This window comes from Glycine soja, chromosome 9 (genome assembly GCF_004193775.1).
Source record: "Glycine soja cultivar W05 chromosome 9, ASM419377v2, whole genome shotgun sequence".
Taxonomy (NCBI): domain Eukaryota; kingdom Viridiplantae; phylum Streptophyta; class Magnoliopsida; order Fabales; family Fabaceae; genus Glycine; species Glycine soja.
The window spans coordinates 14,349,147-14,421,235 of NC_041010.1; the positions used below are offsets into that span (position 1 = coordinate 14,349,147).

Consider the following 72,089-nt stretch of genomic DNA (forward strand, 5'->3'; position numbering starts at 1 on the left):
TAGTTTCTTCTACATATTTGCTACAACATTTACATGAATTTACTTTCTCATTAGTCATAGTAGAAACATGAACTTTATCACTAGATTTAGAGATTGAAACTTCAGTTTTAAGAAGATCTATTTCTTTGTTTAATTTTGAAATTTCTTTCTCTAAATCTAAAATTTTTTTATTAGATGAAGAAACAAGTTTTACTAGTTTAATTGATTCACTATGTAATTCAGCAAATGCATCTTGTAACTCATCAAAAGAAATAGATTTGTTAGAAGATGTTACCTCTTCGTAGATTTCATAGTTTTTGCCCATTAGACATAGATTAATCATTTCTTTTTCAAAATCATCAGACGATTCTAAGTCGTTATCATCCCATGTGATGTAGGCCTTCTTTGCCTTCTTTTCTCCAATAGTCTTCTTTTCAGACTTCTCTATTCTTTTCTTAAAGATTGGATAATCAGCCCTCAGATGTCCGGGTTGATTGCACTCAAAGCATTTTGGAGTTTGAAATGACTCTTCGGTCCTTCTTTTAGATTTGAAGTTTTGTCTTCTTTGATTTCCTCTCATTCTAATAAATTTATTGATTCTTTTGACAAAAAGGCTAAGATCTTCATCTTCATCTAAGTCAATTGAATCTTCTATGTCACTTTCCTCTTGGATTGAAGATGAGGCTTTAAGAGCAATTCCCTTCTTCTTTTTATCATTTTCTTCATGTTGATTTAGTCTTTGCAACTCCATTTCATGTTCCTGTAATTTTCCAAATAACGTAGCAAGAGACATAATAGACAAATCTCTAGATTCTGTGATGGTTGTTACCTTTGGTTGCCACTCTCTACTTAAACATCTTAACACTTTATTTATGAGATCCTCATTTGGAAATATTCTTCCTAATGATTCAAGATGATTAACTATATGTGTGAATCTTTTCTACATATCATGTATACTTTCATTTGTCTTCATCCTAAATAATTCATACTTATGAGTTAGAGTATTTATCCTAGATCGTTTGACATCAGTTGTTCCCTCATGTGTAACTTGTAAAGTGTCCCACATATCCTTAGCACTCTTACAATTTGAAACCCTAAAATATTCATCAATTCCTAGGGAAGAAGTAATGATGTTTTAGCCTTTAAATTGTATTGCACTAATCTTCTTTCATCTTCAGTCCACTCTTCTCTAGGTTTTTCTATTGTTGCAATTCCAGCCACCATGGTGGGTATATAAGGTCCTACTTCTATGGCTTCCCAAATGTTTAAGTCTATTGCCTCAATGAAGATTTTCATTCGGGTTTTTCAGTAATGGTAACCCTTTCCATTAAAAATAGGAGGCCTATTTATTGAAATTCCTTCTGGGAATAAGAAGTTTGTTGAGGCCATTATTCTTGAAGCTTCTAAACTTTATACAAGAATGAAGCTCTGATACCACTTGTTAGACAAGTGGCCTTAGATATCTTAAGAAGGGGGGTTGAATTAAGATATTACAAACTATTTCCCCAATTAAAATTCTACTTTTATTTTAATGCAAGTCCCAAGTTCCCTTAAAGATAGATTTCTAAAAGATGATTCAAGATAACCAATCTGAATGTAAATGTAAAGCAACAATAAATAAAAGAGTATAAGGGAAGAGAAAGTGCAAACTCAGTTTTATACTGGTTCGACCACACCCTTGTGCCTACGTCCAGTCCCCAAGCAACCCGCTTGAGAGTTCCACTATCTTGTAAAAACTCTTTACAAGTTCTGAACCACACAAGGACAGTTCTTCCTTTGTGTTCAGATTGCTTTACAACAAGAGACCCTCGGTCTCTTAATCCCTTTTCAGAAGTAAGAAGAAGAGAAGAAGAAATCTCTCTTGAAAGAGATAGATTGAACAATGGAGCACTCTAATAATTCCTTATTGAATTGCAAGTATTTTTGCCAAGGAATGTTTTAGAGGATAAGACAATTTTGCTTTTGAGAGGATAAGACTTTTTGTTCAGAAAAACTCTAAGCAAATTTCTGTTCCAAGTCACATATAAATACACCTTTGATGGTCATTCAAATACCAATTGAACAGATGTGACTCTTGGAAAATATTATTTGAAAAGCTCCTCTGGGAATAGATTACAAGACTTATGTAATCGATTACAGGCTTTAAAATTTGAATTAAAGAAAAACGTTCAATAACTGTTGGTAATCGATTACTGTTAGTCGGTGAAAACGACTAACTTTTGTGTATAAAACTTGTGTACATTGTATCAAACTCTTCCAATTTATGGTTATTTTATAGTGTTATAAGTATTTTCTGTTAAGTATAAGTAATAAATACTTAGTACTTCCATTTTGTGAATTTAATAATCATTTTCTCTCAATTTCAGGTTAATTAGGCAGGCTTTGAAAAGTGTTATTTTTCACCTTCTCACTAAGCCAATCTGCTGGCTTAGCGAGCGTCTGCTAAGCGCAACACTCATGGGCCAAGCGCGAGGAAGACTCTAGAAAATGATGAGCTGTACAGGTTCGCTAAGCGCACCGCTTCATCTCACTAAGCGCACCACTTCAGTTCATCCGCTAAGCGAGAAAGGCACGCACTAAGCCAGAATTCACTAATGTGCGCTAAGCGGTCCATAAGTGCGCTAAGCGCACGAGCACGAACAAGGCCACCTATTTAAGCCTGAAATCAGATTTTAGAAGGAGAGTTTGGACTGGGATTCATAGCTTTGCATGTCTAGGGTTTCTAGAGAGAGAAAGGTCCAAGTTCCAGAGAGTTTTGAGAGATTTTGTTGTGTGAAGATCTGCAGAGACCAGAGCTTAAAGCAGGAGCCGGTTTGAAAGCTTGAGATGAGTTTGTGAGTGATTGTGAGATCCTAGAGGTGAAGGAGACATCCTCACCACTTTTATTTTTGCAATCTTTCATCTTGTTCTTCTCTTTGTTGTAAAGAAGATTTCCTGGTATGGAGAGCTAAATCCTCTGTTGGATCTTCCCTGTAGGTACCTGAGGTAAATATATTTTTATCTATTTAATGATGTTTTGTGTGTTCTCTGTGCTATCTGCTTTTCATTCCAGTATGCCTTTACCTTGATCACGTAGATGCATGCTTTGTTAGGGTCATTCAATAGTGGAAACTGGTCTGACTCTAAAGTCCTTGATAGTACACGGCTAAGTTGTCGTACTATCACGAGGAATCAGGGTGCGATAATTTAGTTGTGTATGTGTGTCTTAATGCGGTCCTGGTTGAGTTTAGTCTTACAAGAGGAATCTGCGGACGATGCTTGATCAGGATTAGGCTAAACTATCATGAGGAATCGGGGTTTAGTATCTCAGGAGACACCATAAGAACACATGAGCATTGTTAGATAGAGAATATCTTTTTAGCATCAGGCACCTATTAGGAAGGCCAACGTGTTCTATACTTGTTTTTACACATCATTTCTCTCGCATGATTTTCTTTCTTTTCGCACAGATAGTTTATACACATGTTCATATTCACACTTACATTTACACATCAGACACCTATTTGCTGAAATAGCTTACCAAATAACACAAGTTCCCCGAGTGTTCGATACTCAGTTCTTACCATTTTATACTACTTGTGCGATCCGGTGCACTTGCCGGAAGCCAAACAATTACCATCTATGTGTAATCGATTACAGGGTGTAAAATTTGAATTCAAATTTCTAATAGTTGTTATAAATATTTTCAACTATTGGTAATCGATTACAATCCTTATGTAATCGATTACATGTTTTCAAAAACATCTAAAAACATTTTAAAAGTATTTCAGGAAGTATTTTGGCCATTGGTAATCGATTACATCCTCTGGTAATCGATTACCAGAGAGTAAATCTCTTGTAAAAACATTTTAGCTTAAATTCATTGGCCAAACCTCTTGTTGTTTCAACTTGGAATTCCCTTCCTAAATCTCTAGAGATTATCTTGATCATATATCTTGAATTTCTTGGATTCTTGTCTTGAATTAAACTTGAGAAGCGCAAGATCATTTGGCATCATCAAAACATCAAAATGTCTTTGCTTCTACAAGTCTCACAAGTTTATCATTCACCAAAGTTATGACAAGTGTTCACCCCCATTCCAAAATACATGAAAATACAAAAAAGTTCATACTACAAAGACTACTCAAAATACCCTGAAATACAAGGCTAAAACCCTATACTACTAGGGTACCCTTAACTTGTAGGGTACCCTACTGTCAGACCCTAATTTCGTCCGGGGACTATCATTCATGGATGTTTTGATTCTCGCTAGCCGAAATGAGCTGTTTGACACCAGTTATTGCGCAAGATGAAAGATCATTTGATGTTTTGGTCAAGGATGCGGAAAATACCCAAGGGGAGGGGCAAAAGGGTCATTCCAGGAAATTTTCTGGATCCTAGCTCGCCCAGGCTAGCCTCTAGCTCGCCTCTCTTTGTTGCTTTGTGCATCTTCATCTCATTCTTCTATCATCAGTAATCTTTTTTCTTCTTGTAAAGTAAATTTCAACAGATCATTTGTGCCATAAATCACCTTTTTAAAGAGATTGGAAGTTAATGAACAAATCCAAGATAAAATCAACATATAACTGAGTTTCTCTCCATTAAAGTCACTTGAGATCGTTCAAGGTCCAACTTCTTAACGACCTTTTTTTCTTGTTAGTTAAAAATGAATCTTTCAAAAGCCTAAAACCAACTCAACACATAACTTTCTCGCTTTAAAAAACTACGTAGGTCTAAATTCCTCATCACACCTGAGGATACGTAGGAGCAAGGGCAACACCCTTGTCAGCCCAAAAAAGTAAAAAAAATATTAAAAGGGAAAATAAATAATTTTGAAGTCTCGTTGCACACACTCGATTAAGGACTACCGTCCTTTGTAATGGGCACATGGGGTGCTAATACCTTCCCTGCGAGTAAGCAACTCCCGAACCCTTTTTTTTTTTTAAATTCGTAGACCTTCATCTTTTTTTTGTTTTTCTAACGTTTTCCTCAAATAAACGTTGGTGGCGATCATTACATGCATAATTAGAAATATTTGTTTGTTCTATGCACACATGACACCTACACCTTTGCACACACAGTGAGTTATTAGGCCCTATACCCGGGTCTGTGTGAGACATAGGAAGTGGAGGTCGATCTATGGTCATGCTGGGTCTCTGACTCGCTTGATAACAGTGATGCCTCATCTAGAGTTTTCCTCTTTTGATGATACGTTGTCACTGGCAGTCCCTACCGCCACAATGTTTGATATCAAAGAGGATGATATCTCTAGAAACCTTTGAAAGTTATGTACGACCACCCTTGGGAGTTGTCACTAGATAGTAAACTTTTAATCTCTTCCATTAGGTTCCTAAATTAGGGACATGGAACAAACACACTAGTAAGACCCATTTTGTTATGTACTCTATTTGTAGAAACCCATTTTGTACTCTATTAAGACCAACTCATGCATGAGAAAGATTCTAGTGTGCTTCATTTGTTGCAAGTAGAAACAAGTTTTTGATTGTTAAAGCAATGGTAGTCAATTAGTAGGTTTAGGTGATTAAAAAAGATTTTACGCTCGGTAAAAAACAATGTAATGATTAAACCACATATGATTATGCGTTCTTATTTACTTAAAATAGAGGAACGTCTATGCAACATTACCTTTTATTTATATATGTTGTCTATTTTAGATGTTAGTTTTAGAATTTACATTATATAAACTTTTATTTATTAATTAGTTTGATGCATATTTTTTACATTACTTTTTTTTACATGATTTGATCAATTCAACTATAAATGTATTTTTTTTTAATTTGACTATTTTAAGAAAAAATGAATATCTGAAATTAAAGATCACAATTAGGATCCAAATTCTGGAGAAACTTCATGAGCCACAACAACTTTCAATATACTTCTTTGTTTGAGAGATTTTTAAAGTCAATTATTTTAGTATAATTTGTACTTTAGAATAACATAAGAAAAATTATGTTGGGCTAGCACAAGTTTATTATTTTTTTATAATAAGACAGACATATGAATATTTTTTTATTTCTTTCTTTTCATTTTAATTTCTTATTTATATTTATATAAATAAATTAATTCTCATAAAATTTATTTTTATATTAAAATGAGACAAATATCTTAATTTTTTGTTGGTTGATGCAACCCTACCCCCCAAGGGTATTGGATAGAAGAATCCAAGAGGATTGGGCTATAGCTACTATAGAAGGTCCTAGGGTTCTCATGAACCTTAGGATAGATTTCTTAGCCCATGGGCCAAGGTTGGGTTCATTCTTCTTTGTAAATATTAGAATAGGTTTTTTTCTTCTTTTGGGCCTTGTATTTTGGCCATTCTAGTAGTATAAGGTTTTGGCCTTGTATTTCAGGACATTTTGAGTAGTCTTTGTAGTATGGACTTTTTTTGTATTTTCATATATTTTTTCATGGGGTGAGCTTAGCTATTATAGGGGGGGTGTATTTTGAGGAGAGGGGAGGATTTTTGAAGGACCTCATTGGAGCTTCTATGGAGGCTGAATCTTTAAGCTTCAATGAGGTCCTTCAATGATGATTTTCCACCATGAAGATGCAGCGGAAGGCAAAGGAGAAGAGGAGAGGGGAGGCACCATCCACTAGGGAATAAGTCATGGAAGAAGGAGCTTCACCACCAAGAATGTGCCTTGGATAAGAAGCTTGAAGAGGATGCTTTAATGGAGGAAAAGAAAAAGAGAAGGGGGAGCACGAAATTGAAGGAATAAAAGAGAGAGAGAAGTGGAACTTTGAAGTGTGTCTCATAAGACTTTCATTCATTAAAGTTACAAAAAGTGTTACACATGCTTCTATTTATAGCCTAGGTAGCTTCCGTGAGAAACTTCCTTGAGAAGCTTTCTTGAGAAGCTTCTTTGAGAAGCTTCTTTGAGAAGCTTCCTTGAGAAGCTAGAGCTTAACTACACACATCTCTCTAATAACTAAGCTCACCTCCTTGAGAAGCTTCCTTAAGAAACTTCCTTGAGAAGCTTCCTTGAGAAGATTCCTAAAGAAGCTAGAACATCGCTACACACACCTCTCTAATAGCTAAGCTCACCTCCTTGAGATGAGAAGCTAGAGCTTAACTACACACCCGCTATAATAGCTAAGCTCACCCCCATGAGAAAATACAAGAAAATACAAAAAAAGTCCCTACTACAAAGACTACTCAAAATGCCTTGAAATACAAGGCTAAAACCCTATATTACTATAATGACCAAAATACAAGGCCCAAAAGAAGAAAAAAATCTATTCTAATATTTACAAAGAAGAGTGGACCCAACCTTGGCCCATGGGCTCAGAAATCTATCTTGAGGTTTATGAGAACCCTAGGGCCTTCTTTAGTAGCTATAATCCAATCCTCTTGGATTCTTCTATCCAATACCCTTGGGGGTAAGGTTGCATCATTGGTTGTGTATCTACTTATTAGATAAGTACACTTGCTTTGTTTCTTTAAATATGTTGGATATATTGGTACAATATAACATGGCATTATTTTTTTATTATTTCTTTAATCTATGAAATGTATATTATAAAAAATTCTTAAATAACAATTCACATATGGGTGATCACATTGAGTGAATAACACAAGTTAAATAAACAAGTTAATTTTATTAAGTATAGTTAGACACAAGTTAAATACTACATTTTCAGTAATAATTTTATTCAGATTTTTCATATTTCAAAAATATTTTCTTTCTAAATATTGTTTAATTGTTCAATTCCACTAAATAAAAGTAAATACATTTAGGGTACAATTGTGACATTAGTTTAAAAAAAAAAAACTAAAAATGAGTTGTCATATTTTTTTAGAAACGTTTATGCTCAAATTTACAATTAAATAAAAAAAATAAAATCTAAATAAAACACTCAAACTCTCTATTTATCCCGTGTTATAAGAGATAAAAATGAGACTAAATTGAAACTATTTTATTAATATATTTTCTAATTTTATATAATATTAACCATGAAAAAAGTATACTTAAAATTTTTAAAATGCAAAAATATGTAGAGGACAATTAAAATTTTTAGAAGTTTAAGTTTTTTTGTTGTCATTACATTATTTATTTTTCTTAAATCTTAAAAAAAAGTGTTTGTGAAAAATAGTAATATCTTTTTTATAAAAATACTATTAACTTTTTCACCCCACTTTTTTTCCTGGATCTGCCATTGAATTCAGATTTAGGTCAGGAAAGTAAATAATAATAATAATAATAATCTATATTAACAATATAAAAATACTCTTAGTGTACATATTTTATAAGACAAATTTACCTTTAAACACTTCTTAAACTTTCATATTCTTCTTCTTTTTTTAATTTTTGATGAATCCCATATTCTAATTGTCCACTACCTTTATATCCTTTTTTCTCTTTTCTATCACTCTTTATTTATTCATTTAACTTCTGATATTTTCTTTTTTATTTTATTATTTTTTAAAAGATTTAGAGAACCAGGGTGTAGTTCCCGTACCAGTACAACAGCAAAATGCAAAGAGAAATTTTACACAAAAATAAATGCAAAGAAAAAAAAAGAATATAATTGGAGCTGGATGAATATAAGGCTGACAGGTAGAAGTTAAAACCGTGACCGGATATATTTTATAATACATAATAATCTATAACTATATATAAAGAAAGTAAAATATCTTGGGATATATATTTTTATTTTCATTTTATTCTGATAAATAAATTCATAAATTATTATTTTATTTTTATAATTATATATAAAAATCACTCATTAATTTTTTTTTATTTTATAAAAACATAGAAAAGCAATCCTAGAAAAAAAAAATAATAATAATAATAAGGATAAATAGTCATTTTTGTCCCTAATGTGTAATTCACTTACAAATTCGTTCCTGAAAAATGAAAAATAGAAAATTTAGTCTCAAAAGTGTAAAAACTGAGATAAATTTATTCAGCCATTAACTTTTGTTCGTCACCGTTAATAAAATAGTCTACATGACACAAAGTGACGAATTTGTCACTAAAATGATTGTCAACGTGGTCATCTCTAATTGTCAACATAGGGACAAATTTGTCGTATAATATTTTTTTGACTTTTCATCTTCACATACTCTGGGAATAAGAATATCTTGTGACATCCCTAATTTTAAATATAAAAAAAAAATCATCCTTCATGTTGCATCATCTTCTTCTTGCCCATTTTCATTGCATCCTTCCCCAAGGTGCTTCCTTTATTACCAAGGTGCATCCTTCATGTTGCATCATCTGTTATCTTAGGTGGCTTTTGGATAAATGACATTTGAACTATGGACATTGACAAATCATATGATGTCTTTGTATGGCAATTTTTGTAATCGCAGCTACTGGTCCCCCAATTATTCTGCACGATTGAATATATATGTCATAATCTGCTATCTTATGTGGCTTTTGGGTGAATGACATTTTAATCTGCATGATTTTGATAAAGATGATGTCAAATTTGTTGAACTATAGAATTATAGAATTTGTACTTGGTATCAATTTGCATAGTTTTCAAAATCTGTTAATATGTAATGTTTATTTATATGCTATGTGTAGGGGTTGCTTCCTACAATGCAGGAAGTTATGTCAAGTGTTAAACACAGGTGTTGTGTTATGCACTTATGGAGGAATTTCTCCAAGCAGTGGAAAGACAAAGAGTTAAGAGGCCTAGTCTGGAAGTGTGCACGGTCTGCTACTGAATCAGAATTTAATGTTAGTATGGAAGCTGTCAAAAGGAAGAATGAAAAAGGCATGGGCTTATTTAGACAAGTGACCACATGAATCATGGACCAAAGCCTACTTCAATGAAAATTGCAAAGTTGACAACATAACCAACAACAATTGTGAGTCTTTTAATGCAAAGATTCTAAAGTTCAGAAGTAAGCCACTTTTGAGTTTGTGTAAGGATATAATGATGAGAATCCTAAAACTGCCCAAATACAAGGACCCATGACCAAGAGTAGGACCAAATAGTCGAAAGATACCCTCTAACAAATGGTATCAACCATACTTAACAAGGCCCAAGTGAAGAATGATGAAGGCCTAGAGGCACTACCAAGAATCTTGATTGTTGTCGAAGGCCCAAACTAATTTGAAGGCCCTATGTCATTTTTTTCTATTTTTGTTTTAATTTTAAATTAAATAAAATTGGTACCTTTCCAACTACACCTCAAATACACTATAAGTATTGAACTCGTTTTCAATAGAAGGGAATTTTGGCATTTTGCAAATATTTTGTGAGAGCTTCTCTTTGGGTTTCTTATTGAATCAATCTCAAACTTATCAAGGTAATCCTTGTGGCATCTAGCCTGGCTTATCTTCCCTCTCTAGAAGTGGCATCATCCAAACTCTGTGACCTGTATCAAGTGATCCACTCCTAGCAAGGATCACATAATATAAGGACCTATATTATGCGCAAGATGACAAGTGCTAAATTGAAAATGGCTACAAGATTAAGACCATTGGTACCTATGCAACAGTCAAGGCTTGAAAAGGAGAAAGTTGAATCCAACAAGTGGACTGCAAACTAGGTTGGTGATCCTAATGGAACTGGATTTGTGGTCTACCATTATGAAACAAGACTTTATGTGGATCTACAAAACCAATCATGCACATGTAGGATGTGGCAACTTACAGGTATACCACTAAGTTAGTTAAATTTGTCAATTTTGGATACCATGTATTGCATCACTATGAAAATTTTATTTATCTACATAGGTCTGCCTTGTAGACATGTGATTGCTGCCATCAGATACAATAACCAAAGATCAGAGGATTACAATGATGGTATGTTGAGCATTGGATCTTACAATGCAACCTATGAAAATTACATACGCCCTACCATGAGTCAACAATATTGGAAAAATACACCTTTTGATAGGCCGACATCACCCTATGATAAAAAGAGACCTTGTAGACCCAAAAAATGCAAAAGAAAGGATCAAAATGGGGATCAAGTTAGCAATTGTAGATTGAAAAGATCCTACAAAGAGATTACTTGTACTGGATGCGGTCTGAATGGTTATAACAATAAAGGATGCATTGATGGTGGTGTTCCACCACGACCAAAAAAGTGGAAACCGACTCTTGAAGAAGAGACCAACTCAAATGCAACCACAATAACACCACTAAGATATTTCTAAAAATCTGATTAACTTTTTTATTGTTGCTTACAAGTTATTTATGTTATATGTTACATATTTGTAGGATGAGTTAAAAATATGATAAAATGACATTCTTTTTTTAAGAGTTATACCAATGTTCTTTTGTCATCGCTTAAACATGATTTCAATTCCTTCTCTCCATTTCACTTATAAGGTCTATTATTAGACCAGAAAAAAAAAGAATCTCAATTAAGCAATCACATACTGAATAATTTGTGAATGATTAAGGACTCTGAGATTTTCAACTCAATGCCTCTATTTGAAAAATGGAGTAATGTTATAAAGACAAGCCATCCTTTTCGGCCAGTAGTTTCTTCTGAATATTTTGTACAAATTTGTTTGCAATGCAAATTGCAAAACTCTAAATCCAAGTCCAATTGTACAACTTTAGTTTGGATTTTCTTCTATTTGGGTCTGATCTAATTGGTTTCACAAACTAGGCAAATATTTTTATTGTTGCTTACAAGTTATTTATGTTATATGTTACATATTTGTAGGATGAGATTAACTGCTCTTAATCTGCTCCACAAGTTGAACAACCTTCAACTAATTTGGAAATTATTCCAACTCTTAATGCTGAAAGTATTCCAGCTCAAACTTCAACTACCACTCAAAGTGTTCCAACTCCAAGTGTTATGAGTGACTTTTACATATAATTGATTAGTTAATGTTAAATTATGTTATAAATAACTAATCAATATTTATTATTGTTGTAGGAACCAATCTTCATACCTCCATCAATGTCAACAGCATTTAGACCACCTCTAATTAGGCATCCAACACAAATTCAAATTATATTCCCAGATGGAGTATCTCATAACAAGAACCAACCGAATTACATGAGTTTCATACCTACACTAGGACTGCCCAACCGCCAAGATTCGAAGAAGTGAAATATGCGATATATTTATCTTTATTTATAATATATTGTGACTAATTATTATAATTTGGATAGATTTGTAATGATTAGTACACTGTTATAATGTTTATTTTGGTAAACTGGTACAAGGTTTATTTTAGTCCATTAGAAACATACTGATATTTAGGTCCAATAAAAATTATTGACATTTTCGTCTAATAATAATAATTTATTAACATATTGATCAAATGGAACGTCTTCTCATTTAGGTCCAAGAAAGAAATACTAACATTTTCCTTCAATAAAAAAACATTATCATTTTTGTCCAACAAAAATTGCTAACATTTAGGTCCAAAAATGGTTTCTTAATGATATTTCCATTCAATTTAGTCAACATGATCACGTTCTCAATTAATTTTTTGATAAATTCATCCTTGTGTGTCACGTAGACAACTTTATTAACGATAACGGACAATAATTAATGGTCGAATAAATTTTTCACACTTTTTATACTTTTAAAAATTAACTTTATTTTTTTTATTAAATTTATTAATAAATTACATATTTAGGAACAAAATAACTATTTATTCTAATAATAATAACAACTTATTTTGTGTTGTTTTTTCGTGGGTATTGTCGGGAGGTTACGGTCTGCTCAGGACACAAATTTGATGTCAAGAGGCACACGTGTTTGACTCGCAATCCTCAGATTCAATGTCTTAGTCTTACGTATTACCAGCTTCCCTCTTCTTGCGTCGTTCTCCTGCAATTATAAGCTTCACACGTTCCCTAAATCCGTTATCACAATATCTCGCTGCCTTTTCACGCCACTTGTGACTCTTCCATTCCCACCAGAATCACCTTCCCTATCTTTTAGCCACTGCTAAAACTTGTCCTTTTCCTTTCCCCCCGCAAAAAATAAAATAAAATAAAATCCAACACATTTAACAGATTTCACGCCACCAACGGTGTCTTCGTAACGGATATAGCATAACCTTTTGATCATTCGGTATGAAAATCCAATCTCCAACCTCGGATCCATCTTTTACATTCTTCAGATCATAGGATCTAATATTGTATGCAGTTTTGAAAGAAGAAAAAAAAAGGAGAAAATTTTGATCTTTGTGTGATTGTGCTATTAGATTAGATTTTAGTAGATTCATTGTGTCGACTAGAACCCTAATGAATTAGAATGCAATCCAAGAGTTTGAGCCTGGCTCCAGCTCTCACATTCTTTCCAGGCCTGAAACCCCCTCACAAAACCCTACTATTCCACCAAATCTGTGTTCTTGTTATCACCTTCCTTGCATATGCTTCTTTCCATGCCTCTAGGAAGCCCCCCAGCATTGTCAAGAGTGTTCTGGGGCCCACAGTGCCATCCAATGGAACTCAAGTAGTTTCTGACATGAGTTCCATTGATGCAGGGTGGCCCCCTTTCAATGGAACACGGGGCACACGCCGGCTCGGTGAGCTCGATCTTGCATTCCTTACTTCCTACTCCATTGGCATGTATTTGGCTGGCCATGTTGGAGATAGGATTGATTTGAGGTTGTTCCTTGTATTTGGGATGATGGGTAGTGGCCTTTTTACTGTACTTTTTGGGTTAGGGTATTGGTTGGATGTTCATGTGTTGGGGTTTTATGTTGGTGTTCAGATTTTTTGTGGAGTGTTTCAGTCAATTGGGTGGCCTTGTGTGGTTGCAATTGTGGGGAATTGGCTAGGGGAATCAAAGAGGGGATTGATAATGGGGGTATGGAACTCGCATACCTCAGTTGGGAATATCATTGGTTCGGTTGTGGCTTCGGGGGTTTTGGAGTTTGGCTGGGGTTGGTCATTTGTGGTGCCTGGAATCCTGATCATTTTGGTAGGGATTTTGGTGTTTTTGTTTCTTGTTGTGAACCCTGAGGATATGGGATTTGTGCATCCTGGGATGGACATCGAAATGAGTGTTGAAACGGATAGTGCAGAGAATCGGCAGAAAGTTGAATCGGAGGAAGCAAAGCTGATTGCGTCTGAAATTTCAGATTCTTCATCTGCAATTGGATTTTTGGAAGCATGGAAGTTGCCAGGAGTGGCTCCGTTTGCTTTCTGTCTCTTTTTCTCGAAGCTCGTGGCTTACACTTTTCTGTATTGGTTGCCCTTCTACATAAGGCACACAGGTAATGGTAATTATACGCAAAATTATGATATAGATAGAATTGCATTGCCTTTTACCTAGCATCAGCATTGTATTCATATCCAAAGAATTTATTACTAGTGTCTCCATCTTTCGGATAAATTGTCTCAATGTTTTGCTACTAGAAAATTGGAGTGCTTGTTTGATAAGACTGTTGTGTGATGTGTCTTTAGGCAGATATGAATTTGTGTGACGGGTATTGCATGGAGTTTTACCAGCATGTATGGTACAATTTAAAATTGGAGAATTAATTGTTTATTTTTCAATAGTTCTCTCAGCAAGCTGACAAAAAATAAGTGATTATTTCTCCATAATAAACTGAACCAGTCACGTAACCTTTATGTCATGGCAGTTTCTAATTCTATAGTGTGTAATTTTTGTTGTGTTTAAGAGAGAGGCTGTGTTAAGGCTTAGGCCTGTGTATTATGCTTGCTGTTCTACAATTCTGGTTTAATCCAGAATTTCTTTCAATAAAAATATTCAGCTTTTTTGTGCAAACTCATGTCCAACATTGACTATATATCTCTTTACATGATCTTTACTTAGCTGCAAATTTGGTTTTCATTGCAGCTGTTGCAGGTGTGCATATGTCTCACAAAACTGCTGGGTTACTTTCAACCATATTTGACATTGGGGGAGTCCTAGGTGGAATCACAGCTGGTTTCATTTCTGACCTAATAGAAGCACGGGCTATTACTTCAATTCTGTTCTTGTTTCTATCAATTCCAGCTCTTGCTTTGTATCGCATTTTTGGGAGCCTCTCCATGTTGATCAACATCATTTTAATGTTTCTGTCGGGATTTTTGGTGAATGGTCCATACTCACTTATCACAACTGCTGTGGCTGCTGATCTTGGTACACAAAGCATGAATGATCGGAATTCTCGGGCGCTGGCTACTGTTACTGCAATCATAGACGGCACTGGTTCTGTTGGAGCTGCCCTTGGTCCCCTTTTGGCAGGATATATTTCAACTAGGGGATGGAACAGTGTCTTTTTTATGCTCATTCTGTCTATTTTCTTTGCTGGTTTATTCCTGATTCGTATAGCAAGAACTGAGATAAGAGAGAAGCTTTCAGGAAAGTGATTTTAAATATTTTAGAAACACTTTTGATTATTTAGTTAGGCCCTTTATCGATGGCACCTTTTACTACACAGGAATTAGCTATTGTTGGAGAAATTGTTGAAAGGTTTCATTTAATATTTGTATCATATGCTCATTCTTTATTCACTGTTTGTAAAAAAAAGTAAACAAATGTATACGAATGTTGAGGGTGGGATAATTCAACTTCTTTTTGGTATTTTACTGTTTATATAGTCTTTAGTTGCACTTTTTTTTTTTTTTTTTTTATATATATGTTGGCGTTATTTACAAGGGTACACTTTCTGTGTCTACATTCGCTTCATCAGATGTTAGGAACTGGTTGATGTAATGAAAAATAGTTTCTTAAAGTCTTCTAGTCTATCATGTTTTCTCACAATGGAACACTTGATAAATGGTTTATTTGATGTAGTTTTAAGCCAAAATAAGCAAGCGAAAGAACTTGGAAAGTTTGCTTGAATAGAAGAATAATCCAGTTGCATATTGGTCTTTAAGCTCTTAACTCGGCCTCCGAAAGAGAAGTTAAGCCACAACGAGTTTGATAACATACAGCTCCTCATCATTGTTTGATAGCTTATCGTCACCCATTAAACATACATCATTTGGGGTACGAGGGATTAACATTGCTGTCTCTCAACAAAATATCAATTACCACTACCTTATGTCTCAGTAACAAACACGATTCTTGTTAAATGTTTGATCAATAATAATCAAGAACACCAATATATAGCAAAACATTTAAGGCATGTGAGGCTTTTTTTAGTCTTGTTACACCCGTGTGAAGGGACATCTGAAATGTGAAGCTTGACCCCTGTAATCAATTATTTGCATTTAAACCCTGGAAAATAAAAGTAGAATGTTACAATATGTACAAATCATGTCGTCCCAAATTACATCATTTTTCTTCTCCAATCATTTGTATTCTCACTTTCGTAATTACATTGGGAAAAAAATAATTATAATGATATAATAATTTTTAGAATTTGCTTGTTCTTTCTCCATCCTCTGAAGTCAAGGACTAGGTCAATATACACTTGATTATTTTTTTATGTGTGATGGATATGGATATCTGTAAATAATTACAGCTCCAAAAAATCAGCTATCCTGTTTATTTGCATACAAAATGCTTTATTCTTTTAACAGCCAGTTAAGATTCTGAAGTCCCTCAGCAGAAATGCTTCTTCTTACTCGTGTTCTTTCCACAACCACAGGTGGTGGAGGATCAAAGTTAAAACACACCATCACAACTGTTAAGTTATCTGTTGATCCTCTCTTGGTTGCTTCCTGTACTATTTCCTTGCAGCATTGTTTCTCATCATTGTGCTCTTGAAGCTTCCTTCTAGCAAAATCCACAGCATTTTGGCTACTAAAAACATCCCATATTCCATCACTAGCAATTATCAAGAATTCATCTTCTTTGGTCAATGTCATCAATTTAAGTTCAGGTTCAGCACTCAGTGGTCCTTCTCTATCACTCATTTCCTTCATTCCTTCAAGGTGCCAGTCTCCAAGAGCACGAGTAACACCTAACTGGCCGTTCAAGTAACCATCATCAACGAAGCCGCCTAGGGACTCAACTCGCGTCCTTTCATTGATGCAGCTTGGCCTATGATCTTTGGACATTTCTATGGCCCTTCCATGGCGGGACAGGACAGCTCGGCAATCTCCAGCATTGGCTACAAGTAAGGACCTGTACAAAAGAATGAAAAGGGCAATGTACATGAACAAAAAATAATGAGACAAAAACAGGTGCAGATGTAGTTGTGATTTTGTATGCCTGATGTGTTGCCTATGAAGGATCACCCTTATTTTGAGGAGATGCTAGGGACCAAGAGAGGAGAAATAGAAAATTGATAGAAACAAATCAAAAGAAATGAACACTTGTACTTAATGATTGAGAATAGGAGAGGTTTCTCCTCTAAAGCTTTCCCCTTTACAGAGTATTTCTCCTTTCTCGCACAAGCCATCTAATTCACAGAATGAATCCCTCTTATCTTATTGATCTAACTAATCCTTTCTAACTAACTAACTAACTAACTAATGGATATGTGGATAACTACTATTCTTCTTCTATCCTAACAGGGAAGGGGATACAAAGTAGGCGTAGAAATAAGAATAAAACAGAAAAAATAATGTTGATGTCAGGCACCTCATTTGACTTGAATGCTAATGTGCCATTTTCACAGCTACACTTATTGTATGAAAAGATAATATATCCCACAGTTCTGAAGGACAGAGAACAGTAGAGACAAGTGCTCACCTTCCAAATATAATTGCAGTTATTGCAGTTGTACCAGAAGAAACGGAAGGCTCATGAGAGTATGTTTTTAGAAATGCTGCATCTGTCTCCAAAAATGACCTTTTGACCACCTTCTCAAGGTCCAAAGGAAAGTTAACATCCTCAACAATAACTCTTGGCAGATTATCACGGACAAATTGTGCAGCACTCTTCCCTCCATGTCCATCAAATACCTGCACATTGAACCGTTTTCATTTCACATGTCAAACCTTGATTAAAGGTTGCATATCATCCTATGCAATTTTGTTTTTTTGGATCAACAAATGTTAGTTGTTAATTGTTAGTTTTTGTTAACGAGGAGAATCGTATCCACGACCTTTCTCTCCCTCCTTTCTTTTTTTACCACCAAACTGTAGAGTTTCAAGCCAAAAGATAAGATGTATGCATATAGGGAATTGAATTTTTATCACTAAGGTTTTGGTGGCTTAAATGCTAAGTGAAAGATTGCATTTTACTAGATGAACCTTAGTTGAATGGATGCATTGGAAGCTGTTTTTGTTTCAACTTTCAAGAGAGCTTATTTATTATAGTTGGTGGCAATCTTCACTATAAATAGATAAGAGAATTAGTGGAGAAACATAACACATGAAGAGAAAGAGTGTGAAAAGAGAGATTGTGAACCAAAGTCACTTTGTTGAGAGAAAAATGTCTTTGTGTGAGAGTGTTATCATTGCTTATAATCATTGAGTGGGGTACTCGGGTTTGTAGAGCGATACACTATTTGGGGTGAATTATAATCTTGTAATCATTTGTGTGATAGTGAAATATTTTTTGAGACGATTCCGTGGACATAGGCAAGAAGTGTCTAACCACATTAAATTCTTGTGCTTGTTATTATTTTTGTACGGTGTAATCTTTGTACTGTTCTCATGATCCTTGTGGGTGTGGATAATTTTATTTGAGGGAGTGTTGATTACCCAACACAAGCCAACCTTATAACTCCTCATCTTATGCAAAATGACTAAAAGATGTTTGTCCTCTTAGATCATTGATCATTGTTTACCCACATTTTGTGAAGTCAAACTTTAAAGTGGCTATACAACTATAACTAGGAAAGAGGACAATGAAAAAGATGAGAGGTCGATCTCAACATTAATAAGTGAATATAAGCTTCAAGGATTAATGGAAAGATGAAATCTAATAGCATCATATGACATTTTCTGGTCAATTGGTCATCTATAAGAAATTCCCTCTTTTAACTTAATCATCAATTAATGCAATAAACCCTTCAAGACTTGCTTGCTAGTCCAGATATAGTGATGGATCAACAATGTTCATTAATTATCCATGTATTATCACAAAAAAGCAAAATAATTGTAGAAGAATTGAAACATTAAACTGAAATTCATGGCAACAGCCAATTAGCATAATGGGGTAGGTGGCTTACACCATAAAAAGAAACAGCCTCCTCAAAAGGTACATCATAATTAAACTTCTTTGCCAAATCTCCAATGCATATGTGAGTATCCTCCATGTAAGGGCGTTCTCCAATATCAGACCACTCTCCAGACCGAAGAGCCAGAACAAAATTCATCAGATTCTGTTTCTTGTCTGCAACCACTGCGTCCTCGCATATGCTTTCTAGCTAAATGCAGCACAGAAGAAAAAGGCAATTAAGATGCTATAGCAGAAACAGTGAAGAAGTTAGGAAATTGAATCTGCTAAGCAAACTCAAGAAAGCAATAATAGGTAAAAGAAATTACTATGAGATCATACACAAAACACAATAGTATAACAGAGCCAAAATTGGGGTTGTTTTTAAAGCTTATTCCTTAAGTTTTTATTTCCATTCATCTCAAAAAAAGGTAAACTCACGGAGAACACCAACAAATTCTGTGGACAACAATCAAGTACAAAATGAATGCAACAACAAAGGAAGACAATTTAATTGCCAGCTATGCAAGCTGATTCAGTCGGCAACACAATCAATTATTTCACAAAGTAAGCTACAGTGTATCAATGCCGACTAAACTAACTAATTTCTGTCACAACTACTTCTAACCAACACCATCTAGCCTTCAAAAAATCATGTGAAGAGAAAATCCATAATTACAAAACCTCGAGATCCGATCATTGCTCATCTAGCGGGTCTAGTTCAGTTGGTTGAAAAAGGGTGTGTGAATGGTTGAAAACTCCATGACTCTATCTTCAATTCTCAGGAATAAAAAAAATCATTGCTCCAAGATTCCATCACAAGAGAAAATTGGTTGTTAGGAAAAAAGTTTATGCATTTACTGGCCAATATTTTTCTACCATCCAAACAAATATTACTAGATTAGACACACACCATATATCATAGTCATGTTTCATTTGCTAGGAAATTCTCTTCCACCAAGGAAACATTAAAATCATCGATGAAAAGCAATAGATACAAACCAATGTCAAATTCAGAAAATCCATGTCTTTACAAAAAGGACGAAAAAAGAGAGAGATGAAAAACACTTTTCAAGACATCTAAAACACAATTGAGCTTGACTAAAAGAGTTTCCACAAAACTACCACACACACCACAAAAAGAAGAACATAAGGGAGAAAATTGAGATAGAAGATCTCAGAGAGAAGCAATACTTACAGGAAAGGAATTTTGAACACTGATGTTGTTGGTTGTGTCATCATCACATGAAGTTCTGAGAGAAGATCCTTCTTTGTCCATGTGGGTCTTGAGCAAAAGGTGGCAATGTTGCAAAGGCCATGAACTGGTTGTGGTGTTATCAATCATATCTTTCTCTTGGTCCTTCACACACATGGTCTTTCTCTTGGTCCTTCACACACATGGTGGCAAAAACAATCGAGGGGTAGGAGCAGTTCTTTGTTGATGTGGAAAGTAATAGTAATAGATAGTAATAATAATAAGTGATCTTGATCTTGATGCAACTTTGTGCGTTTGTGGCTTGTGCTATAGAGAGAGAAAGAGAGAAGGAAGATATTCTTAGGATAAGTTGTGAAAAGTTGAGAACAAAGTGAAATACGCTTATAGAGTTGTTGTTTTTATTGTTTAGTGTCAGTAAGAGGGAGACGACGAAAGAGAACGTTGAGGCTAATAAACTCCAGAATTTTCTGTGGAAAGCGTGGCTTAAAATAGGGTTACATGTTTGCTGCTTTTATTATGCATCTTCGTATCAAAATAAATATTACTCACATGGTTGGAATGGAATTTTATAGAAAATAGGAAATGGTCCTTCTCTTTGCCTACCTAGCTAGGCACTAGTAGCATCACTCCCTTTTGATACAAGAAACAAAAATAAAACATTAAAAAGCATTTTATATTCTCCCACTAATATATAAAAGGTTGTTGTAATTATTATTAGAAAATAAATTATACATTTAGCGTGTAAATTAATTTTACATTATCATTTAATAATAAATTATCATATATAATAAGTTTGTTAATTTTTTTAATAAAAAAAATAATTAGGTTAATTTTATATAATCATTCAATCACAATTTAAAATATATATTAATTATGTTGACTTTTATTATAACTACTTATAATAAGTCAGACTAACAATGATTTATGATTAAGTGATCATATAAAATTAGTTTACACAGTCAATGTATGATTATTAAAATATTTTCAATAAAAAAAAATAGGTTTTACATTTAATAATATTAATTTTTATATTAATTACTTTAAATTCGTATGTTACACTAATGATGATTTATGATTGGAAAAATTGTAAATTTCAATATATAATTATGTTAAAAATCATGTCTAGTTTAAATTATAATTAGTTGATGGGGTTGGCCATAGGAGTGAGCAATCCTTTGTTGATAATAGAAGTGATGTCTCTACTGAGGACTTCAACAATATAGAAGAGTAAGGGGATCCCCTTGCCTCACTCCTCTCTTGCACTCAAAGTAACCAACAGGATGAGAAGCGTATGAATCCAAGAGTAGAAGATTGGGTGAAACCCTAAAGCCTCAAGGACTTTGAAGAGGAACCCCCAGTCAAGAGTACCAAATGCCTTTCGGGTATCAATTTTGATAGCAATGTTCCCTCCAACAGATTTTTTATTAAGCAGATTTACAGCCTCTGAAGCCGTATGTCTATGGCTATGGGTCTGAAGTTCTCCACTCTGTCGGCCCCTGGAAATTTGGGAATCAATATGACCACATTCGAGTTTAAAGAAGGAACACATCAAAAGGAATGGAGTCCCAATAAGTCTGATAAAAATGCCTCCAAAGTCGTTAGGACCAAAAAGTGTGCTTGACTTCTATCATGGAAGGGAGAGTAGTGAGAGACTCGTTATCTTCCGGGGAAACTAAAGTTGAGATGGCGTCCTGAATAAGATTGACATCAATACAATTGTTATTAGAAGCAAAAAGGTCAGAATAGTAATTCAAAAAGCATTGATCAATGAGCACCCCCCTGTCTAAATGAAGAAAGGAGATGTACTGCGTTTTTTATCTGATGGTTGCCACTCTATGGAATGAACTGGTGTTCTTGTCCCCGTCAGTTTGTCATTGGATTATGGACTTTTCTTTCCAAAAGAAATCTTGAGTGATCAAGGGTTGTTGCAACTCTGATTGAGAAAGATCATTAGATGGCCCACGTCTGTCCAATTGATCTTGAATATGCTTCAGGTTATCCAAAGCCTTGTCCACATTGACATGAATGTTACCAAATTCATTTTTGTTCCATATTTTGAGATTTGTCTCCAGACTCTTCAGCTTTTGCAAAAAAAAACAAACAAAAATCTACATCGAGCAACCAGTATGGGTGGTTTGGGTGCTAGCTCAAGCCAAATCTTGAGGAACTTAAAGAAACTAAGAAAGAAGCAAAAGAGGATTGATAGTGTTGCAGCTAGAGGAACAGAGGGTAATGGTCTAATCTAGAACGAGGCAAGGTGCAACAACTAATCGAGTCCCAAAAAGAAAGAAAGTCTTTATTACATATGGCCCTATCCAGTCGTAGGACAATAGAAAATTGCCCTTTTCTTCCGTTTAACCAAGTGGAAAAAGCTCCACTTGTAGGAATATGCGTCAAGGAGCAGGAATCTATCCACACTCTAAATTCATTGCAAGAACTTTAAGAAGGGAGGAGGCCACTCATTTTTTGAGACCCCAAAACAACGTTGAAGTCTCCTATGTAACACCCTCCAAAACGAGACATATGCCAAGAAGCTAACTCTTCCCACAACTCTCTGCGAATAGATTGGGAGGTGGAGGCATAAACTGTAGCCAAGTGCAACAATTGTTGATTATCTGTATCAGAGCTAGCAACAAATTTCTTGGAGCAATGGATGATATCAATGGATAGATAACCTTTCATGATGAGGGTTCATGTTTTTCCTACCCCAGTTCAGGTTCTTGTGCTAGGAGGCACTTGAGGAGATGCTTCTTTCTTCTACTTCCTGAGCTTTTTCTTCTTTGGTTTGGATATAACTTCTTGAAAGTTATCAGCCAACTCAATCTTCACTTCTTGCATTTCATCCAGGTGGAGATTATGATCCTCTTCAGCCATGTCAGCCCACGAAGAGGATATACTTGTCATATCATGTTGGATTATGTCCAGTTTACTAGCCTCTGATGAGTTATTCGTTTATACAACATAGTCATTAGTGTCACCTTCATTACCCGAAGAGTTGTCCCTATTATTAGTGGCAACCTCTATAAGGTCGATGTCTTGATTTTGAGGCTGCACATTCATGATTCACACGCTTCTCATGTCCTTCACCGAAGCAAAATTAAATTTGAAGTACCCCTTTCTTAATGGCGTCGACCGCCACTGGCTGATATTCTTCTTCTAGAATCTTGATAGAAATCGAATCCCCTTTTACACTTTGGCGTGGCCCTCCTCGACGGGTCCAAGGAAGGACCAGAGGCATATGGCCACAACTTCCATGAGAGAGGGCTAATGAGGATGGGTGCAGGACGTGACACCTACCCTATTCGGGTGGAACCCTAGCAGTGGAGGAACCTAGTAGAGACAAAGACTTTTTCCACTTTTTTGGTCAACTGAGATTCGAATCTATCACTTCATACATACTACTTCAATACTCTCCCACTAGGCTAATTCTAGTAGTTCAAAACATAGAGTACTGTTTCTTTGAATACTTTTTTAATCACATGCGGGACTTCTTTTATTTTGTCTTCTTGATTATTCGTATTAGAACAAATGTTATTTTCAAAATTTAAAATCTTCATCGGCGGTTGAGATTTTTCATGAAATTAAGGGAAATAATAGTACTTTGATGTGTTTTGTGTAAGTATTTTGGATTTTGGATATATATATATATATATATATATATATATATATATATAATAGTATTTACTATTCTAATGATAAGAATATAGAAATTCTTGTTTTTTTTAAAAAAAAATTCATTTTTATTTTCTCTTAGTCTTTTCCATTTTTCTTTTTTTAATTAGTATGCGTGATAGACTTTCCTGAGAATATGTGTCCCCTTTTGTTTTGTGACATGTTCTTTATACAGAGTTGCTGTAGGAGAAAATTTATAATTATGCATATATGTTTTAGGGAGAGATTTTTTTCCTACATTTATTTATCTTATTTATTATTATATTTTAATCAATTTAATTATTTTTTATAATACCTCAAATGAATATGTTAGATTTAAAATTCAATTAAACCAAAATAAAAAGAAATAGAATATAAGTAAAATTGAGGATTTGACTCAAATTAATTATGGATTTTCTTAAATAGGAAGTCAAATATTTTTATTTTAAAATGAAAAGACCAACCATGCTGACTAAGTAAAACAGAGGACAAAAATTGTATTTAAGTTTTAGCTTTATTTTATATTTCTTAAAATAACTTCTACTGATTTTTAATTATAATTATTCAATTCTCTACAATAATTATATTAGGCTATCTTTTATTTAAATTCAATTTAATAATTACATGGATAACTAAGAAAGTATTAACATAATCTAATGAATGCGTCAGCAACACATATTATGGTTATCTGTTAAATTTTTTTAATTTTTTTTACTGGATGTTTATATGATCTTGTTCCTCCATTTGTCTTCACTGAATTTAAATTATTAATGCTTTTATGGAATATAATCTGCCTAAAGTTTTTTTTTCCAGAGAATTATCAATTATTTAGTTCTACTTACAATTAGTCCTACTTTATATAGCCTCTGCCAATGATTCCCATTCGAAATTATTACAATACAATTATCAACTTTTCAAAATATAACAAACAAGTTAAAGGTAAGTCCACGATTAAAAATAAATAAATATGAAAACAGTCTAATCCTTTATTTATACAATAGAATGTTTCCAACGTGATAAATAAGAATATAATTGACAAGTTAAAATTTAATTATGGTAGCAATCACCGATTATATGGGAATTGTATAATGTATTGACACTTATAATTTGTGATATCGGAAATCTCTATAAGATTAGCCCATTGACCAAGTTATTCGTACGTAAACAAATAATTTGTTTTAAGTTGTAGTAGGTGTACCTGGCACGCATTGTAGAGGTCCAACTCGAAGGAAGCCAGCAAAGAACTTCAATAATTTCAGGCATTCACACTTTTCATAATAATATTATTATATGAAAACATATTATAAACCGATAATATAAAATTTTTTATATCATCATTTAATTATAAATTTATTATAAACTTATCATATATGATAAATTTATTAATTTTTAAGATATTTATTTAAAGTCTTATCAATAATAAATTATAATTGGATGAGTATATGAAATTATTTTATATTAAATATATAATCATTAAACTTTTATTATATACTTTAATCAAACACTTGTTGTATACTAAACACAACTACAAATTAGGTGGGTGGGAGAAACTTCAATAAACTTTCCATAAAAAATTCAAACTTGTGATCAGCATTATCCACAACTGGAGCAACCGTCGGTGGTGGGGGTATATGATAGTTGCAATTCCTAAGGAGTAATAAGGTGATTTTTTGTCTTAATAATAGACCTTGATTAATCCAAAATTTAGTTCGAAAATAATTAAAGTATGGATAAAAATTATTTCCACCAATCACAACAAGATAATTTAAGAAGTCATTACTAGTTTGCGTTTTGAGTTATTTTAACACAAGTTCATTTTGTAATAAAAATGATTTTAAAAATATAATTCTAAAATTATTTAAATGTTTTTCACATGTTTAAGATAAAAACTTAAAAAAAAAACTTAAAGAGTTGCATAATAACAGATTTTTTTTTAAAAAATTAAACAAATGGAGGTACAAATATTAAAATGAGAGACCTTACCAGAGGTGCACCAAGAGGCCATTCTAGGGCCACTAAAATCTTTTAAGTGTAAAAGTTCTTAAGGAATTTTCTAGACTATCAATTATAGGAAAAACAAGATCTTGAAATCTATGATTCTCACAAAACAATCTATAAACAATAGATAATGGTGCGTACCTTTCTCCGTAGGAACTTCTCTCGTGCATTTGAAAAATGAGAGAAATAAGATTTCACATTTTTCTGGTCAGGAAGAGGACCTTATTTCACGTAAGTGGTTATTAACCCCCTTTTATAACCACTATTACTTTGATCCACTAGCAGTTAACTTAACTTCTCTTAAGCCCAATTATAATTTAACTCTTAATCGTTAATTATTTATTTATTAGTCCCTACATAAGTCAGATGCCTCTCACATGAAACATTAATTCTAACATTAAGTGTTAAATTCAAACTTTATGCATGAAAATAAAAAACATGATTAGAAGGAATTAAAAATTATCCATCAAGTTTTCCAGCAAAAGTTAATTGTTAACGAAGCTACCTAATTAATACTTAATACTGATAATATGATAAAAAAAATCATGTTATGCCTTATTTCAAACTTTTGATACTTAACTTTTGTTGAAGGCTTGTCAATGCAACAATAATTGAATAATGGGCTTGTAATCTTTTGAGTCCTAGCTAAAAAAAATCTGTGTCCTTAAATTTTTTAAAATTTTTATTCGTAGACTCTGAACCTTTTTTAGTGAATGTCTTTTACTTTTTTTTTTCTTTCCTTAATTTTAGTCTCTTAAGGACTAAAAATAAAGAAGAATAAAGTTAAGAGATTAAAATCAATAAATATAAAAAGTTTAATAACTAAAAACAAAAATTCTATAAAGTTTAGGAACTAACATATATAGTCAACCCTTAAACAATGCAATGGAAGATAGTTATATTTAATAGATTGTTTTAAGGATATAATTAATAGATTTTAAATAATAAATTTCATATACGTTTGATAAAAAAATCTTAAATATTTTTTAAATAAAATCTTATCTTTGTTTTTTTGAGTGAGAAAGTATAAAGGAAAAACAATAAAACCAAGACTAAGACCTCACATAAGAGTGTCCCGTAAAATCAGCAAAAATAATCAGAGACAAGAGAAAGACCTCACATAAGAGTGTCCCGTAAAATCAGCAAAATAACCAGAGAAAAGAGAAATTAGACATTGGTGCATGATAGTCAAAATGTTGCTGGGAGGAGGATCCCTCTTTAGCCAGCCAATCTGCCATCTTGTTTCCTTCCTTATAAAGATTATTAAAACTTAGATCCCACTGCAAGTTTCTGAAATTCTGAATATTCAAGATCAAGGGATGATAAAGATGAAACGAATTTACATCCCAAAGAATGAGTTCAATAGCTAACTGTGAATCAGATTTGCAAATGATGATCTTTTTAAAGCCTTGCTGCCATGCAATTTGCAAACCATTGTAAATGCCAAACAATTCCACATGAAGCGACGTAGTGTAACCACAAGAACCATAGTAACCCGTAATCCAAGCTCCACGATCGTCACGCAAATAAAATCTTATTAACTTCTATATTAGAAATTAAAGTATTTTCAATATTTATTTTTTTGCTTTTTGAATGAGCATTTCATACAATACTTTCACAACTTGTCAAAACAACTTGGCCCGTAATATTGACACTGCTTTTTTTCATTTTCCCACCTAACTTTTATTTGTAATTTTTTGACAAAAATATCATTAATGAAAATTAATTTTTGTTGTGTATATTGACAAATTATTGTCAAAATACTCTATAAAAATTTATTTTGTGTATCTTAATATGATTTTGTCAAGATATGTTGTTCTAGAAGAAATAGTGGAGGTGTGAAAACTCACATGAAAAACAGGAGAAGGCAATGGAAGATAAGGAAGAATAATGCTCGTAGAAGAAAAAGTGAGAACATGAGAAGGTGAGATTGAGGGGTGCTTGGAGAGTGGGGAGAGGAGAGGAGGTGTGAAGAAAGGGGTAAAAGAAGAATTTCATATAAAAAAACAAAAAAAAATTGAGTGTGGGAAGATGAGAAAGGGGTGTACGCAGTATAATGGGCCAAATTTTTTCTCTCAATCATCTCATTACCTTTCTTTTATCTTTACTGATGTCTTATTTTAAGAATTTGTGGTATAGAAGCCTCTTACTAGAAAATAGACATTTTAATTATGTTGACACCTCTCCTCTTAGCAATCTTAGATTTAATACCATTGTATTATTAAAAATAAAATAAAATAAATTAAAAATATTTGAGAAAGATTTACACTAATGGGTCATGAGACATCACACAAGTGAACTTGACACCACATTTTATTCAAAAATTTTACGACTTAGGTTTATGGATTATGTTTAAACAATTTTGACTAGTCTAACAAATGAAATTGTGCATTCAGTCTAAAGGGAAATTTGACTTAATCTGTAGCTGGTAATCCAACATTAGAGATAAATGACTTAAAATTGAATTTAGTGCAGATTTTAACATCGGTTATTTTAAAACCAATGTTGTAAGTTCTTAACGACATCGGTTTTAAAAATAACCGATGTTAAAATTTGAATTTAGTGTGATTTTAACATCGGTTTTTTTTAAAGCCGATGTCGTTAAGCACTTACAACATCGATTTTAAAATAACCGATGTTAATATAAACTCTTTTTCTTTAATTATTTATATATTTTTATAAAAAATCATATATTGAGTTATTAATTATATTTTAATTTAAAAAATATAATAATTAATAAAAAACAACAAATTCAAAAGGTAAGCATTTAAAAATTAAACTAATTTATATATATTTTTTTAAAAATCATATATTGAGTTATTAATTATATTTTAATTTAAAAAAATATAATAATTAATAAAAAAAATAAAAAATTCAAAAGGTAAGAATTTAAAAATTAAACTAAATTTTTAAAATAAATTCTGTAATTTTAATTTTATTATTTCATGATTATCATTTAAATATAGCACATTTATATTAATTATTGCATATTAGTTCATTTGAAAATTTAAAAAAAATGTTTTTAGTAGTAGAGGTAAACTTTTATAGAATTTTTATAGAATGTTGGTAAAAACAATTATATCGTCAAAAAATTAAAATTTATTATTAATATATTTTATTTAATTATTATAAAAATAAATTTTTTATCATATATTTATATTTTTTATTGATGTAAATATGTTTTGATTTTAATTTTAATATGCATAAATAATTATTAAGATTATTTATTAAATATTTTTATTTTATAGAAAAATATAAAATTTGTAACTTAGTTATAATATTTTATTTATTTAAATAATTTATTTCAAAGAAAAAAAATAAATTTTCCATAAAAACATTTTCACTCAATTATAAGTATAACAAGACAAACTTAAGAACAATTGTTCCAAACTAAAAAATATTTATTTATTATAAATTTTAGTTTATATAAAAATAAATATCTATCTTATGTACTACATATATTTAGATTATTTATTAATTTATTAATATAATATACTAATCTTAATATTACATATTGTAGCATTAAAATTAACATATATATTAAAATACATGATAATAAATACTCACGCTTACAACATCTTAACAAGTAATTAAATGCATCATGCATTAATTGTTGCACTGAAATTATACATATTTGTGAATTTTATATATTATGTTACTTGTAATAGTTTTTTAATGAAGTAAAGCAATTTTTTTAGATCCACAAATGCTAATTTTTTATTAACGAAAAATTTGAACACACCACATGTCAATCTTATGTCACTTTGAAGTAATTATCCCTTTCAAGTAAATGAATTAGTAGTATTAAATATTCATTTTCACTATTATATAAAAAAAACATTTATTAAATTCAGTACACGTCAGAAAATTAAACATTTATAATGATTTGTAAAAAATGAACAGAAAGCAGAACATGTTCCTCGCACCATATTCATCTAACATTTATAACGATTTTTTTTGTTTAAGATATTTCAGTAAAAATAATTTAAAAAAAAATAAAGACTTAGCAAGTTTTGTTCGTTCCCCTGTAATACCATTTCCGTCCATAATCAATTCAATTCAGGGTTTTAGGTTAAACCTCCTTCTCCTCTTATTCCCCTCTTAAAAATAAAATTCCTCTTATTCCCCTCTTCCCCTCCTCTCCACGCACAACATCCCTTACAAAGCAGCCTTTCTCTTGCTTTCTCGCTCTAACTTTCTTCGAGCTATGTTTGCGAGAGAAATCTTCGAGTTGAGAGTGAAAGGTGCCAAGCTGCTCCTTCATCAAATTAGTTTTGATCTTTGCGACATTTTGACCCAGCAAACGGAATTGATCTCTTGCAGCAGTGTGCGTCTCCAACCCTCCAATTCCTGGTCTTCTTCTCATCTCCCTTTACGCTTCACCGAATCTTTGTTCCAATTTTTGTGGTTTTTCTGCTAATTGGGTTCAGCGTAGTGCCTTTGTTGATCAAATTTAAAAGAAAGGGGCTTTTTTTTTGGAGAACTGAAATTATGGTAAATATGATATTTGAGTTAATTATTTTAAAAGTTTGAGCAAATAGTAAAATTCTGTTCCGAGTGATAACTTAGTTGCTAAATGTAAAAAAAATAAAATCTTACAATTTCACATTTTTTCTCTCAAGAACTTTCCAAGTCAAGGGACTGTCAAGTAGTTCTCACAAAATGTTTCAATTAATATTATTTTTTTCTTGTGGCCTCACCAAAACGGATCATTGAATCTGGTGATTCTAGAGTTTAGTGTTAGCACGAACCAACTTCAAACCCTTGGAGCTAGGCATATCAAACTTTTTCTAATTTTTTTTTCATTTATTATGACTTAAATCCACAACTTATACTACTAAGTGTATAAAATAGTTGAAAAATTTTTCAACTTAAACCAAAAAATTTGATTTCCGAATTTTAGAATGTACATAACTGCATAAAGAGAGTTTTGTCACTGGTGATCTTATCCCATTTGAATTGAACATAATTATCTCCAATAAATGATACATGTTGTTTTGATAAAAAAAATTCAAAACTTCTAGTTCTAGTCAAGCTTACTCACCTCAAAGTCACTTGTGTTAGTTACGACAAGTGTGCTAGCTTAAAGTAGATATTATATATTATTATCATATACATGTTGATTACTACATTATTTTGGCAATGATAAATACTAGCATCCAAAAACTACTGGTTAAAGCTTTGATACTGTTTCGAGTTGTTGGGATGCAAAACTGGGATCAAAATGTTGATAAGAGCCAAGCATATTAGATACATGCCTTAATATCTTTATGGTTCCAAAGTCTATATGTCAGACAAAATATATGTCTTTCCCTTTTTTATACTTAACTAGCTAAAATTCTCCTAGAAAATGCATTATATATATATATATATATATATATATATATATATATATATATATATAATGATTTGAGCTGCATAAGTGAAGAATAATTTCATAAATAATTTGGACATTTTTCTTTTGAATTAATCCGAGAGTAATAAAAAATAAAATAAAAATGGTGTGAATGACCAAGCTTGTAAAGTCAGAGGAAAAACTTTTCATTTGAATCACTTATGAATGCAGATGTCTTACTTTTCAATTTCATTTAATTGCACTTAATTAACTTCTGTTTATACCTTTACCATTTTGCAAAGGTTTAATCCATTGACATAATTATAAATTGTACCAAACTACTAATATAAGATAGTATGAAACTATGAAGGTCATCATATCTCTAATTTATTTATTTATTTAAATAAAACAAGTAAGAAGAATAATGGAAGGCTATCATCGGATGGGAATGGTAGATTACTTCACTTATCCCATTTTCCCCCTTTCTCTCTATATAGCATGATGCAATCCTCCCTAGGAAGGGACCAATCACTAGAACCATGAGCAAGAGGCTCCAAGAAGATTGGGCTAGAGCTGCTGAAGAAGGCCCTAGGGTTCTCATGAACCATAGGGTAGATTTCTGAGCCCATGGGCCAAGGTTGGGTCCAATTATCTTTGTACATATTAGACTAGGATGTCATTATATTTGGTCCTTATATTTAGGGCTCCATATTGTAGGTAGGGTACCCTAGAAATATAGGATTTTTCAGCCCTTGTATTTTTGGGCACCTAGACTAGTTTTTGTATTAGGGGTAGTTTTGTAATTTCACATGCACTAAGTGGATATTTGATGTGTGTGGTTGGAAATAAATTTAATTGAATTGGTAGAAGTCCAATCCAATTAAATTTTAGAGGGCGAGGTGAGTATTTGCTTACTACACCCCATTGCCACATCATATAGTCACACTTTGTGCATGTCCTTCATGCTTTTCATGCCTCATGACACCTAAGCACACTTAGTGGAGAATCTTGGAATTGATCTTGGATTAGTGGGCTGAACCATAACTAAAATTCACTAATCATAATTAGTGAAATTTTGGCTCCAAAGTTTGGCTCCACAAATTCAATTTCAAATTCAAGTGAAATTTGAATTTCCCTCCAATTTTGTGTGACACTTAGGCTATAAATAGAGGTCATGTGTGTGCATTTTTTTCAACTTTGATCATTTGAATATTAACTTCAGATTTCAGAGCTCTTTTTGAGCACAAAATTTTGTGCTCTTCTCTCCCTTTCCCTTCATTCATCTCCTTCTTCCTCCAAGCTCTTATCCATGGCCTCCTATGGTGGTGAGCTTCTTCTAGACTCATCTTCTCCTTGAAGTGGCGTCTCCTCTCTCTCTTCCTTCTCCATTCCGCTGCCATTTATCTTCCAAGAAGCAAAGGAATCCATTGATGAAGAAGATCCTAGGCCTACAAGCTCCAATGGAGCTTGCATCATGTGGTATCAAGAGCATCTTCATCTAGGTGATGTTCTTTTGCTTCCTCTATCTTTTTGTTCGGTGAATTCTCTTTAATTCCTTGTTCTTCATCTTATTCTCCATGTATATCCTCCATTGTCTTGTGGTTTGGTGCTGTTTAGAGTAGATTCAAAAAATAAATAAACCGATTAAATCTTAGATCTACACTTGTTCTTGCATTTCTATGGTTCAAATTTTGTAGATCTACTCTTGAATCATGTTTTTGTGTTGATTTTAGGTTCTATCATTTTTCATTCATAATATTCTTGTGCTGAACCTTAGATCTAAATTTTCTTCCAAAATATTGATTAGAAAAAAAAAATACAAAAATCTAAGTGTAAATCACTTAATCCATGTTGTCTTAGAGTCATGTTTAGTCATAGTAATTGTCACATTATGTTCTAAGTTTGTGTTGAATTTTTATTTTGTTGATTGAATTCTTGATACATTTGTTCATGTATTCTTGTCACTCTTAGCCTATCTTTTGAATTTTGATTCTAATTCATGCATGTTATTTAGTTCATAACATGTTCTAAATCAATTCCTAGAAGTAGTCTTGTTGTTGAACTCTTTTTTTTTTTGTTTTCTAAGTTTCCTACATGATGCCTATGATGAAGTTGAGTTGTCGTGCTGAGTTGTGGCTGGATTTGTGAATCAAAATAAGTCTTAAGCTCTCTTGAATTGTGTTATTCAATATAATTGAGCATAAGCAAACAAAAATTGTAACTATCCAAGCCTTAAGCAACATAAACACTACTCTTGATTTCTAGGTTGAAATCGCTGGTGCTGGCAGCTTGAACATACGAACTTGTATAAATTACTGGGAATTGGCCACTACGTTTTTTGAGCTGAAAGTTTTACTGAAATTTCTAGACATCTGGACCAAAATTATAAAAAAAGAAGCAAGCGATTTGGATTAAAGGAAAAAATAAGAAAAATCACATAAGTTGGCAGATAAATCAGTGTCCAGAAAAACAAAAGTGAAAGGAAAGTGTGCTTGTTGTTTTCGCTCAAAATTTGTTCTATAATTGGTGCCTATTTTATACCAATCCTAGTTCTGAAATTTAAATTGAAAATTATTGTGAAAACAAGTGCCAAAACTATAGGTTTCTTGAGTCTTTTTTTTTAGTTTTTCTACTCTACTCTAGAGCCATTCTAGGTTTCTCTTTGAGTCCTAGCTTGCTTTTTTGTGCTTTTCATTGCTTTAATTGTTGAATAATCCTTGAAAATTTGTCTTGTTAAAACTCTATTGGTTTAGCTTTCATTTCATTTTTTTTTGTCTTTGGTTATTGCTTGTCTCTTTGTTTCCTTGGTTGTGAGTTGCCATATAGGGAATTGGAAAGGAGGATTGGTGCCATATCTTGAAGAATTTGAGTCAAGAAGAAAGGGGCCAAGCACCTTAAGAGCTATTGGACTAAGAAGCACTCCAAATTGAGTGAAACACTAAAGAGAGAATAGCCACCACAATTGAGGACTTTTTTTTTCTTTGTAATTTTGTAATTGGCAATTTGCTTTGCTTTCAAATTTTGTAACAAAAAGGCCTTTCATTGGAAGTAAGTTGGGAGCCTCCGCTAGGTCACCCTACTTTCATTTGTGTGTAATAATTTTAGGTAATTTTCCCATAGGATAGTGAGTGTTTTGTTGGGAACCTTAAATGAGGTCATCCAAACACTCTAGGATCCGCCTAGTTTGCATTTCTTGCACTTTAATTTCTTGCTTACTTTCATAGCTTATTTCTTTTACCCTCCATTGTCAAACCACCTAGATAGCTTGCCTTTTACCAATTAGTTTTTACCTTATCTTTCACACCTCTTTTAGTGTTTATTTTGGCTAGTTTCAACCATAGTTTCTTTTACCTTTTGTTTTCAAACCCCCAACAAGAAAGAACCATAACTTAGGAACCAACATGAGTCTTCATTCTTCATCTAGTGTTAATGGTGAGTGTTCTACTCCTAAGGACCCCTTGTATAAGATATTAGATGAGTTGAGATCCCTTAAGTTGTGGAAAGAAAAACAAGAGAGAAAAGAAAAAGGTAAAAAAAGAGTGGAAGAAATAAGTCAAGATGGAAGAGAGAAAATAAGAGAGGAAGAAAGAAGAAAAAGAATGAAAGAAATGAAAAGAGAAAAACATGTCTCCTATAGTAGTCATGACTCTTACAAGAGTTTAAGTGAAGAACTTAGCGACTATTATAGAGGGTGTCATAGTTCACATACTAAACATCACTCCCAAATAAGAGAAAAGGATAGAAGGCCTCAAGAGGTTAACATTAGCCTCCCATATTTCCACGGAAAAGATAATGTTGAGGCCTACTTAGATTGGGAAATGAAGGTTGAACAACTCTTTGCTTGCCATCATATTAGCGAAGAGAGAAAGGTTCCATTGGCTACCCTTAGCTTTCAAGGGTATGCCCTCTATTGGTGGACTTCCCTTGTTAAAGAACGAAGGATTCATGGGGATCCTCCAGTAGAGTATTGGAATGATCTTAAGAGTGCCCTTAGGAAAAGGCACATTCCCTCCTACTATGAAAGGGAGCTTATGGACAAGCTCCAAAGGCTTAGACAAGGGAGTATGAGTGTTGAAGAATATAGACAACAAATGGAACTACTCCTTTTAAGAGCTGGACTTAGGGAGGAGGAAAGAACAAGCATAGCTAGGTTCCTTAGTGGGCTCAATATGGAAGTGAGGGACAAGGTTGAACTCCTTCCATATAGGGACCTAGATGAGCTAGTCCAACTTTGTATAAGAGTGGAGCAACAACTTAAAAGAAAGCCTTCTTCAAAATCTTATGGCTCTCACTCTTATCCAAGGAAGGACCAAGCCCATGGAATTTTAGGGGCTGCACCTTCAAAACCCAAGGAAGATAAGGGTAAGACCATAGAGAAATACACCCCTAAGACTAGTTCCCAAGAAAGGACTAGCAACATTAAATGCTTCAAATGTCTTGGGAGAGGTCACATTGCCTCTCAATGCCCCACAAAGAAAACCATGATCATGAGGGGTCAAGACATTTATAGTAGTCAAGATGAGACTACTTCTTGCCCTTCCTCTAGTGGAAGTGAAGATGAAGTAAGGGGTGAAGAGTCTAGTGAGGAAGTCTACCCCCATGAAGAAGGTAACCTCTTAATGGTTAGAAGGCTCCTTGGAGGTCAATCTTGTGATCTATCTCAATCCCAAAGAGAGAACATATTTCATACAAGATGCAAAATTTTAGATAAAACTTGTTCTCTCATTGTGGATAGTGGATCTTGTTGCAATTGTTGTAGCACAAGATTAGTTTCCAAGTTGAACCTCACTATCATTCCCAACCCAAAACCTTATAAACTTCAATGGCTCAATGAGAAAGGGGAAATGATAGTTAACCAACAAGTGAAGGTACCTTTCTCCGTTGGGACATATAAGGATGAAGTTAATTGTGATATAGTTCCCATGGAGGCAGGACATATTCTTTTAGGAAGGCCATGGCAATTTGATAGGAAGATCATTTATAATGGCCTAACTAATGAGATTACCCTCACCCATCTTGGCACTAAATTTGTGTTGCATCCTCAAACACCTTCACAGGTGGCCAAAGATCAACTAACTATGAAAGATAAGAGGGATGAGGAAGAAAAATTAGAAAAACAAAAGAAAAAGAAGGATAGTAAGGCCTTGTCTTCAAAGGCCAGGGGGAAGGAAAAAGAGGGAAAGGATTCCTCCAAGAAGATTGTTAAGAAGGAAAATTATTTTGCAACAAAAGGTGATATTAAAAGAGCACTCCTTCTTAAACAATCTTTCTACCTTCTCCTATCAAGGGAAACATCCCTTAGCACTGCCACAATTCCTACATTTGAGACCTTACCCCCAAAGGTCCAAGAACTCTTACTTGAATTTGGTGATATATTTCCCAAAAAGATACCCCCTGGGCTACCTCCTTTAAGGGGAATAGAACACCAAATAGATTTAGTCCCAGGAGCAAGCCTTCCTAATAGGCCAGCCTATAGGACTAACCCTCAGGAGACTAAGGAGATAGAGTCTCAGGTTAAAGAATTGTTGGAGAAGGGTTGGGTCCAAGAGAGCCTAAGCCCATGTGTTGTGCCGGTGTTGTTGGTGCCCAAAAAGGATGGTACGTGGAGAATGTGTACAGATTGCAGGGCCATCGACAACATCACTGTAAAGTATAGGCACCCCATTCCTAGACTTGATGATTTGCTTGATGATTTGCATGGTGCCAATATCTTTTCTAAATTTGATCTTAAAAGTGGTTATCACCAAATCAGGATGAAAAAGGGTGATGAGTGGAAAACTGCTTTCAAGACCAAGTTTGGTTTGTATGAATGGCTAGTGATGCCTTTTGGGCTCACTAATGCACCAAGCACCTTTATGAGGCTTATGCATCATGTCTTAAGGGATTTCATAGGTATATTTGTAGTTGTTTATTTTGATGATATTTTAGTGTATAGTAGGAGCCTAGATGATCACTTAGGACATCTCAGACAAGTTCTTTCAGTCCTTAGGAAAAACACCCTCTATGCAAATATAGAGAAGTGTACCTTTTGTGTAGATAATATAGTTTTCTTAGGTTTTGTAGTTGGTAGAAATGGGGTCCAAGTGGACCCTAAGAAAATCAAGGCCATCCAAGAATGGCCCACCCCAAAAAGTGTGGGAGATATTAGGAGCTTCCATGGGTTAGCAAGCTTCTATAGAAGGTTCATTCCTAATTTCTCTACAATTGCATCACCTCTCAATGAGCTGGTGAAGAAGAATGTGGCATTTACCTGGGGTGAAAAACAAGAGCAAGCCTTTGCTTTGCTCAAAGAAAAGCTTACTAAGGCACCTATTCTAGCTCTTCCTGACTTTTCTAAAACTTTTGAGCTAGAATGTGATGCCTCTGGAGTGGGAGTTGGAGCTGTATTGTTACAAGGTGGGCACCCTATTGCTTATTTTAGTGAAAAACTTCATAGTGCCACCCTCAACTACCCCACCTATGATAAAGAGCTTTATGCCTTAATAAGAGCCCTCCAAACTTGGGAACATTACCTTGTTTCTAAGGAATTTGTCATTCATAGTGATCATCAATCACTTAAGTACATTAGAGGGCAAAGAAAGTTAAACAAGAGGCATGCAAAATGGGTAGAGTACCTAGAGCAATTTCCATATGTTATCAAATACAAAAAGGGAAAAACAAATGTGGTAGCTGATGCCCTCTCTAGGAGACACACATTGTTTTGCTCCCTAGGAGCTCAAATTTTAGGATTTGATAATATTAGGGACTTGCATGCTTTAGATGAACATTTCTCTCCCATTTATGAGAGTTGTGGGAAAAAGGCCCAAGATGGATTCTATTTGGCTGAGGGTATTTGTTCAAAGAGGGAAAGCTTTGCATAGCCCAAGGATCCATTAGGAAATTACTTGTGAAAGAGAGCCATGAGGGTGGGCTCATGGGCCACTTTGGGATAGACAAGACCCTTGTCTTACTCAAAGAAAATTTTTATTGGCCCCATATGAAGAAAGATGTCCATAAGAATTGCACTAGGTGTGTGGCTTGTTTACAAGCCAAGTCTAGGGTGATGCCTCATGGGCTATACACACCCTTACCCATCCCATCTGCACCTTGGGTAGACATTAGTATGGACTTTGTCCTTGGGCTTCCTAGAACCCAAAGAGGTGTAGACTCTATCTTTGTGGTGGTGGATAGGTTTAGCAAGATGGCACACTTTATACCATGCCACAAGGTGGATGATGCTTCCCACATCTCAAAACTCTTTTTCAAGGAAGTTGTGAGACTCCATGGTTTGCCTAGGACCATTGTGTCAGATAGAGATGCTAAGTTCCTTAGCCATTTCTGGAAAACCTTATGGGCTAAGCTAGGAACTAAACTTCTTTTCTCTACCACTTGTCATCCACAAACTGATGGGCAAACAGAGGTAGTGAATAGGTCTTTATCCACCCTTTTAAGGGCTCTTCTGAAAGGCAACCATAAGTCTTGGGATGAGTATCTTCCTCATGTAGAATTTGCCTACAACAGGGGGGTTCATAGAACCACCAAGCAGTCCCCTTTTGAGGTTGTCTATGGGTTCAATCCCCTAACACCGTTAGACCTCATTCCCCTCCCACTGGACACTTCTTTTATACATAAAGAAGGGGAATCTAGGTCAGAATATGTAAAGAAGTTGCATGAGAGGGTTAAGAACCAAATAGAGGACCAAACAAAGGTGTATTCAACTAAAGACAATAGATGAAGAAAAGAGCTAGTTCTTAATGAGGGTGACTGGGTTTGGATCCATCTTAGGAAGGATAGATTCCCTACTAAAACGAAATCCAAGCTTAGCCCTAGAGGGGATGGACCTTTTCAGGTTTTGGAGAGGATCAATAACAATGCCTATAGGTTGGACCTCCCAGAAGAGTATGGAGTCAGCACCACTTTTAACATTTCTGATTTAACTCCTTTTGCAGGTGGAGCTGATATTGAGGAGGAGGAACTAACAGATTTGAGGTCAAATCCTCTTCAAGGGGAAGGGGATGATGCAATCCTCCCTAGGAAGGGACCAATCACTAGAACCATGAGCAAGAGGCTCCAAGAAGATTGGGCTAGAGCTGCTGAAGAAGGCCCTAGGGTTCTCATGAACCTTAGGGTAGATTTCTGAGCCCATGGGCCAAGGTTGGGTCCAATTATCTTTGTACATATTAGACTAGGATGTCATTATATTTGGTCCTTGTATTTAGGGCTCCATATTGTAGGTAGGGTACCCTAGAAATATAGGATTTTTCATCCCTTGTATTTTTGGGCACCTAGACTAGTTTTTGTATTAGGGGTAGTTTTGTAATTTCACATGCACTAAGTGGATATTTGATGTGTGTGGTTGGAAATAAATTTAATTGAATTGGTAGAAGCCCAATTCAATTAAATTTTAAAGGGGGAGGTGAGCATTTGCTTACTACACCCCATTGCCACATCATATAGTCACACTTTGTGCATGTCCTTCATGTTTTTCATGCCTCATGACACCTAAGCACACTTAGTGGAGAATCTTGGAATTGATCTTGGATTAGTGGGCTGAACCATAACTAAAATTCACTAATCATAATTAGTGAAATTTTGGCTCCAAAGTTTGGCTCCACAAATTCAATTTCAAATTCAAGTGAAATTTGAATTTCCCTCCAATTTTGTGTGACACTAAGGCTATAAATAGAGATCATGTGTGTGCATTTTTTTCAACTTTGATCATTTGAATATTAACTTCAGATTTCAGAGCTCTTTTTGAGCACAAAATTTCGTGCTCTTCTCTCCCTCTCCCTTCATTCATCTCCTTCTTCCTCCAAGCTCTTATCCATGACCTCCTATGGTGGTGAGCTTCTTCTAGACGCATCTTCTCCTTGAAGTGGCGTCTCCTCTCTCTCTTCCTTCTCCATTCTGCTGCCATTTATCTTCCAAGAAGCAAAGGAATCCATTGATGAAGAAGATCCTAGGCCTACAAGCTCCAATGGAGCTTGCATCATAGCACCAACCATTTTCTTCTGTTATTGTGTGTGTATGTGACTTGTCTTTTGATCTTGTAGGCTATACTTGATTCAACAGGTTCCTTAGCTGAGTTTGCCTGTGAAGTGTGGAAATAGCATAGTAGGTGCTCAGCATCCTTTTCACATGAAAATAAAAAATATCATATACATATCCCCTTCTCCATCTGAAATTCTTTCTCATGTATGTCACTTGGTTTAAATAATTTTATTTATTTGTTGTAGGTGTGAACCACTTCCAGATGGTCGTTTTTATATAGAGGTGAAAATTTAACTGATTTATCTTTGTACTTATATATACTTCATTGCTCTATTTATAATACTTTATTATTGAAGATGAAATTTGAAAAAAAAATTTGTCTCTCTCTCAACTTTCATCTTTGTTGGCAGGATTTCTTTTAGTTGTTCTTTCTCTATTTTCTAAGAACATTTCTCTGGTGTGATTCTCCGTATGACAGGAGATTCACAAAATAAAAAAAAATCTCCTATCTTTAATATGTTTCTTTTTCCAAATCTAGAAACTATAGGGTCTAGGATTTTTTGACTTAAAACAGAGACAAGGAACAAATATTTGACTGAAAAACTTGCTTAGGAGGGTAAAAATATTTTTGTTATGATACTGATTGTCTACACTGTTCTCACATGGTAAAAATATTATCCCAATCATTTTCTGACAATTTTGATAAATCTAGAAAGCAATTTTTTGAAACTTATAACTATTTCTTGTTTATATCATATGCGCTTGCCAGAAGGACTTGAGAATATTGTGGACAATTGACAACTTGTACAAGTTCACTTTAAGAGTCACTTGTAATGGTGTTTGTTTCTCATTTTATTTTGTCATTGCTGGGCTAGTGTTAGTGGTCCTAGGATACTTTGGAGGCTCCTAAGAATTTTCTATTTTAACCTGGATTGTATTAAAATAGACTTGGTTTTTCTTTAATTTTGTTTTAATTTTTTTCAATGTTTAAGAAAGTGTTGTTACATGCAGATTGAAAGTTGTAAGAGATTTCATATCATCCGTTCCTAGGATCAAGATGGGTGAGTTGTCTTTGGGTGTTTCATGAATTCTCTAGCTGTTGATCGGGCTATTTTTCTTTCATGGAAATATGACTTTATTCTTTAATCATGCGCACCAACATGACCACTCTTACACAGATATGGATGACAGCGCTACTTAGCAACATTCCGTCCAGCGACCACAATGTCGATCTCCCCCTACGGAAGTATCTGTTGGTCTGTGCCGTCATGACATAGGTAAGTACGCACGTGACTCAATTGATTTCTGATGCCATCCACTATTTGCAGGGATCGTGCCCACAAGACACCCAGTGGACCCGGAGAAGTCTAATAGGTCCCTGAGGTTTCCAGCTTTGGTTACAGGCCTCTGTCAATCTTACAGGGTGCCCGTCACCCCAGCAAGGTCATGCCATCGTGACATAGGTAAGTATGCACATCACTCAACTGATTTCTGATGTCATCTATTGTTTGCAGGGATCGCACCCGCAAGACCCCCAGTGGACCCGGAGAAGTCCAACAGGGTCTTGGGGTTTTCAGCTCTGATTACAAGCCTTTGTCAGTTCTACGGAGTGTTCGTCGCCCCCAACAAGGTCATCAAGCCCCCTGTTAACTAGACTTTCATCGAGAAGTACTGCGTCCCCAGGCAGACGCAGGGCGAGGCATCATAGTAGTGGGCAACAGGCGCACAGCCACCACCTCTAGAGTTCACCTTAGTTCATCCACAAAAAGGTTAGAGCGTTGCCTATGAGACATGGCCGACCAATAGGCGACCAAGTCCAAAGCCAAAGGTAAGCAAAGTACTAGGTCCGTGACCGACAAGTCATCACGCGTCCAGCTCAAGACGTTAAAGAAGCGCTATTAGGAGGCAACCTAGTACCTTTTGAATTTCTGCTTGTTATTTGATCACCTTTTGTTTCTCAAGTCATAGTACACACCTAGTTGCTCATGATCCTAGGAATTTAAATAAAACAAGCACAAGCTCGAAAGGTAGTCATACCTCACCAAAATATATGTATGTGTGTTTAGGTAGAAAGATACCTTAGATATGCATGTATATAGCAAAAATACCTCACAATATATATATATATATATATATATATATATATATATATATATATATATATATATATATATATATATATATATATATGTATGTATGTTTAGGTAGCAAGATACCTTGGATACGCATGTATATAGCAAAAATACCTCACAAAAATATTCATATGTTTAGGTAGCAAAATACCTCATGAAAAAAAAAACAAAAACAAACAAGAACAAAAAAATATATCTTTCGGCTGAAAAGCCATCATGCTTTTGAAAAGAATTAACTTCCAGCTTTTCTTTGAAAAAGATTCACCGATCAAAACAAAGGGTTTTGTTGGAAAATGTGTATACACCTGAAGGGTGAATGCTGTGAAAATTTTCCCAAAACGCCTCAAATGGACTCGGATGAATGCGTGAATTGATAAAAGAACATGTTTTGGAAGCACTGGGTTGACTAAAATTGGAAAAATAAATATTGAGCCCTAGTGTCACATGACCATAAAGACTTGATGCTTGAGTGTCCACATGGGTGCATGCATGACCAGTTTTGCGTAAAATTTCCTAATCATCAATGTTGCATGTGTATCATAGAAATAATGTGGGACATCTCCTTTTTCCCTGAACCGCTGGCCAGACCAACATCCTGACATATATCATGTCCAACCGTTCTACAAGCCTTGAGCCAAAATCCCAACTTACCATAAACCTTGCCCTCGGAAGAAAACAAAAAAAGAGAGAAGAAATTTCCCAATCAAAGATCGGAAGAAATCAAAAGAAGAAAATTCCCAATCAAATATTGGGGGAAAGAAAAAAAGAAAGAAAATTCCCGATCAAAGATCGGAAGAAAACAAAAGAAATATACAAAAAGGTCCTTGGACCCGACAATATCTGAACAATACAGAATTGTCACCCCTAAATAAGGAAAGAAAGGAAACCACGACCCAAAGTGGTCCTCTCCCTTTGATTGCTAACCAAAGTCCTGTGCGCTAGCGACTTTCTCGCCCCGCACTAAACAAAAACAGAAAAGGAAAAGGCCCAAACACTCATAGCCAAATTCCTCACCAAAACACCATTCCCGAAAAAGTCCTATTGATCCATGATCACGCATGTAATCTTTGATTTGATAGGAAATGATTTGCAAAATTAAGTCATGACATATCTATGGTTCGGAATTAGGATAAAACACTTACCTATGTGAGATTGATACACTTCGAGTGATTTTATTCTATTTTGTTGGACCCAGTGTTTCCTCTAAATGGCCGTTTAGAAACGAAATGCTAACATCCAAAATCTCGTTTATGGTTATGAGAAAATTTCATCAACATACTCTTCTTCCCCAATAGACACATTGTTTTTCATCAAAAAATCATATGTTGCTCTGATCAGTTGGAGGTTTTGTTTCTTTACTAAAGCATGTTCTCATTTTAGTGAAAAAACACCGAGATTATTTTAGTCTCACACCGCTTTCGAAAGAACTACGTAGATCTGAGTTCCTCATCACAAATGGAGGATACGTAGGAGCAAAAGCCCCGCTTTTGTTGACCACCCAACCTTTTGCTATCGTGACCTGTGAGTCCGATGACATGCGAAGATACCCAAGTGGTTATCTGCACAAACGATTTCTATTGATCCTAACCCGTGAAGTTAGGTGGCAGGCGGAGATACCCAAGTGGTTATCCGTATAAACACTTTTTCGCTATCCGTCAGACTCAGAGTCCGATAGCATGCAGAGACTAATGTCGTCTTCTGCACCCTTTGTTAATCAGGGGCCAACGAATCCATTGACATGCGGAGACTTACGTCGTCTTCTGCACTTTTTGTCATCCTGGCCCGTGAAGTTAGGTGACGTACAGAGATACCCAAGTGGTTATCCGTACAAATGGTTTTTGTCATCCTGACCCATGAAGTTAGGTGACGTAGGGAGATACCCAAGCGGTTATCCGTACAAACGGTTTCTGTCATCCTGACCTGTGAAGTCAGGTGACATTCGGGGGTACCGTATGGTTATCCGCACCTTTCGTCAACCAGGGGCAAACGAGCTCGTTGACGTGCAGAGACCAACATCGTCTTTTGCACTTTTTGTCATCCAGAGACAGCAAGTCCGGTGACATGTGGGGAATACCTTATGGTTATCCGCACCTTTCGTCAATCGAGGCAAACGAGTTCGACGGTATTAGGATGATGTTGGTCGTCTGATTCTGATTATTCTCAAAAATTTTGTAGGTTTTTACTCTTGTCGTCCGGAGACATTCAAGCCTGACGACGCACGAGATTCTTCTTTGCTGGGTGGGGGTGATCAAGTTCGATGGCGTGGGGAAATGTCATGGTTGTCCCACTTTATCGCTTTTAAGACACTGAAGTTTTGTTGATGCTTCTGATACCTTTCCTTTCTTTCTGAATGACAGGTTCCACTGGTTGGGATATTGACCGGCCGAATGATGTTTCGCTCAAATGAAATTAGTGTCTTATCTTTACTTCACTTTTATCTCCAATAAAAGATAAGTAAAGAGGGGCAACTGTCATACCCTAATTTCGTCTGTGAACCATTTTTTGGTGGCATGCAACCTTCGCTTAACCACCTCAAGGTACTTAACACCTATCGTTAGGTAATCTGTAAGGTTACACAATATTTTGGAAGTCAAAAAGAAACATTGTTGCGCAATCCGTAAAGTTCCGCCACATTCTAGAAGTCAAAAAGAGCATTGTTGCGTAATCCGTAAAGTTTTGCAACATTCCGAAAAGAAAATGGGTGTCGTTACGTAATTCATAAAGTTTCGTAACATTTCAGAAAAGAATCAATAAAAAAACACAAAAGGGGGTGTATTTAGTAAAACGGGGCGTACAAATAGCAATTGTCAAATCTTGGCTAGAGGATTCTGGGCATTTTCTTGCTTAAGTGGAAGCAACCTAGCTCGCCCGGGCGAGTTGGGCGACAACCACCTCCCCTGTTTTGTTAAAAAAATGGCTTCCGGGGCTTCCGAGACTTCCGTAATGCTTCCGTAAAATTTCTGAAAACCTTGGATAAGCATATTTCACTTGATATTGCTGAAAGGAAAGAGGAAAAAAAAAAAAAGAAAATCAAGTCTTATATGCTTCCATAACTTTTCCATAAATTACGAAAGAGGGGCGTGAACTTATCAAGATGGGGGTGCGAATAGAAATTTTCGAATTTCCGATTTTGGGCCTTCTTGAACATTTTGGAGGCTTGGTTACTTAAGAAGGAAGCAACCCAGCTCGTCTAGGCGAGCTGGGCGGCAACCTCCTCCCCACTTTTCCTATAAATAGGCGAAGGGAGGCTGTTCCAAATATCCCTAACCCCTTGGCTATGCATTTTAGTTGTTTCCGTGAAGAAAATCCAAGCCGAGGTGCTTCCGTAATGTTTCTGAGACTTTTCCGTGAGCGATTTCGTGAAGATTATTCACCGTTCTTCGTCATTCTTCGTTCGTTCTTCGTCGTTCTTCGGTCTTCAACCGATAAGTTCCCAAAATCGAATCTTTCAATTCATTCTATGCACCCTTAGTAGTCCCCACTTGTTTCGCGTACTTTTATTTTCATTTCGTTTGTTTTCCGTACCCCCTTTTAACGTGCTTTAATCATTTATTTAAGCCGCTTTCTCACCTAATAAATGATAAAATGAATTTCAACCGATCATTTGCGTTGTAATCTCGTTTAATCACTGTTAAAACAAAATCTAACTGATCGTTCACGCTGTAACCACGGTTAAACATAAAAAAAGGCAAAATAATAATAAAATAATCAAAATATCTTGAAAAAAATAATAATAAAATAATCAAAATATCTTTGAATAAAATAATCAAAAATATCAATCGGACATTTTTCTTTGGAAGATTCCTTGAATGAATTGACTAATAACCAAAGTGAAACTAAGGCTAAAATCAACTTACAAATCAAGCTTTGTCCGTAAAAGTCACTCAAAATCGTTTTAAGGTCCAACACTTTAAACGATCCTCTTTGCTTTTATCGATTAACATGGACCGTTCAAAAGCATAAAATCAACACATAATTTTACCGCTTTTGCAAGAACTACGTAGGTCTGATTTCTTCATTGCAATTGAGGATACGTAGGAGCAAAAGCCTTGCTTTTGTCGACCACCCCAAGAGATCGTTAATGGTCCAACGCCTTAACGTTTCTCTCCTTTTAAAATCAAAAGATCATTTAATGGTCCAACACCTTAAATGACCTTTGTTCAATTAAAATTTATCTTTCGAAAAAAGATAAAAACAACTTAACCAACGTTTAGTTCTAAAAGAACTACGTAGGTCTGATTTCCTCATCGCAATTGAGGATACGTTGGAGCGAGGGAAACACCCTTGTCGACCACAAAAAGATAAGAAATACAAAAAAACATAAAAAGCATAAAAACACAAAAAAGACATAAAAAAGGGAAAATAAAACATTTTGAAGTCATATTTGCACTTGATTAAAGGTTGTCATCCCTTGTGACAGACGCATGCGGTGCTAATACCTTCCCCATGCGTAAATACAACTCCCGAACCTTTCACACTCAAAGTTCGTAGACCACACACATCTTTTCGATTTTTCCGACGTTTTCCTCGAATAAACGTTGGTGGCGACTCTGCGCATCTTCCTCCCATGGAAGACGCATCCGTGAGCCCCGCGTCGCCTTCCTGCCGAGGGGTATGTTGCGACACTTGTATTATGTAATTAAATAATTTTACAATTGTTGAAAATTGTAGAGTATCATTAACAATTTTACAATGTTTATAAAAATTAAAACACCACCTAAAAAAACAACAAATTCAATAAAGCCGCACCAAAAAAATTATAAAAAAAAATAATCATTCTAAGACAGTTCTGCCTAAAACCGTCTTAGAAAGTCTTACACACAAATGACATACTAAAATGGTTATTGGAAAAACCATCTTAGTATGCCTTACTTTCTAAGACGGTTCTGTGAATAACCGTCTTAGAAAGTCTTACACACACATGATATACTGAGACGGTTATTGAAAAAATCATCTTAGTATGTGTAACTTTCTAAGTCGGTTCTGTGAATAACCGTCTTAGAAAGGCTTACACACACATGATATACTAAGACGGTTGTTGACAAAACCGTCTTAATATGTCTAACTTTCTAAGGCGGTTATTCGCCGAACCGTCTTAAAAAGTTGACCTACTACAACTGTTAAAAACCAAAAACCGTCTTTAACAAAAGACACATTCTAAGATAGTTTTTGAAATAATCATCTTAGAAAGTCCAAGTTATAAAGACGGTTCTGAAACCGTCATTATATATGTTGGCACATTTTCCAACACTGCGTGTGACGACGGTTCAAAATTGTCATAAAATGTCTTCCAGAATCGACTTAAAAGTCTTCATTTGTATTAGTGACTATTTTTTTTTATTGAAATCACGATACTGTATATATTTTTTTATATAATCACTCGATCAAACAAATGAGTTAGATCTAAGGTAATTTACCTTTATAGGTGTAGAAGCAATATACCACCATAAGATTATTATTAGTCAAATACCATAAGAGGGTGTCACATTTTTTCCTTGATTCAAGCAGACCTAATAGGACGAGGCTATGGTGAAGTTTGCTAATGGTGGACCATTGGTGAGGAACAAAAAAATAACCAGTAATTGAAGGTTAATTACTTACCGGAATAAAAAAAAAATATTAAAACAAATAAAATAAAAAGATAAATTATATTAAATGGAGAAAGGTTACAAGTTTAGTAGGTATCAAGTTAGTTTGGTGATTCAAACTAAAGAAGAGAGACTTGTTTAATAAGTTTTTTTAATACATTTTAATTTTTTTTATAATAATCATTTTTGATTTTTTTTCTAATTTCATCCATTCTTCCACTTCATCATTGTATTCATCCACAGAAGTTGTCGGAGGCATCAATAAAGATCTTCGAGGCACAACATGAAGCAATTTTAAAGATCTGAAGCAGTTTTGTAGATTTGGGTTTGAAATCCGAAGTGGTTTGTAGATCTGAGTTCCAGCCTTGAGCACTCTTGACTCCATCACTAAGTTCGTCCGACCTCCGTAAGATCGGTCCTTCATCCCCTCTTTCATGTTTCCTCTTTTTCATCGTCGTGACCATTGTCATCATATGCTCATCATTGTCGCCCTGCTCATTACCGTTGGCAGCAAAATCATAGAATATGTTGAACGATGTTGTGCGAGGTTTAGGCAAGAGCAAATCTCAGATCTAGAAAAAAAAGCACAGTTGTCACTTGTTCTTACCAGCTTCTGAAGTGTTCTTCAAACCAATCTCCACAAACAATATGATCTCCTACTCAATATGTTGAGCTCTTTTAGGTAGTGGGAGTGGTACTTGCAAAGGTACTCCGACATTCAAGTTAGTGAGTGAATAATAAAGTTATAGTAGAGTTAAAAGATCTCTTTATCTATAATGTGCCCCTTTATTTATAATAGTAGAGTTTGTCAGTTATTGGAATGAGAAGTTTCCTAGTTGTGAGTAAGTGGGGTGGGCGCACAATTATTATCAACTAACTTCTGGCTGGTACACAAGCTCCCCAAGTCATGAGTAGAGTTCGTGCAAAGTAACTTAATGAAAAAGTTGGTTCAAGTTCCTTGTGATTGAGATGTTGCATAACCCCATAATCCATAAGGGTTGTAGGCAAGAAATTATAAGTTGAAGTAGCTTGATGAAAAAGTATGACACTGAAAAGTTGATGTAAGTAACACAAGGTTGAAAAGCCAATCTAAGTGTATATTGAATATAGCATAATAGAGTAATAATGAAAATGTAATGGTAAAGTTCAAAATGAATGAGCATCTTTGCAATTGACAAATTGAATAATAAATAATAAAGTTTCTAAGTTGAAATTGAATGATGAATAACAGGTATCGATTTGAACATGCATGTAATAGCATGTGCCTATTTGAACATGTAAGTATGATAAAATGGTAAATAAAATTGACTAAGTTGTAAAACTAACTTTGTTTATATGCATGAATAAGAGACATAATAAGCATGAATGAATACAATATTTTGACATAATAAGCATTAGAGTCTAAGCTTATTTAATCTTTTTGTACATGAATAATTTCCTGAGGTAAAACCATAATTTTAAGACCAAAAAGCCGATGTGTTAGAGAAGTGAGGCCAAAACCAATGTATCAAGTGTTTTTAAGATCAACATGATAATTCAACCATTGAAGACCATTTTCTTTTTCTCCCGATGTTGATGCTAAAGCCGATGTGTAAATGGTGAGGGTGAAGCCAATGTAAATAATGTGAGGCTGAAAAACCGATGTAAGTAACGCAAGGCTGAAAAAGCAATGTAAGTAATATAAGGGTAAAGAGTCGATATAAGAGGTTGAAAAGTTGATGTACGAGATTGAACAATATATTTTTTACCTTATATCTCGTTTCATTGTAACTCTCTTGTTGACTAATGTAAAGGCCAGAGTCAAACTGGTTGTACACTAGTACATGGTATAAAGAGACTAATGTACTGGTTGTACATAGTATAGAGAGATCGTTGCAATGGTTGTGCATGACATTTTGACCTTATATCTTCTTTCACCTTATCTTTCTCATTGACCAATGCAAAGGTTGAAGCCAATGTATAAGATAACCAGTGTATTGGTTGTACATGATATAAAGAGACTGATGTACTAGTTGTACATGGTATAGAGAAACCCTTGCACTGGTTGTGCATGATATTTCGACCTTATATCTTCTTTCACCTTATCTCTCCCATCAACCAATGTAAAGGCTGGATCCAATGTATAAGATAGTCAATGTACTAGTTGTACATGGTATAGAGAGACTAATGTATTGGTTGTACATGGTATAGAGAGATCAATGCGCTGGTTGTGCAGAAATTCTGACCTTATATCTTCTTTCACCATATCTCTCTCATCGACCAATGTAAAGGCCAAAGCCAATGTATAAGATACCCAATGTACAAGTTGCACATGGTATAAAGAGACCAATGTATTGGTTGTACATGGTATAGAGAGACTAATGTACTGGTTGTACATGACCTTCCAATGTAAAGGCCTGAGCAAATGTATAAGATAGTTGATGTACTAGTTGTACATGGTATAAAGAGACTGATGTATTATTATACATGGTATAAAGAGATACACTGGTTGTGCATGACATTATGACCCTATATCTTCTTTCCTTTCACCTTATTCCCTCCTCTGATCATTATAAAGTATTTCCTCCCTTATATATCCTTTAATTATAATAATGTGGTAATCAAATGTAATAGTGAGATTCAATAGAGATTTTTATAGTAATAAGATTGAGTGTAAAAGTATTTCATTTATTTTTATCCATAATAACAAGTGTATGGATAAATCTGAAACATAGTATTGTATGAATAAGTAAGAAGTGTAATTAGACAATATACCATGAATCACAATAATTGAAGGTAAGCTTGCCTCCACCATTATACCCCTTTAATATCCAACCAAGTGAGACCAATATATTAGATATTCACAAATTTAATAAAGCCATGAAATGAATTCCCAAATAACATAATATCAAACTATGTGTTGTTGTTTTTTTTTTTGTTAATAACAACAGATATAAAGTGTTAAAAGAATGAAAAAGAACGTAGAAGAAATTAAGACTGCTAAGACTTATTTTTATTCAAATACAAGGTGATGTATTTATAAACCTAATAATAATAATAAAAATAACTGCTAACAGAGAGATAAAATCACTAACAGATCATGCCTAAAGAATAGGACTAAAACTGCTTTATCCTATTAGTCAACATGACTTTTATTTTTCCTAAAAAATAGCATAAAAATTTGATCTACTATAGTTTGTTTGATTGTTCCAACAGTCACATCTTCAACACTCCTTGTCATACCCTAATTTCGTCCGGGGACTATTGTTTGATGGCATGCAACCTTTGGTTGACCGCTTCGAGGTATTTGGCACCCTTTGTTTCACAATACGTGAAGTTTCGAGACATGCCGACAATCAAAAGGAAGCATTGTTATGCCATCCGTGAAATTCCGTAACATGCCGGAAATCAAAAGGAAGTATTGTTACGCAATCCGTGAGTTTCCGTAACATTCCGAAATCTAAAAAAGGAGTAATTACATGTCTCGTAAGGTTCCGTAACCTTACAGAAAGAAAACAAGTATCGTTACGAAATTCGTAAAGTTTCGTAACGTTACGGAAAAAGAATCACCAAAAAGCAAAAGGGGGTGTATTTAGTAAAAAGGGGGGGGTGCAAATAGCAACCAGGCCCACTTGGGGCTTCCAGGATGTTCCTCCAAAAGGCGGTTGCTTCTGGAGGAAGCAACCTGGCTCGCCTGGGCGAGCTGGGGGGCAAGCTCTTCCCCTATTTTCCTATAAATAGAGGGAGGAGTGAAGGAGAAAGGGGTTCAGCCCTTCTGGTGCTTCGTAATCACTTAAAATTAGTGATAAAAATTGTTTCCGTGAAGAAAATCCAAGCCGAGGCGCTTCCGTAACGTTTCCATGGGTGATTTCGCGAAGATTTTTAACCGTTCTTCCTCGTTCGTCGTTCGTTCTTCGTCGTTCTTCGGTCTTCAACCGGTAAGTTCCCAAAATCGAACTTTTCAATTCATTCTATGTACCCTTGGTGGTCCCCATTTGTTTCGCGTACTTTTATTCTCGTTTCATTTACTTTCCATACCCCCTTTTGACGTGCTTTAGTCATTTACTTAAGTCATTTTCTCGCCGAATAAAAAAATAAAATAAATTTCCACCGATCATTTGAATTGTAATATCCGTTAATTTCTGTTAAAATGAAATCCGACCGTTCGGTCATGCTGTAACCACGTTGAAAACCAAAAAGAGGTAAAATAATAATATAATAATAAAAAAATATCTTTTAGTAAAATAAACCAAAAAAAAATTAATCGGACGTTTCTCTTTGGGATTTCTCTCTCTTAATTGAATTGACTAATAACTAAAGTGAAACTAAGGCTAAAATCAACTCGCAAAGTCAAGCTCGTCCGCAAAAAATCATTAAAAAGGATTTTAAGGTTCGATACCTCAGTTTTTCTCACCAAGTAAAAAGGGGTCATTTTAAGGTCCAACGTCTTAAAAGGACCTCCTTCGAAGTAAAAAGAATCGCTTGATTTGCCCTTTAGAAAGAACTACGTAGGTCTGATTTCCTCTTCGATAGAGGGTATGTAGGAGCAAGAGCCCCGCATTTGTCGACCTCAAAATAAAAAAGAAATAAAAGTTTAGATATACAATTTCACACGATTCTAATTTAAGGCTGTTGTCCTTTGGGACAAACGTGAGAGGTGCTAATACCTTCCTCAAACGTAAATACAACTCTCGAATCTGGAATATTCTTCATGATCGGTTTCCTTTGGTTTTTCCGACGTTTTCCATAAATAAACATTGGTGGCGACTCCACGCATTTTCCTCCTTTGGAAGATGCACCTGTGAGCCTCGCCTCGCTCGCCCACAAAAGGGTAGGTTGCGACAGTTGTCGACTCCACTGGGGACTGTTTTTGTGAGTTAGGCCTATTTTACGAAAGTGTGGAATTATGAAATTTTGTGTGTGTGCTTTTTCTTGAACTGTGTAAAAATAATAAATGTTGTCTTTTCCACATTTTTACACCGCATTCTAAGCACCCACGGGTTTGAGTAAAAAGGGGCCCTATAACCGGGTGCATGGAAATCTAAGGAGTGGAGGTGAATCTATGGTCATGCTAGGTCTCCGACTTGCTTGATAATAGTGAAACCTCGTCTAGAGCTTTCTCTCTTTATAATGTGTTGTCGCTGGTATTCCATACCGCCGCAATATTATTATCTTGAGTGATGATACCTCTAGAAAACAGCCATGTGAGATATGGATCGTTGGGAGTAGTTATTAGAGACCCCTAGATATTATCCTATAGGTCCCCAAATAGGGGCACGGAGCAAACACGTTGCGTGCCATTTTTAACACTGCCATGCATGTAGACCTAAATGTCATGTACGCCTTTGTTGTATGATTATCAGTGGATATTGCCATGCTATGTGCATCCCCATGTTATGCTTTTGCACGTCTACATCATGTCGTCACGCACCCTTTGTATGTTGGTCTCGTCTTTTGTCATGGGAAGCCGGAAAATCCATATCACCTTCTTAAACTGCACACCTGGGGCACTGCACCCCCAAATGCGCAAGTAAGAAAAGATGATTTTTCGGGCCCTCGTATCAGTAAATGCATTCATATCGCATAAGCATCTCTTCATGGCATCATAATGAACATATCGTTCCTGCATTTGTCCGTTATCATATTCCAACATCACATTTTGCATGAGTCATTGCATCATCATGCATATGCGTTCAACATACTTTTTGTTCTACAAACTGCATACCTTTTATTTTCATGTTCGCTCATGCATGATCCTTGCATTTTCCTCTACAAAACAAAAACAAAAAGGGAAGCATGAAAATTCATGATACATTCATGGTTGCATATATTCGGTACCATGAGCCAACCATGTTGGGATCATAAACCCGTTTCACTTAAAAACAAAATGGTACCTAATGCATGGTTAACTAGGAAATGATGTTTCTTCGCGCATCTCAATTTCATAATTACATTTTCCATGCATAGCTTAAAGTATGCCCGAGTCATTCATCCTTATGAAAGGTTGTTGAAGTATTGGCGATCAGAATTGCCATTCCTTGGATTATAGGGTTGAACTAAGCTCATGCTTTTTCGAAAAAAATTCATCAAGTCAAGTTGAAGTATGGAAGTAACCATCTTGCAAAAATTGGGGCAAAAGATGAATCGAGTTACATCACTGCTTCGTCTACTGCCAAACACATTTAGGACTGTTGATGTCCTTGTTACTTCTAGTTTCACCTTGACCAAGATGTCATGAACCATGTTAAAAACCTAAATTGATTCAACCCCATGTCCTGCATAAAAATTCACAATACTTCAACTGTGCATCATTTACATACATCCATGCTTTTCATTGGTCGCATTGTTCATTGCATTCTTTTCTTGAAAAAAAAGAAGAAAAAGAAAAAGAAAAAACAAACTTAATCGTTGTTATAAAAAAGAAAAGAACACGCTTTACGGCGCCCTTACCAAACCCGTGCTAGAGCTAGAGTAATGGGTGAAGTAGAGGAGGTGCAAGAGCAGATGGAGGCCGACATGGAGGCCATGAAAGAGCAAATGGCCGTAATGATAGAGGCCATGATAAGCATGAAGAAGATAATGGAAGCCAATGTGGTTGTAGTTGCCGCTACCAGCGCTGTTGCTAAGGTGAGCCCGACGTCCCCATCCGGCATCAACCAAATGAATCATCCAACCTCAGATATGGTAGGCAAAGATTTGGGAAGTACCGGCGGCCCCCATGATGTGCAAATTCAAAACGAGCACGCCTTCCCGCCATATGGCTTGCCTCTCAACTATACGCCACCCAATGTGGCGTACACTCCCAATAAGAATGTCAATAACTCCACTCCTATACCCATTAGGAGCCAACAACCCCAAACTGATCATGCACATGTCTCTTAAACCATGGGGGAGACACATGAAATTCCCCACCACAATCTAGCCGACTTCGAGCCTTGGCTCGGATATGCCACTGAAGGGCAAGCAGTTGGTGGTATACCCCTGCAAAACACTTTGGAGGGCCCTCAGTATCACCCACAACTATACCTCTTGCATTCCACAACAAGTGAAAACCCTCATGCTATGGCAGGAATAGGAAAGTTGGATCATCTAGAGGAAAGGCCCAGGGCCATTGAAGGAGGTAAAGATTATGCCTTTGCTAACTTAGAAGAGTTGTTCCTAGTACCTAAACATGGTCATTCCCAAGTTCAAGGTATCAGACTTTGACAAGTACAAGGGGACTACTTGCCCCAAGAACCATCTGAAGATGTATTGTCGGAAGATGGGGGCATACGCAAAAGATGAGGAATTGCCGATACATTCCTTCCAAGAATGTCTTACTGGGGTAGCCGTTACCTGGTACACTGACTTGGAACCTTCCCGAGTCCATTCATGGAAGGACCTAATGGTTGCCTTCATTAGGCAGTATCAGTACAATTGTGATATGGTTCCAAATAGGATGCAATTATAGAACATGTGCAAAAAGGGGCATGGATCTTTCAAAGAATACGCCCAAAGGTGAAGAGACCTGGCAGCTCAAGTGGCACCTCAATGACAGAGAAAAATATTATAACAATGATAGTAGACACATTACCAGTATTCTACTATGAAAATGGTGGGTTACACACCTTCAAGCTTTGCGGATATGGTCTTCACCGACGAAAGGATCAAAGTGGGTCTAAAAAGAGGCAAATCTGATCATCATGCTTTGATAAATGCAAAAAAACTGGGGCAAATGAAGAGGGTGAGAATGAGGGAGAAACCCATGTTGTGACTGCCATTCCTATACAGCCGAGTTTCCCACCAACCCAACAATGTCATTACTCAACCAATAACAACCCATCTCCTTACCCACCACCCAGTTACCACAAAGGACATCCTTAAATCAAACCACAAAACCCACCTACCACACGACCAATGCTAAACACCACCTTTAGCACAAACCAAAACACCAACCAAGAAATGAGTTTTGCAGCGAAAAAAAAAACCTGTAGAATTCACCCCAAATTCCGGTGTCATATGCTAAACTTGCTCTCATATCTACTCGATAATTCAATGGTAGCCATAACCCCTACTAGGTTTCCTCAACCTCCATTTTTCCGAGGATACGACTTGAACGCAACATGTGATATCATGGAGGAGCCCTGGGGCATTCCATTGAGCACTGTATGTGTAACACCCTGATATATATATCTATATATTATTAGTAATTATGTTTGATGTTTGATTATTTGTTGCGTTATTTTCATCCATAATTATTTTTAAGGAAGTTAATTTAGTTAATAGAGGGGTGGATAGATAAGGATGTAGCTTCTCAAAGAAGCCTCTTGAGAAAGCTTCTCAAAGAAGCCACGAGGAAGCTTCTAGAGGAAGCCTCTTAATGAAGCTTCTAGAGAAAGCTACATGAAGCTGCCTCGGTAAAAACGCTTCCCAGCCTTCATTAACCGTTGGATCTTCTCGAAATTTGGTCTGCAACTTCACAAAACACCTTTCCATGATCTGACCGTTGGGATCTTTGAGAAGATGTCTGGAGTGTGCTAGAAGCCTCTTAATGAAGCTTCCGGAGGAAGCCTCTTAATGAAGCTTCTAGAGAAAACTACATGAAGCTGCCTCGGTAGAAACGCTTCCCAGCCTTTGTTAACCGTTGGATCTTCTCGAAATTTGGTTTGCAACTTTACAAGACACTTTACCATGATTTAACCGTTGGGATCTTTGAGAAAATATCTGGAGTGTGCTAGAAGCTTCCGTTCCCGAGAGCATCTCTTATTTAAGCATTTCAGCCTTTGCTTTCTTGTAGCTTAGGAAAAATGTCATTTCTTCTTCTTTCTTTCTTCCAAATCCATTTCTAAAGTTCCAAGTACTTTCTCCATCACCCACATCCACCATTAGCCACCACAAACCATCATTGTTCTCCATTGAAAACCCACACCGAGAGGAACCCTTCAACCGAAGCAGAATTTCCAACTTGGCTTGCGGTTTCGGTAGAGAACGAAAACCCTAATCTGATCTTTCGTTTTCTTTCAAGGTAACCATGGTTCTATGCTTGTTTCTTGTTAGTTTCATCCTGTCTTTTCATCTTTTCTAACTTTGCAACCGCCATTGCATGTCTTATGCTTCCTTTGAAAAACCTTAGAGAAAGAGACTTTGTAAACATTATCCTTTCATGAAATGCATGTTATTTTCGTAACCTACACTGAACCCCGGTCACATTGGCGTGGTCGGAATTTACAAATTACGTTCCTTTGTAATCGTTGGATGTGAATGATGAATATTTGTTGGATATGAGTGTTGAATAATGATTGTTGTGTATGCTTATCATGTTTGCCTATGTTCCTTGCTAATTGTGGTTATTTGGAATTGGTATTGGTTCTTTTATAATAAACTCACCCTTGCAATTTTGTATCGTGTGGTTGATACCTGTGATGATCACGAACCTTGTTCGTGGGAGCAGAATGACAGTGGCAAGGTGTAGCGAGTAAGATTCTGGTGAGGAGCCGCCGAGCCGACGTGATGACGTTGGCGTTATTTTGGGAGAGAGTTGTGTTTTGTAATCAACTCCTCCGTAGTTGGTTTTTTAAGTTTTATTTTGTTGAGTTAAAGATGTAAAACTGGAATTTTAATTATATATATGAACATATTTAATTTTCGTTATGTGTATGACTGTACCGAATTATTGTTTCTATGTAATTATGCATATTCACTTAAGTAATGGCGTGTTGTTGGATGAATTTATGTTGTGACAAAATCACTTCTATTTTCATAATAAAAAATTAAGGGAGTTCTTTTTATAAAAATTGAAATTATCAAATATTAGAGTGTGGATACTGTAGCAACGAGGCGGGTCGTTACAGTATGACCCTGAAGCATAAGGTGCAAAGTCTAATTGATGTGGGCTAGCTGAAATTTGAGAAGAATCGCTTGTTGAATCCTAACACCGACAAGCGACACCACACATGGGGCAATTTTGAAAGTTGTTGTTAGATGTCTCTAATGACTCATCAGGATCTTCAAGTTTATGCCATTATTGTAAACCATAGTTACAATGCTAAATAAAATGGATAAATTTGACATCTTTGTCCCTCATCCTCTCGTAATTACATCTTTGCTTCCACTGGAATGCGGGTGCAAGCCATTGGTTTGTTTGCTCGAGCGACATGCGCTCCTGAGTGTTGACTTCCAAGACCATTCAATCAGAAATTACTCGTCTTGCACGTTGGTGGGGGTGCCTTAAAACAACGAGTAAAGTTCAAAACAAATAAGTTTCAAAATAAAAAAAAGGGTTCAAAAAGAAAAAGAAAAAAAAAGCATTTGATTGACTGTGTTTTCAAGACGTTCATGTGACCTCATTTTATCATTCCAGAAAGTTTGGCTTTTTATCGAGAAGTGAGTTATCAAGAATAGGATGTTGGACAAATGGGGCCTCAGTTATCTTAAGAAGGGGGGGGGGGGTTGAATTAAGATACAAAGACTATTCCCCAATTAAACTTTCACTCTCTCTTTTTGGATAAACAATGCACCCTTAACATGAATTACTCAAAAGATAATTCAAAATAAACTTCTTTAAAGCAAAAGATAAATAGCAATAAATAAAAGAAGCTTAAGGGAAGAGAGGAATGCAAACTTGATTTATACTGGTTCGGCCACTTCCCGTGCCTACGTCCAGTCCTCAAGCAACCCACTTGAGATTTTCCACTCTCTTTGTAAAACTCCTTCTACAAAGTGTGAACCACATAGGGACTATTGTTTGATGGCATGCAACCTTTGGTTGACCGCTTCGAGGTACTTGGCACCCTTTGTGCACAATACGTGAAGTTCCGAGACATGCCGGAAATCAAAAGGAAGCATTGTTACGCAATCCGTGAAATTCCGTAACATGCCGGAAATCAAAAGGAAGTATTGTTACGCAATCTGTGAGTTTACGTGACATTCCGAAAGCTAAAAAAGGAGTAATTACATGATCCGTAAGGTTCCGTAACCTTACGGAAAGAAAACAAGTATCGTTACGAAATTCGTAAAGTTTCGTAACGTTACGGAAAAAGAATCACCAAAAAAGCAAAGGGGGTGTATTTAGTAAAAAAAAGGGGTGCAAATAGCAACCAGACCCACTTGGGCCTTCCAGGATGTTCCTCCAGAAGGTGGTTGCTTCTGGAGGAAGCAACCTAGCTCGCCTGGGTGAGCTGGGTGGCAGGCTCCTCCCCTCTTTTCCTATAAATAGAGGGAGGAGTGAAGGAGAAAGAGGTTCAACCCTTCTAGTACTTCGTAATCACTTAATATTAGTGAGGAAAATTGTTTCCATGAAGAAAATCCAAGCCGAGGCGCTTCCATAACGTTTCCGTGGGTGATTTCGCGAAGATTTTCAACCGTTCTTCGTCGTTCGTCATTCGTTCTTCGGTCTTCAACCGGTAAGTTCCCGAAATCGAACTTTTTAATTCATTCTATGTACCCTTGGTGGTCCCCATTTGTTTCGCGTACTTTTATTATCGTTTCATTTACTTTCCGTACCCCCTTTTGACGTGCTTTAGTCATTTACTTAAGTCATTTGCTCGCCTTATCAAAAAATAAAATAAATTTCCACCGATCATTTGAAATGTAATATCCGTTAATTTCTGTTAAAATAAAATCCGACCGTTCGGTCATGCCGTAACCACGTTGGAAACAAAAAGGAGGTAAAATAATAATATAATAATCAAAAAATATCTTTTAGTAAAATAAACCAAAAAAAAATTAATCGGACGTTTCTCTTTGGGATTTCTCTCTCTTAATTGAATTGACTAATAACTAAAGTGAAACTAAGGCTAAAATCAACTCGCAAAGTCAAGCTCATCCGCAAAAAATCATTAAAAAGGATTTTAAGGTTCGATACCTCAGTTTTTCTCACCAAGTAAAAAGGGGTCATTTTAAGGTCCAACGTCTTAAAAGGACCTCCTTCGAAGTAAAAAGAATCGCTTGATTTGCCCTTTAGAAAGAACTATGTAGGTCTGATTTCCTCTTCGATAGAGGGTATGTAGGAGCAAGAGCCCCGCTTTTGTCGACCTCAAAATAAAAAAGAAATAAAAGTTTAGGGTGTGTTTGGTTTGCATTTTCATTTTCTGTTTTTATTTTCTGAAAACTGTTTTCATTTTCAAAAGATTAAAATTCTGAAAACATGTTTGGTTTGACTTCTTATTTTCTGTTTTCATGAAATAAAAATATTGAAAATTTATGATATATTGACTTCTTGTCTTTTTGTATTTTTAGATTTTCTTAAAATTGCATTCATTGCCACCACAATTTCATTTTACCCAAAATGAGGTTTCTGTTCTCAACTGAAAACACTGAAAATGAGAATTTATTGTTTTCATTTTCTGGTTGTTTCTTGTTTTCATTTTCACTGAAAATGTTTTCAGAAATCCAACCAAACACATTTTCATCACTGTTTTCTATTTTCAGTGAAAATGAAAACAGAAAACAACCAAACCAAACACCCCCTTAGATACACAATTTCACACGATTCTAATTTAAGGTTGTTGTCCTTTGGGACAAACGTGAGAGGTGCTAATACCTTCCTCAAACGTAAATACAACTCCTGAATCTGGAATATTCTTCATGACCGATTTCCTTCGGTTTTTCCAACGTTTTCCACAAATAAACGTTGGTGGCGACTCCGCGCATTTTCCTCCTTTGGAAGACGCACCTGTGAGCCTCGCCTCGCTCGCCCGCAAAAGGGTAGGTTGCGACACTCCTCCTTGACTTTGGAACTTCAAACTCTAAGCTTTCATCTCAAGTATTCAAATCTAGCTTTTGGAAGTGCCTTGGTCAGAATGTCAGTACTTTGATTCTCTAGTACAGTAACTTCACTTATCCTTCCATTTGAACCTTTCTTAGAAGAAAAAACTTTATCTTGAAATTCTTAGTTTTGCCTTGAAACACCAGATCATTAGCAATTGAGATTGCAACCTAGTTGTCCACAAAAATTTGTGTGCTTTCTTCTTGTTCCATATGCAAATCTGTCATGATTTTCTTGATCCAAAAAGCTTGATTCACTGCAGCAACAACAACTACATACTTTGCTTCTGCAGTTGATTGAGCTACAACTTCTTGCTTTTTAGGACACCAAGAAAAAGTCTAGACCCAAAAGAAAAATGTAACCAGAGGTGCTTCTCATGTCATCAATACAACCTGCCCAATCACTATCAAAGTATCCATGAAGCTTAAAATTATGAGAATGAAAGTACATCACACCATAGTCTAAAGTGCCTTTAATATACAACTCATTTGGTAGCTTGAAAATGTACTTCACTAGCACAATGCATGAAGCTTGAAAGTATACTTACTGCAAACAAAATGTCAGGTCTGGTTGCAGTAAGATACATTAAGCAACCAATCAAACTTCTACAATGCATTTCATCAACTTTATCAGCTCCATCATCCTTGCAAAATTTCTCCTTTTGGTTCATTAGAGATGTAGTGCTTTTTCAATCCTCCATATGAAATTTCTTGAGTATTTTCCCTTGCATATTTCTTTTGGCGAATGAAGATTCCATCATGATCTTGTTTCACCTCCATTCCCAAAAAGAAACTCATCAAGCCAAGGTCTGCCATTTCAAATGCTATAAGCATTTCAACTTTAAACTCATTTATGAGTTTCTCATGACTTCCTGTCACAAGCAAATCATCAACATAGACAGCAATAATGATTAAATTTGCATCTACCAACTTCACATATAATGCAACATCACTTGGTCTTTTGAAAAATCCAAGATCTTAAAGATGATCATCTATCCTATTGTACCAGGCCCTAGGAGCCTATTTAAGACCATATAATTCTTTTTTCAACTTGTAAACTTTCTCCTCCTTTCATTTGATCTCCTCTACATAAATCTCTACATAAATCTCCTCCTGCAAGTAACCATTTAGAAAAGAAAATTTTACATCTAAATGATAAAATTTGCACCCTTTATGTGCAATCAAGGCAAGTAGCATTCTAATTGTATCAAGGCATGCAACTGGAGCAAAGGTTTATGAAAAATCCACTCCAAACACCTGAGCATAGCCTTTCACCACCAACTTGACCTTGTATTTATTTATAGAGCCATCTGAATTGAGTTTGGTTCTATAAACCCATTTGATCCCTATAGGTTGCTCGTGTTGAGGTTTCTCCACTACCTCCCATGAGTAATTTTTTTCCGATCATCTTCATCTCTTTCTTCATAGCATTTATCCACTTGTCATCCTTTTCAGCTTCTTCAAATTCTATAGGTTCTAGGACAACTACATTGCTTGTTTGATAAATCTCAAATAAAGATCTTGAACCTCTGACAGGAAAGTCATCTACAACATCATCAATCTTTTTTTCCTTCATTTTCTATGTCAAAATATTATCATTATTATTAATATTATAAAAGCTATATCTAGATGAAAACAAAAATGACTTCAAGCATTGAGTTCTTTTACCCCTGAAATTAAGAATAAAAATAAATGTCAATGAGCTTATAACTTCATTGGCACTGGCCCCATCTATAAGACTGGGGCATTTGCTGACAATGTTGGAGGTTCCATCTTCTACTCACCTAGGATGTAGCATAAGACATAAGTGGCTAAATTAAGTGAATAAATTATGTTCTTCTAAAGGTATTGCTTGTTGTCCTGTCAAAGGGAAATCATATATTAGAGGACCTGGTCCATTTTTTAAGCATGCTTATTATATTTAGTTTGTTATTTTAAGACTCTAATTTTATTACTTTGCTTGTACTATTGTTCCAAAACATGCTTCTTCATAAAAAAATCATCACTAGTGGGTTATGGTTTCAAGTAAGTCAATGATATATTTCTTAAAGATATTTAATATGACTTGTGATAAATTATCTGATCTTTCTTTGTAAAAAATATAACATAATTAGATTGTGAAATAAAGACGAAGTAGTAAATATAAAATTTGTGGAAAGCACTAATGTAAATTGATGACTTTGAAACATTGGTATGCAAGTTCAATAGTTTCATTTCATCACTTCATGGATGATTCCATATCAATATTTAGAAGAATTTTTATTATATTGTACATGTAGCCTTGTATTTTGTCATTAAGGTTTATTCAAGTTTCCTCTGTTTGCTTATGTCTTTATTTATGTCTACAATAGGTTGTATAGCTTCTCCTATTGGAGGAGAGTTTCTGATAGATTTCTTGATGAAAAGTTTGGAAGGAAAAGGTATCACAGTGAGTCGCAAACATTAGCTATTTTCTTCTTCTTCTTTTTTTCAAGGGTCATCTTAGTGAGTTTGAATTTTTTCAGTTATATAGTGCTGGTTGTGTCATGGTTTGAGTTAAGCTAATTGATTCTAATGTCCTCTAAGTGTAGTATTACACGGTGAACCTTGCCATTGGAAATCCCCCAAAGGTTTATGAACTTGACATTGACATAGGTAGTGATCTCACTTGGATTCAGTGTGATGCATCATGCAAAGGTTGCACCCTAGTAAGTTTCACTTTACAAACATTCTCAACTACTTTTACTTACTTTAATTATTATGAATGATGATTGATGATGTTCATTTCCTTAATTGGGGTGGTTTTTCTAGCCTCGCAATCGACAATACAAACCACATGGCAACCTTGTGAAATGTGTGGATCCCTTGTGTGGTGCAATCCAATCAGCACCAAGCCCTCCCCGTGTTAACCCAAATGTGCAATGTGACTATCAGGTTTAGTATGCAGACCAAGGATCTTCTGTCGGTGTCTTAGTCCGTGATATTATCCCGCTTAAACTCACTAACAAATTTATCACGTTCTATGCTCACCTTCGGGTGAGTGTTTTCTCTCCCATCTATTTCACATACATTGGTTGATTGCTTTTACTATTTTGAAATTGATCATTCATAATAATGTTTGTAAGGTTCAAATATGTTTTTGTTCCTGCAAGACAATGTTTGTTTTTAATCTCTTAGAAATAAAAACCATTTTTTTATTATTTGTAAGGTGTGGATATAATCAAATGCATGATGGTCATAATCCACCACCTTCAACAGTAGGGGTTCTTGGCCTTGGAAATGGCAAGGCAAGCATTTTGTCTCAGCTTCACTCTCTTGGCCTAATTCGCAATGTGCTAGGCCACTACTTAAGTGGGAGAGGAGGAGGCTTTTTATTCTTTGGAGATCGGCTCATTCCCCAATCTGGAGTCACTGTGATACCTTTGTTATATTCTCCAAGGGTGTCAACCTTGGAGTGTTATGTTCCGTTGTTCCTCTTGATCTTGAACTTTATTGATCAATTAGTTGTTCAAATTTGATAAGAATGGTACTATTGGTTGTGGTACTAGATGTATCATCAATTCCAAAATTGACCATTGTTACCCCGATTCTTAAAGTAAAAAAAAATTGAATTTTCACGCTAGGTGGATCAATACAATGATCATGCTTCATGCCCCAATGTGAAGTTTTAATGTGAAGTTTTTCAGTAAAGAGGTTTTTTGTGATTAGATTTATTTATTTTGAATTTATTATTATTATGATTAATTATTTACAATGGTGTTTTTGTAGGTACATGATGAATTCAGTTATAACAGTGGTATATTTCAATGGAAGGGTATATGAAGAGAACGATGGTGTAATATTTGAAGGCAGTAAAAAAGCGATTCAGATTAAACGTGGAATTAGTTTCAATGCTTTGAAAAAAAATTGGAGATAAGGTAAAGTAATTATTTCTGCTATCCGTTGTAGATGTTTAGTTTCTGGAAAATATGTTGCTTTGCAAATTTGTGATGACAAAGATGTTGAAACCATGCTCGAAAGTTTTCAACAACAAAATCAAATGTCAGTTCTGGAATTGTACATAGAAAAGGATGTGACTGGTGGTTCTATGTTTCATTCTGCAAATTCTCTTACATCATGCGGAAATAATTTATCTAATAATGAGGCGCAACCGCCAACAAATGTGAGCAACTTACATGGTGATGAAGATGATGATGATGATTATTATCTTCTGTCTAACTCATACGTTGAAGAGTCTTTAGACAAAGATGATAGTGTTGACGGTATATCTGATACAGACGATGAAGTCGCCGACATGATTCAACCAGTAAGAATTGTTCACCCAGCAGAAGGTATAATTTATTAATTAAAAAAAATAGGTGAATGCATTTATCATTTGATGTTAATTGTATTTAATGTTAAATAAGTATGATATGATTTTTTTTAACTATTAGGTGTACAAGGAATTGAAAATCCATTTTGGAATGATGCTTTGCATTATAACAATATCTATTGGAGTCATCCTGATGAGGAAGACATTTGTGGTTTGGAGATGCCATCGAGTTTTAATGTTGGACAAGAATTATATGTTGGCATGGATTTTGATACTAAAGATGCGGTAAAAAATGCACTGAAACAATATGTTATGAAGGTGCATCAAACTTTCAAAGTTGTTGAAAGCAAATCGAACAAGTATGTTGTTTGTTGTTTGAATAAAAGCGCAGAGTGTCCTTACCCATTCTATATTAGGGCAATTTTATCTAAAAAAACTGATTCATGGAAAGTCACACAATGGGGTGGACCACACACATGTCTCAATATGACTGTCGCAACCTACCCTTCGGCGGGAGGGCGACGCGAGACTCGCGGGATGCGTGTTCCACGAAAGGAATACGCGCGGAGTCGCCACCAACGTTTATTTGAGGAAAACGTCGGAAAAACCGGAAAAGACGCGATCTACGAACTTTTTAGTGAAAGGTTCGGGAGTTGTATTTACGCACGGGGAAGGTATTAGCACCCCACACGTCCGTCCCAAGGGACGGCAGCCTTTAATCGAATGTGCAAACATGACTTTGATTTTTATGTTCCCTTTTATGTCCTTATATCCTTTATACCCTTTTTATATTTTTTCTTTTTTTTGTGGTCGACAAGGGTGTTTCCCTTTGCTCCTACGTATTCCTCAATTTGGGATGAGAAAATCAGACCTACGTAGTTCTTTCTTATCAAGTGATTCTTTTTACTTAAGAGGTGATCATTTTAAGACGTTGGACCTAAAAAATGATCCATTTTACTTAATGAGAAATTGAAATGACAAACTTCCAAAGCCTATTTTTGTGGACGAGCTTGACTAAGCGAGTTGATTTTAGCCTTAGTTTCACTTTAGTTATTAATCAATTCGATTAAGAATGAGAAATCCCAAAGAGAAAACGTCCGATTGATTTTCCGCTTTATTTTACTAAAAGATGTTTTTTTGATTATTATATTATTTTTTACCTCTTTTTGATTTCCAACGTGGTTACGGCACGACCGAACGGTCGGAATTCATTTTAACCGAAGTTAACGGATAATACAATTCAAACGTTCGGTGGAAATTTATTTTATTTTTAAGTTAAGCGAGAAATGACTTAAGTAAAATGGCTTAAGCACGTCAACAGGGGGTATAAAAAGTAAACAAAACGAGAATAAAAATGCACGAAACACAATGTGGACCACTACGGGTACATAGAATGAATCGAAAAGCTTGGTTCGAGGTACTTACCCGTTGAAGATCGAAGAACGATGAAGAACGAATGAAGAACGTCGAAGAACGGTTGAAACCTTTGCGAGATTCCTCACGGAAAACGTTACGGAAACGTTTCGGAAGCGCCTCGGCTTAGATTTTCTTCACGGAAACAATTTTTCCAAGCAAATTCGAAAGAGAGAGAAGTGCCTAAGGGGCTGAACCCCTTTCTTCTTCACTTCCTCCCCTATTTATAGCAAAATAGGGGAGGTGGTTGCCGCCCAGCTCGCCCAGGCGAGCTCAGCTCGCCCAGGCGAGCCAGGTTGCTTCCTCCAGAAGCAACAGCCTTCTGGAGGAATATTCTAGAGGGCCCAAGTGGGCCTGGGTGCTATTTGCACCCCCATTTTTACTAAGTACACCCCCTCTGCTTTTTTTGGTGATTCTTTTTTCGTAAAGTTACGGAAACTTACGAATTTCGTAACGATACTTGTTTTCTTTCCGTAATGTTACGGAACTTTGCGGATTACATAATCATCCCCCTTTTGACTTACGGAATGTTACGGAACCTCACTTAATTATGCAACGATGCTTCCATTTGTTTTCCGGTGTGTCACGGAAACTTACGGATTGTGCATCAATATTTTTTTGGTTTTCCGGCATGTCTTGGAATTTCACAAATTGCCTAATGATGGGTGCCAAGCACCTCACAAGGACCAAAGAAAGGTCGCATGTCACCAAGCAAAGGTCCCCGGACGAAATTAGGGTATGACAGTTGCCCCTCTTTACTTGTCTTTTATTGGAGATAAAAGGAAAGTAAAGATAAGACACTAATTTCGTTCCTCTCGATTTGACGAGAGTCGCAGGTGACCATAAAATCTCCACATGCAAATGACTTGTTGTTCCCAAAATTTCACAAATTGCCTAATGATGGGTGCCAAGCACCTCACAAGGACCAAAGAATGGTTGCATGTCATCAAGCAAAGGTCCCCGGACGAAAATTAGGGTATGACACTAATTTCGCTCCTCTCGGTTGACGAGAGTCGCGGGTGACCGTGACTTGTCGTTCCTAGAATTTCACAAATTGCCTAATGATGGGTGCCAAGCACCTCACAAGGACCAAAGAAAAGTCGCATGTCATCAAGCAAAGGTCTCCGGACAAAAATCAGTGTATGACACTAATTTCGCTCCTCTCGGTTGACGAGAGTCGCGGGTGACCATGAAATTTCCGCATGTAAATGACTTGTTGTTCCCGGAGGAACGAAAGGTGCAGAAGACTATGTCAGTCTCTGCATGCTATCAAGCGTTCTGTCTTACAGATAGCAAAAGAATGTTTATACGGATAACCACTCGGGTATTTCCGCGTATCATCGGGCCCGCCGCCTCTGGATGATACAAGGGTACAGAATGACCAAACTTGGTCTCTGCTTGTCATCGGGCCCGCCGCCTCTGGATGACAAAAGGGTGCGAATAACCATAAGGTATCTCCGCGTATCATCGGGCCCGCCGCCTCTGGATGATACAAGGGTGCAGAATGACCAAACTTGGTCTCTGCTTGTCATCGGGCCCGCCGCCTCTGGATGACAAAAGGGTGCGAATAACCATAAGGTATCTCCGCGTATCATCGGGCCCGCCGCCTCTGGATGATACAAGGGTGCAGAATGACCACATTGGTCTCTGCTTGTCATCGGGCCCGCCGCCTCTGGATGACAAAAGGGTGCGAATAACCGTAAGGTATCTCCGCGTATCATCGGGCCCGCCGCCTCTGGATGATACAAGGGTGCAGAATGACCAAACTTGGTCTCTGCTTGTCATCGGGCCCGCCGCCTCTGGATGACAAAAGGGTGCGAATAACCGTAAGGTATCTTCGCGTATCATCGGGCCCGCCACCTCTGGATGATACAAGGGTGCAGAATGACCAAACTTGGTCTCTGCTTGTCATCGGGCCCGCCGCCTCTGGATGACAAAAGGGTGCGAATAACCGTAAGGTATCTCCGCGTATCATCGGGCCCGCCGCCTCTGGATGATACAAGGGTGCACGTCACATGACCTCAGGGTCAGTATGACAAAGATTATGGTGCGGCCGACAAAAGCAAGGCTCTTGCTCCTACGTATCCTCCAATGAGGAACTCAGACCTACGTAGTTCTGGATAACTTGTGAGACTTGAAAAGTCTCCATCGGAAAATGCTGACATCTCCGGAAAGGGCGCAGATGACCATATTGGTCTCTGCTCATGAATCACACTTGGGGTCACTGAATGACGAGGTGCGGATAACCGTAAGGCGTCTCCGCGGGCTACCAGCTCTTGAGTCATGGCAACAAAAGGCGGTGTGGTCGACAAAAGCGAGGCTCTTGCTCCTACGTATCCTCCAATGAGGAACTCAGACCTACGTAGTTCTGGATAACTTGTGAGACTTGAAAAAGTCTCGTTGTTTTCTCCACTAAAAATGCAAACATGCTTTAGCAAAGAGACAAACATTCCAACTGATTTAGAGCAGCATATGCTTTTTTTTTTTTTGAGTGAAAAACAATGCGTCTACCGGGGAAGGAGAGTCTGCCGATGGGATCCCCCGTAACCATAAATGAGATTTTGGATGTTAGCATTTCGTTTCTAAATGACCATTTAGGGGAAACACCGGGTTCGACAAAAATAGAAGAAAATCACTCAAAGTGTATCAATCTTACACAGGTAAGTGTTTCATCCTAATTCCGAACCATAGATATGTCATGACTTGACTTTGCAAATTATTTCCTATCAAATCAAAAATTACATGCGTGATCATGGATCAATAGGGCTTCCCTTGGGAATGGGTTCTTTTGGGGAGTTTTTCGGCTTTTGTGTGTTTTTGGCTTTTGATTTTTCTGGCTTTTTCTTTTTGTGTTTTTTTTTGTTTAGTGCGGGGAGAGAGAAAAAAAAAGGTCGCTAGCGCACGGGATTTTGGTTGGTAATCAAAGGGAGAAGACTATTTTAGGTCGTGGTTTCCTTTCCTTCTTTTTTTGTTCATTTGGTGACAATTCTGTATTGTTCAGATATTGTCCGGTCCAAAGACCTCTCTGCACATTTCTTCTGTTTTCTTTCGATCCTTGATCAGGAGCTTTCTTTCCTTCTTTTCTCTTTTTTTCTTTCTCCCATTCTTTGATTGGGAATTTTCTTTCTTTTCTTTTTGCTTTCTCCCACTCTTTGATTGGGAATTTCCTTTCTTTTCTTTTTTGCTTTCTCTTTGATTGGAAATTTTCCTTCTTTTCTTTTTTGCTTCCGAGGGTAAGGATTGACATTCTCACCCTAGGTCAAGGTTTATGGTGAGTCAGGATTTTGGCTCAAGGTTTGTAGAATGGCTAGACATGATACATGTCGGGGTTTGGTTTGGTTCAAGGATAAAAGGGGTGCCCCACATTATTTCCATGACACAAATGCAACAATGATGATTTGGAAACTTTATGCAAAACTGGTCATGCATGCACCTATGCGGACACTCAAGTGTCAAATTTTTATGGTCATGTGATGCTAGGGCTCAGGATTCATTTCCTCTATTTTAAATCAACCCAATGTTTCCAAAATATGTTCTTTTATCAATTTGTGCATTCATCCGAGTCCATTTCGGGCGTCTGGGAAAATCTTCACAGCATTCACCCTTCAGGTGTATACACATTTTTTCAAAAACTAGTTATGATCAGTGAATTTTTCCAAAGAAAAGTTGGAAGTCATCTCTTTTCAAAAGCATGTTGGTTTTTCAGCTTGACAACTTATTTTTCTTTTCCTTTTTTATCATTTGTTTATTTCTTTTTTTGTTTTTTTTTTCATGAGGTATTTTGCTACCTAAACATGTGTATATTTTTGTGAGGTATTTTTGCTATATACACGCATATCCAAGGTATCTTGCTACCTAAACATACCTATATATGTTTTGTAAGGTATTTTTGCTATATACATGCATATCCAAGGTATCTTTCTACCTAAACATACATATATATATTTTGTGAAGTATTTTTTGTTTACATACACGCACATCTAAGGTATCTCTCTACCTAAACATACATATATATTTTGTGAAGTATTTTTTTTGTTTACATACATGCATATCTAGGGTATTTTCACTACCTAAACATACATATATATATTTTGTGAGGTATGACTACCTTTCGAGCTTGCGCTTGTTTTATTTAAATCCCCAGGATCATGAGCAACTAGGTGCGTCCTACTATAAAAAGTGATCAAATAACAAGCATAGATTCAAAAGGTACTAGGTTGCCTCCTAGTAGCGCTTCTTTAACGTCTTTAGCTGGACGCTTTATGACTTGTCGGTCACTGACCTAGTACTTTCCTTACCTTTGGCTTTGGACTTGGTTGCCTGTTGGTCGGCCATGTGTCGTAGGCAATACTCAAACCTTTTTGTGGATGAGCAGAGGTGAACTCTAAAGGTGGTGGCGGTGCGTCTATTGCCCGCTACCGACCATCCCCAGGCTGCTGTGGTGTTTCGCCCTGCGCCTGCCTGGAGACGCAGTACTTCTTGATGAAAGCTCGATTAGTAGGGGGCCTGATGCCCTTGCTGGAGGTGACAGGTACTCCGTAGAACTGACAGAGACCCGTAATTAGAGCTTGACAACTCCAAGACCCTGTTGGACTTCTTCGGGTCCACTGGGTGTCTTGCAGGCGCGATCCCTGCAAACAATAGATGAAATCAGAAATCAGTTGAGCGATGTGCATACTTACCTATGATGATGTGACCTTGTCGGGGGGGTACGAGCACCCTGTAGGACTAATAGAGGCCCGTAACCAGAGCTGGAAACCCCAGGGCCCTGTTGGACTTTTCCGGGTCCACTGGGTGTCTCTTGGGTGCGATCCCTGCAAACAATAGATGGTATCAGAAATCAGTTGAACTATATGCATACTTACCCATGTTGGGACGACACAGACCAACTGATACTTTTGCAGGGGGAGATTGGCATTGCGGTCGCTGGGCAGAATGTTGCTAAGTAGCAATGTCATCTATATCTGTGTAAGAGTGGTCATGTTAGTGCGCATGATCCGCACTCGTCTCTTTGCAGCGGCACGGGTGAAATCTTGCCCCAGTATGCATAGTAGCTGTGTGATAGCCTCCCTCTCTGGTTGTGCTCGCACAGTTGGCCCTCCTCCAATATCAGGGGGTGGCCCAGGAACCGTTAAAAGGAAACTACTGGTCCCTTAACCGGGAGTGCAAGTCTCGGTTAAGCATTTAAGGACAGAGGACCTTAAATTATCATAAGGTGTGGATATGGAGCCCACTGAAAGTGAGGACGCGTAGTCCTCTAAAGGCGAGGGCGTGTAGCCCTCTGAAGTTCAGGACGTGTCGCCTTTCAAAGGCGAGGGAGTGTAGTCCTATGATGGCAAGGACGTGCAATCCTCTGAAGGTGAGGGCATGCCCCCCTTTGAAAATGGGGAACATGTAGTCCTCTGATGGCGAGGACGTGTAGTCCTCTAAAGGTGAGGACGTGTAGTCCTCTGAAGGTGAGGGCATGTAGCCCTACAAAGGTGAAGCCACATGACCCTTTGACGGCGAGGACGTGTAGTCCTCTGAAGTTGAAGGTACATGACCCTTTGAAGGCGAGGACGTGTAGTCCTCTGAAGGTGAAGGTAACTAGTACCCAAGGTGAGGGCGTGTAGCCCTCTCAAGGCGAGGACTTATAGTCCTCTGGAGGTGAGGGCGTGCAGCCCTCTGGTGGTGAGGACGTGTAGTCCTCTCAAGGCGAGGACGTGTAGTCCTCTCAAGGCGAGGACGTGTAGTCCTCTGACGGTGAGGGTAACTAGTACCCAAGGTGAGGGCGTGTAGCCCTCTCAAGGCGAGGACATGTAGTCCTCTGGAGGTAAGGGCGTGCAGCCCTCTGATGGTGAGGACG

General features: G+C 36.0%; 1 protein-coding gene and 2 pseudogenes across 1 annotated transcript; 2 read left to right on the forward strand and 1 right to left on the reverse strand.

Annotated features, from left to right (window-relative positions):
* Nucleotides 1-12,663: 12,663 nt before the first annotated feature.
* On the forward strand, nucleotides 12,664-15,465 carry LOC114367853 (putative glycerol-3-phosphate transporter 5). Its single transcript, XM_028325072.1, has 2 exons — nucleotides 12,664-14,137; nucleotides 14,725-15,465. Exons 1-2 carry the CDS (start codon nucleotides 13,171-13,173, stop codon nucleotides 15,237-15,239), a joined length of 1,482 nt encoding a protein of 493 aa, XP_028180873.1. The 5' UTR covers nucleotides 12,664-13,170; the 3' UTR covers nucleotides 15,240-15,465.
* A 587-nt stretch (nucleotides 15,466-16,052) lies between these two features.
* Nucleotides 16,053-20,660, reverse strand: LOC114367854 (annotated as a pseudogene).
* A 41,895-nt stretch (nucleotides 20,661-62,555) lies between these two features.
* On the forward strand, nucleotides 62,556-64,037 carry LOC114368202 (annotated as a pseudogene).
* Nucleotides 64,038-72,089: the final 8,052 nt, after the last annotated feature.

What these genes read in the sequence shown, in the direction of transcription:
- LOC114367853 (XM_028325072.1), top strand. Translation starts at nt 13,171, where the DNA reads ATGCAATCCAAGAGTTTGAGCCTGGCTCCAGCTCTCACATTCTTTCCA. An exon ending in CTTCTACATAAGGCACACAG is followed by an intron (nt 14,138 to 14,724) that starts GTAATGGTAATT and finishes TTTTCATTGCAG; the next exon opens with CTGTTGCAGGTGTGCATATG.